Source organism: Populus alba, chromosome 5 (assembly GCF_005239225.2).
Source record: "Populus alba chromosome 5, ASM523922v2, whole genome shotgun sequence".
Taxonomy (NCBI): Eukaryota; Viridiplantae; Streptophyta; class Magnoliopsida; order Malpighiales; family Salicaceae; genus Populus; species Populus alba.
In genome coordinates this window covers 9971843-10043931 of record NC_133288.1, presented here as the reverse complement: position 1 = coordinate 10043931, position 72089 = coordinate 9971843, and the positions used below count along the sequence as shown (strand labels likewise).

Below are 72089 nucleotides of genomic sequence, written 5' to 3'. Positions count from 1 at the left end.
TATCATCCTTTTAAGGATTTCTTTATCCAAACATTAGTGGTGAATTAATAAATAAATTCCCATCTCCAAAAATAAGATTTTATAGTTTTTTTGAATATTGGCCAATACCTTTTGGAATTTTACAACACACGTTGTAAAAATCCAGAAATGCAAGAAAATAATTTGTGTTTAAGAAATCAATGCGAAAACCACTTTCAAAGCTTCCCAATATATTTTTTTTTGTAAAGAGAATATCAAAAACATGTTAGAGTATTAGGCCGTATGCAAACACGCAAGAAAACACATTTTTTTTTTATTACAACTAATTTTTTCTGATGAAATCGGGTATTTTTAATACTGAATTTGTATCTCCAACAAAAATAAAAATACAAAACTAATATTAAGTCATTTTTAAAATGATGTAAAAAAAATCAACAATATTTTTAAGGAATTTTTAGAAAATTTTTTTGAAAGTAAAAATAAATTTATCTTTTGAAAATTCGGATGGTCTTGACGAAAATCAGATATTTTAAATACTGAATTTATACCTCCACAGTATATATAAAAAAATACCAAACCCCCTTTAAAATATATATATATATATACATATGAAAGGAAAAATAACAACAATTTTTTTTTTTTTTTAGATTTTTTCAGATTTTTTTTAAAAAAAATATTATTATAATATATATATATAAACATATAAACACATATATATTATAATTTATAATAATATATTAATATATTATAGGGCTGGGCCGGCCACATTGAAATGGGCCAGACTCAGCCCCAGAAAGAAAGAAAAAAAAGATTCGGGCCGATCTCGGCCCGAATGACATTTGGGCCGACCTGGCCGAGAGACAAAATTTGGGCCGATATCGGCCCGAAAAACTCACAGTGGCCGATCTCGGCCCGAAAACCCTATGGTCTGGGCCAAGAACCGGCCCAGACTTGCAGGCTGGGCCAGCATGGGCTGGCCCAGCAGCCCCAGGCCCAGCGGGGAAGAATTAATTTTCTTCCCCCCCGAACTTCTGCATGCCAGTTAATGTCATCGCAGGAGGCAAATTCGACGTGACAATGCAGAAGGCACAACCCAAAACATGGGGGGTGGGGTGGGAACGTTACTATGGGTTTGGAGGACGTCAGGCTCGCTGGCGCGTTGGTGCAGTGTGTGCTCGGTGCACGGGAGGGCTCCTGCTGCGGTCGATCGAGCGCGGGCTTGCGGCTGGTTTTCGGTTCGCATCTCTCTCTTGCGCGTTCTCTCTCTTTCTCTCTATCGGGCGTCTCCCGCGGTTTTTCTTCACCCTTTCTCTCTCGGTTATTGCTTTCTTTTTATATTTATAGAGGGCAGAAGCGGGTGGGAGCACCCGGTGGAGGTAGTTGCCGCCTTGAAGTCACGCAATCGCGATCTGGTCTGGGCCAATTGACGCTTTCCCGGTCGGTTGGTGGTGGTGGGGGCGAGGAGAGAGAGAGACGCGGGTGAGATTTTTTCAAAAATTTATTTACCCTTTCTGTTCTGCTACAAACGGGGGGGAAGAGAGATGATGAACAAGTTGTCGTTCACTTAAGACACTGGACACCGTGTTCATTGCTTTCCTTATTTTTTTTTTTTTTTTTTGTACTATGAACGACGTTCGTTTTGAATTAAGAACGCCGCCGTATTCATTTAAGTTGGCCAAACTTCAAATCCAGTCCTCCAAATTCGGTTTTCCCCGCCTTCTTGTTGGCCGCCTTTTTCATTTTGGGTCCTTTGGCATTCTGAAATTCATGCAATTTATTAGCCCCTCAACTTGAATTTAATATAAAACTTTCAAATTTTCTTAATTAAGGGCCGCTGAACGACAAAAATATAGCAGCCCCTCCATTTACGGCGCTCTTCCAATTTGTCCCCTGGTATTTCGGATTTTCCTCAATTAAGCTCCTTAATTGGCCCCTTAAAATTCAACTTTTTTGATTAGCAATTTAAAGGCCCCTGGATTTTGGCCCTAATTAAATTCCACAAAAAAAATTATTATTTTTCTGGTCCCATGAGACTCTAAATTTCTCCAAATTAAAGCCAAATTGGACTTAAAAAATCAATTTTTCTTGGGAAATCAAAGTCTTTCTTATTAAAATTCGAAATATAAAAAAATCACAATTATAGGTCCGTATATAAAAATCCAATTAAGCGATAAAAAATCCAAATTTTGGTCTTGTTCTCCCTAAAATTACAAATTTCTCCCTTTAAATAGCGGCTTTTCAAGTCCTTTCAGATATTCATTACTGTCAAACAAATTTTAAATCCTTGTTTTTTAAATTCCTTGACCTAATTTCTTGACTTTGTTTCGAGGGGCGCTTCTTGCCTACTTTTTGGGCTATGTTATTTTATTAATTTTTTTGTCAGGGGGGACCCAAAAACTGTACACAAACATTCTTACAAGCCTCATAACTCAAATTTTTAGTATGCTATGATCCTATTTCTATTGCAATGACGTGTTAAAGACTACGTCTTTCTTTCTCTATTACCCCCTCTGAATTCTAGACCGCAATACAATAATTATATAGCCTTTCATCTTATAGTGATTATTAGATGTGGAATATTAGAGTAGCCTTCCGTCAATAATTAGGCTATACATATATCAATAAAAATATTAAATGTTATTATTTTAATGTTTTTCCATGTACTTTTATAAATTAATTTTAATATATAGCATAAGTACTAATTAAAAAAACTCTGTAAAAACAATATATTATTTAATAAGGCTGATTGTCAAATTAATAAAAAACACTTCCTAAAAAAACCACGTTTATACTTGCTCTTTTCTAATAGCAAGACATGCCATATCAGATGTTCTGCTTTATTTCCCAAGATGAGGTCTCTAGATTCATTCTGTTTGTTCTGTTGTCATGCTCTTCCCAAATATCAACCAAAGCGTTCCAATGCGCCTTCGTCGGATAAAGAACTGTTTAGCAAAATTAAATTGACTCCCAACACATGATCGAGCAGTTCTATCTATAGGATTTTGCAAACATATACATCTTCTTAGTATAAGAAAGAATAACAAATGGTTATACTGTGTAATTTTTATTTACCCATCAGCTGGATTTCCACCCGAGTTGAGCTCTTTTTTAATAGGGCGACGCTAGTAGGAAAATAGAACTAAAGGCATGTTCTCAACGGTGAGTAATGAGAAACTATCAATGGAGCAGATAGTTCTGTATTTTCATTTGTTACAGTTTGGAGGTGATGAAGAAGAGAACCGTTCCTCTACACACACTAAAGAAGAAAAGTAATGAAAAGAATTAATGGAATGTCGGGATTCCTGAATCCATTATAATAGCTGGCAATTCTATCAAAAAAAATCAGTTATTGGGCCCAAGACATCTCCCAATGGACTGGAGATCATTTTGGTTTCGTTATAGAGTGATTCCTGAATTTCTAGCCACGTGTGCACAGACCTTTGGGTACCATATCGGCAATCGGCTAATACAAATCAAGACAAAAGTGCCCATGAGGGGTAGTTTTTAATAATCATTATAAGCTTTTGCTGGTCCGTCACTCGACTGATAGACTACTTTTCCTTTCAAGGCGAAAGTATATACTAAGAAAACATGCATTGCAGGCAGAGGGGAAATTGTGCGCAATAGGCTGGAGGGAGGAGCACGAGGTCGGCCCAAGCGAATTTTGAAAGTCAATGGAAAAATACTTTGCTGTAATAGACAATATTTATATATATATATATTTTGTTGAGTTGATTATTAGTTATATATATATAGATAACCCTGTATGTGTCTCGTCTTTGGGCAGCTTACGTGTACGGACGGATTAATCTTCATCAGATGTCTATTGGAATACTTGCATTAGCCCAATAATTAAATAATAAAACACCATAGGGATGAACAAACTGTGCACACTGCACACACTTAAGATTTGGAATAGTACTAGAGTGCAAAGATTAGAAAGATTGCCTTTGCCTAGAGACCGTGGCTAAGCCACAGAAGCCTCGGTGTGTGCATTAAACCCAATACTGATTATCATACCATGCAGATTATTGAGGGGGGGAAAATCACAATTCATAAATGATGACCGAGGAAAAGCCAAAAGATCTTAGAAATTGTGTTTATTCACAGAGATATATATATAAATTCAATTTTCCAAGAGGACTTTCATCTAAATTTAAATCGTTATTTTGATAATTTAGAGTTCATTATTTGATGCTGATTCTCTTCTGAACATTAACTAAAACTAAAATAAATCGTCTGGTAAATCACTTTGCATATGACAATATAGAATAATGATATGTGGATCATTCTTCATAGGTACGTATTACATATTAAAGTGATGCGTCGAAATACTCCAAATCTACTACCAAAAGCTTTTCTTCTCAGGTACAATATGTAATAAGACTGGACTTTTCATTATATGCCTTTGGCTCTCGCTTCAATGAAGAAGATGAACAACCACTCTAACAAACAACAAATAATCTCTTGATCAGCCGATGATTATCTTTTGCCCACAATAAGGATTATAGCGTTGGTTGCTCCTATGATTCTGAGAAATTTAAAAATATTATAGCCATATATAAAGGGTAAGAAGATATACAGAAGTAAAAGACCATCATTATCTCCAGGCCGGATGACTATTATGGCGCCCCATCATGACAATTCTAGAATTTTGTCTTTCGGGATTTTCAGATGTGCTAGTACTGCAGAAAAGTTAAAAAGAATTCAAAGTCATAAAAAGAGAAAGAAATTATTGGACTCGAAGAAGAAAAAGAGAGAGATATGAAGTTGGTCGTAAAGAGTTTGTACAAGAGGCAATGACTAATTGATTTATTTGGGGTTTCTTGTTGAATAATGCTTTTCATTCAAATTTTACAAAAAACATAACATAACTCTTTGTAAATTAATTCTTTTTACTATTTTAAATTAAATTTTAATGTATTTAACTATTTAAAATATAAATTAAAAAATAAAAATAAAATCAATAACACTATTTATTATTTTGTGCATTTACCCAAGACAAAAAAGAATTACTTTAAACCAAAACAATTCTTTATTCAATAACTGTCCAAAATACATGTCCTTATTAAATGCTAGTAGACTCTGAAGTGACTACCTCCCTTAAATTTAGGAGGCTTCATTCATTGCAAAAATTCTCGCTAACATTTTTCATGCCTCTACACCAAATAATGTGTTTTAGCAACAGCATCTTACATAGAATTCTTTCTCTTTTAAGTTACTATTATCTGAATTTCCTATAATACACTATAATTGCCTTTCCATTTGATCAAGAGATACTCTCGCGATCGTGGCTAGATTAATAACCAATAATGATGATTGCATAAGCTTATTCGCTAATAAAAAACAGTGAATCAAGTGATCGTCACACATTAAGGAGAGGGACCCAAATTCCCGGAAAGTTCAAAGCATTGCAACACCCGCAAAGCTGCAATGTGTTGACGTTGCATGATACTTACTCGACTAAGTGAGTGATTTAAAAAATTAAAAATGAAAAGAACAATTATATTTGGTTGGGGCACTTTGGAAATAACGAAAATTTATGAAAAAAACAAATCAACAATACTGAGAATATTAATCTCAGGTTGGCGGACTGTGAAGAAAGGAACTTGGAGAATGATCAATAAAAAAATTTGTAGAATAGGATTTCATCTCCCTAATACAGTTTTACGGTCCCTTAACAGATACATTTGTGAGATGTGTATAAACACTAATAGTAGAGTTTTTTTTAATTGTTCTCATAGATATTATTAACAACAAGGATATCCCCGCTTTTGTAATCCAATCGAAAGGGGAAGCAAATAAGGTATTTGCAATGGTCCTACCTCAACATTTGCTACGAATTTTCTTAAGTGATTTATATTTTGATTTGATTTCGGCAAGATTTGGATAAAAAATTCTTTTGATTTATAAATGCAAAACAAAACAAAATTTTAAGTACTTTATCCAAAACAAAAACCAAATTCGTTAAATAAAGACATAACTGAATCAAAAACTAAGTTTTTACCAAAAAACTAAATCAAAACAAAAGTTAAAACTAAACCAAATCAAAATGTCAGATTTGTCACTGAATTCTTAATTGATCATCAAATTTTAAATTTTTTCAATTAGCCCTTGATTTGGTCAATTACAACCATCTATAATCACACTTCCTTTTCAATGATTTTTGGTTTTTGATTTACAAATCAAGTCGCTTTTAATTGTTCAAAACTGCAATATTCTACAATTAAACCTTCTGATTCATTTCTAATTAAACCTTGAAAAAACAAATTAAGTCTTCCAGGACTATGATTTAATTTTCAATTAACATTAACACCATAAATTAACTTCAAAAAATGATTCCTTGCAACTCAGTTCTTTAGTAAGGAATTAAGCTTTAAAATTTTCTCATTTGAGTCTTTACCTTAATTTAAATTTGTTATTCTCTTTACCCCAAATATTTATACAAATTACCTTTGTCAATCAAAATGAGTTATTAATTCTCTCCAATCTGTATATATTGTTTGATCCTCCACTTTTCAACTTGTCATTTTGTCTTTTGTCATTCTCTCAGTTAACCTCGGGCATCTTTTATGGCTTTTCTTCCATCTATTAGACTAATCCTCTCTCGGTATGTTTTTTCTATTTTTTTGCTTAATTTTTTTATTGGCATTTAAAAATGGATAAAACATTCTAGCTTGATTTTAGTTAGTTAATATTAAAATGTTACCAACTAACTTTAATAATTCGGAGGCACACATTAGTGCGTATTGCCATGACATGTTTCTTTTATTGCCTAGCAATTTTAATTTAATAGAAGTATTATTAGTAAATACCTATGCAAGCATAATACAACACTGTTCTCTAAGGGAGTATAGTTTGACAAACAATGATGCTATATAAAATCACAATCCTCAAAACTAGCTCCGGGCTGGAAGCATGTGATGCTAATAGATATCTACGAAGCGGCGTATGAGCGGTATTGTACAAAACAGTAGACACTCGATCAGTATCAGTTGAAAACTCTTTTTAAGTCACAGTAGCTATAGGCTTTTAAGAGCCACCACCTCAGAGGACGAGCACTATCAGAGGTTACCAGGGCATTTTAATCTTTCAGTTGGGTACGGCCTATTAGGGAGTCCTCTTCTCTCTCTTTAAAGGCCCCCTTTTCTTAACTGGTTGGTCCATCGCTGGGTTCGTGTCGAATGTTTCCTTGCCTTCTTCTTTTCTTACCAATTCCATTTAAATATCACGACTTTTGCCAAAGAATGATTTCTCTGCCACAACAACAGCTCCTTAGACCCCAGTCCAAATGCTCACCCCTTTTAATTTTTTCTTAAAAATACATAAATTAGGAGAATATACTGCTAATTCCAATCCCACCCCAAGAGAGAAAACAAAACATCCGGTTATATCTGTGTCGCTTTTGAGGAGTAATGTTATTTTTACGTGTAGAGAAACATTGTCTTTCACACATCGAGAAAGTGTTTTGATGCTACATCTATAATGCATCTAGGAATTGTCATTTGTCATTGAAAAGGAGCAGACGGAATTGGACGTTACTTGTTTCAGTAACTTTACTATTATCATATTATTCAAGCAATATTATTTATGAAATAATATACTATTATTATAATTATTTTTAAAAACTTCAACTAACCCTCTAGTTTAACTTCTATGGGGTTAAAATTAGTTATTTGTACCATAGATATATCAGACATATAAGTAAGGTAAGTGCATCCATTCACAGTTTGAAGTCCTTCACAACTCCTATGTATTTAATAAAAGATTAAGCAAATATAATGTGGAGTCACTTTTCAAAATTTCAGAAATAACTTCACTTGGGAAAGAGAGGTGTGTAGAGGATAAATATAAATTATAACTCTTGCGATCTCATCTAACAAGCCTTTGAAAACGTAAGGAGATGGGTTTGAAGGTCACACGATAGTAACTTCAGATAATTTTTAAATGTTTAACCCAATTTTATTTGGCTTTCTACGATTTTTCTTTTTGAATCTCATAATAATCTCAGATTAAATCTAGGCTCATCAAAAATACAGTTGTGATGGCGCAATTGACTTCTTTAGGAAAATAAAAAGATGAAAGTGGGAGAAAGCTAGAACAAATAAATGATTTTTTTAGAATTCATTTTTTAAGACAGGTTTTTTTAGAAATTACTGACATATATATATATATATATCTATATATACTATACTATAGAATGGACGATGACATAATATATTAGTTAATACGAGGGACAGAATGTACTAAAAACTTATATTATATCACTTGCTTTTATACTTTCAAACCATAACCATAAATTGTGTCCTACCATTTGCATGGATTGCACCACGTGTCACACCTCATTAGTGATAGAGATTACATTATTTTATGATTATTGTATTTGTTTTAAGGTAAGATACGATTATATCTTGCCTAACTAGTGCTTTTTCATACCTCCAAAGAGAAAGAAGAAAAGGGTCCCCACAACAACAAAACGAGCCACAGTAAACCACATGGATTAGTAGCATGTAATTGCCGCGCGTGTGTATTTTGTGCGGATTCATGGAGGTTTGTTTGGGAGGCGGGAAGAGCCTTAAAATTATTTTTTTTTTGGTGGGCATGAATTAAGCAAATCCCAGGTTTCCATTAATAAAGATAGATCCTCGGTTAATATTACTCGGATTTATTGGGCATTAGAGCAAAATACTCATCTCCACTGAGGACCACCACTCCCCTCCCTTAACACGTGTAAACCAAACCTGACATCACTGTCACCTTCTTTCTATTTCACATAACAGACTGTTATCAGCAGGCTGAGAGCTCGTAATTAATCCTTTGAAGCACTGGCTCATATATAAAATTGGATGCAGATTAATCTAGACAAGATATGTCAAAACAGAAAAGGATATTATTGTAAACCTTTGAGACACACAGAGATTAAAAAGGTTGTTTAGGAATGTTGATAGTGTTTAATTTTTAAAAATAATTTTTACTTGGAAATACAATAAAATAATTATTTTTTTTTTTTAAAAATAATTTTTGATATTAACACATAAAAAAATTAGAAAACACACAAAAATTATTTGAAATATATATATAAAAAAAAACTTCAAATCTTTTTTAATGTTTTTTTTTGTAACTTTAAAACAATAGTCATCTAAGCCGTGTGTACATCAAATAAATCTTAATTAAACTGTTTTTTTTTATATATATCTAACATGAGTTAAAGTTACAATGAGAGCGTTAAGAATCAACTAAATTACACGAATAAAATCACTTTACTTGTTTTTCTTTAAAGTAAAGAGAGCAAGTGCTCCGTAACTTGAAGTTATGATAGCAAAATTCACGTATAGTATTACATTTTAAATATGTGTTCGTAGTTTAAACTGATTGTTGTTCCATCGTCTGGGGGGTTTCTTGGACGTAGTAAGAGATCCGCGTGATCCAGTGAGAAAATAATTTGCACACATAGTGTGTATAGTACGACATTGTAACTCTCACACACACACACAACACACACATATAAATCACACACGGACAATGCATAACATGTCTATATGTCTTTTGGTAATCAGCTATATTATCATAAAGTTTTTCAAGTGGGGATGTGTGTTCTTTTTTTCTTTTTTTCGTAAAATTAAAACACAACAGCGAATAAGAAGAGCATCTCGGAAAGGTTGTGGTCGGTAAGGGTGTGGGAGTGCGTTTCCCGTCGTTGTCGAACTTTCCGATCATGTGAGTCAGCGCAAAATCTAGAGACGAATCTCCTGAATTCTCTTGCTACTCTCTCTTATCTCTCTTCCTTCTCACTCATCTCGGCATCTTTATCTCTGTAGGGGTGTGCTCGTACATGTTGTTTCTTTTTTTTTTTTATTGTTTTGAAAATCCTTTGATACTCGAATTGGGGATACTTCGAATATTCAGAGGAAGTTTGTTGTTCGGTTTTGTGACATAATAGAAATGATGTGTGGGTCATTGTTATTTGTTTAATTTTTTGTTAGTAGTATGTATTGGATCATATATTTTTTACCTTTTTTTGTTTTGAGGTTCCATCTATTGACTTCAACAGATCTAAGATCTCTTTCTTCTCAACATACACTTTTTCTTTCTTATCTTGTAGTTGTTAAGCCTAGTGAATTAAGTTTGTTTTGTTGCCTGTTGCTTTGTGGTGTGATGATTGCGGAGTATCTAATGTGGATACCTTTATATCTGTCTCTTTGCTTTCTTTTGCTCTAATCAAAACTTCAGGATCTTCTACTACTAGCGATACTTATACCACTGATCTACTAGCTTTTTGGGTGGTAGTGATAAGTAGTGTTTTTCTTTTCTTTTCTTTTTCACAGCAAGTATTTTTTCTCCAACCACCGAAATGGCAGCTGAAAAAACTATATATCTCATCAATATTCTTATTCTTAAATGATCCATTCATGGCCCGCTACTGAAAATATTTGTTTCTGAGAATAAATACGATGAGAAGGGTTTGGAGATGGTACGAACACATGCATGTTATGCTGACAGGGTTATTACAATCGTGGAAATCTTTCCATGGCTTTTGTTTGGTTTTGTAGTTCACGTGATTCCTCTGCTGTGTGTGGTACGAGTTCTGATTGATCGCAAGCTAGGATGTAATGGGAACTGGGTGTTTGATGGGGTCGCAGTCACACACCATGGATTGATGATGAGATTGACGGATGGGATGGCCTGTAACAACTTACGGGGGTGTTGAAGGGATGTTAGAGTGCTCTGTTGAAAAACATCTCATATACTGACTGACACATGATTGAGAATATTACATCACCCCAATCGCATCGTGGGATTTGATTACCACTTTTCATTCAATTTCATGATCGAAGAATCCAAATTTTATATGAAATGTAGTTGATGTCGCATTTTAAATTCACGATACCACTTAAAAATTCTTATTTTAAAAATATTATATCAACTGTAACGCAATTAAATTTTAATAGTTATTTTAGTTATTTTATAAAAATTCAACAATAAAATCCCCCTTTATTTCAATCTAATAAAAAAAAAGATCTTATAAAATTTATTATTTATTCTATTAATCTTACATTTAATTTAATTTAATGATTTTAGAGAGTAATAAATTTTTTAATTTTTAACAAAATTTTGATATAGTTTTTCCTATTTAAAACCATACCCATAGTTTTATTCTATTTTAAAATACCTGCAAATAACTATATATAACCAAACACAACAAATTCTTACATTTTATAGTAAACATGTAGTCTTAGCTTTCATTCAAAACACAAATCTTAATTATTTGCACACATCACATTCTTTCAATTGTAGTTCTATATGAGATTTGTGTTTCATAAAATAATACTGTATTATTAATTATGATGAAGAAATAATTATACAAACGATGATTATAGGTTGGTAACAATGATGAAGTGTGATGGTATCATAGAGATGTTAGTGCAATAACAATTGGAAATTATTAGATGATATTTTGAATGAATATTATTATTTAAAAAGTATTTTGCAAAACTTTATTATGTAAAAATAATTTTTAAAAAATAAAATGAGTTTAAAGATTAACCATAAAATATATTATAATAAAAAAAATACAAAAAAATAAAAATATTTTCGTCTAAATATATACAAAACAAACACTTCTTAATGTTTTTTTCTTATTGTCCTTGAGGAAATAGGTTGCTTTTTATTCGAAGAGATCCAAAACCGAAAATAGAATAACAAAAGTTGTTTTCACTCGTTATTAAAGCAAGTAGCATGAACAGTCATATTCTACATAATTTTGTATATGAGACTAATTGTGGAATATCAGATTTAATCATACATATCATGAAAAAAATAAAAAATATATTATTAAATATCAGACTTAAATTGGATATAAATGTTCAGTTTTGCCTCAATGTGCTGGCTATAGTTTTTCCCTTATAATAAACATTAATTTCATTTCTTAACGAGGAAAAAAAAACATATTTCTCCTTTTATTTTCTTAAAGAATAGCTATTGCTATAGAGGGACATGTTAGATACATGGTATAATGCATGAACATCAAATAATAATAAAAAAATTATCATGAGAGAATAAAAACGGTACTATTGACAAGAGGAGGATTTAATCGCAACACGTCAGAAAATCGTTGTCAATAATGGATCATTATAGACATCTTAACAATCTCGAGATTCGAAAATAGCAACTGTACTTGTTAATTTCATATATCCGAATGGTTAAGCAAAAACAATAGGGGGCAATTTGTATTACGAAATACTTTTAATCAAGCTAGGAGTCCAATTTTCCACACAAAGGACCTGACTTGTGTAATTAGCAGTGTCCCAAGCAAGAAGAATTATAGTGGGTCCTGCAAACTTTATACTAAGCTAATTAAGGTTTTTGAATATACCATGTTATTTTTTTTTATTAATATAAATGTTCGAGTTAATTTGTTTATATCTTAATTAATTTTATAAATTTTAAAATTACTAAGTAAATCTTTAACCATTTCAATTTTTAAAATTAATAATAATATAAACTTCAATGAATCTAAGATTTGTTGGAAAGGAGGAGCAAGCAATAATGGCGTGCTCGGAGCGTGGTGAGAGAGCAACTAGACGGCGAGTGAATGTGAATGTGAAATGTGGGACTGTTCCATTTTCCTTGGGAGGCTGGCAGTCCAGTCCAGTGACAGAGATAGAGAGAGAGAGAGAGAAAGAGAGAGAGAGAGAGGAGGGAGGGGGGGGGGGGAGGCAGAGATACGGATACGGACAGAGGTTTATTGAGACTGTCTAATACTAATAGCATTACTAAACAGGATAGAGAGGGGGTCCTCGTGATCGGAGAAGGCAGATCCATGGAAGACTGTTCCCGCTAGTCACGTGGGTTCTTTTGACCACCCAATGAACACCCCATCTGCCCCCCCTCCCTCCTCTCACATTGTTAAGTGCGCCCTAATATCTCACCAATCTCTCCATGCCTTGCCCTCCTTCCCCAATAAATTTCAACTCCAAGAAGTTGAAAAAGATTGTGCCCTACATCACTTAAAAGAAGCTGTAGCAGTAGCAGTAGCAGTAGGAAGTGTACTGCCTACGCATGAACTTTCTCTCATAAACTAATAGATATACGAGTGTGATTTGCAAGCTGACTCCTTGTGTATTTATTTATTTATGGGTACTTAAATTTTGAGTGAGCTTTTGTTAATTTCTCTTTTGAAAGAAATAAGATCGGGTCCATGTCTGTCCATGTGTCTTTATAACTATCTTTACTATATACGTGTATATGTTATCTTCACTTGCATTTTACGACAACGTGGACTGCAGGTGCTGACTGGTATTTCACCATTTTATTAGCTTATAAAGCTATCAGACAATACTTGTTCTCTCTCCCTCTAGCACCATATATTGAGCTCTCTCTTCGAAGTTTTTCCTCATATTCAAACGCTATATTATTGCATCTCTCTCATTCTGGGAGGTTTACTGTTTTGGCATGTACTCTCTCTGTCACTTGCTAGCTACCCTCTAACAATAAACCTGCCACACTCCCCCACTTCTTCATTGCCTTAACCCTCTCCATTCCTCCTTGTCTTTCAATCTTGCAGAGACACAAGATAACCCATATTCATCTTTCATTTTTCGTTTGGTGCTCCATTCATCTTTCATCTTAACTGGCACCAAACCAATTCATGTTTTGCCATTAACGAACACTGTTTACAGAAATTGAGAGAGATAAGAGATCAGTACTGAGGTGACCATGATGCATAGGTGCAGTAGCTCTCAATGTAATATGGTAGGTTCTTGTTCGTGTGGTATGTATTATAGCCAAAACAACTCCTTCTCCATGCTATTTGCCATGCCAGACCAACGCAAATCTTTTGATGAAACAGACATGTATCCTTTCACGCCTCCTTCTTCATCTTCTGTCGATTGCACTCTTTCTTTAGGAACCCCATCTACTCGTTTAAGTGAAGACGACGAGAAAAGAACTAGGCATGATCAACGCCGTTCTGGTTCTTGCATGTCTAACAATTGTTGGGATATTTTGCAAACCAAAAATGATTCTACACCTTATCCCCCTCAAGCCCATAAAACCAGCCGTGGAAATAATACTTGTCATAGTAGCAGCAGCAACTTCGCCAATAACGATCCTCTCCTTGCTCGCCGATGTGCTAATTGTGACACCACTTCTACTCCTCTATGGAGAAACGGTCCAAGAGGCCCTAAGGTATTTATCGATTCTGTGCCCTATTAGATATAATTAATTGTCTGTAAATTTTAGTTATAATTTATTTAGTGACGAATTCTAATTCTAATGCATGTGACTGGCAGTCACTTTGCAATGCTTGTGGAATTCGGTTCAAGAAGGAAGAGAGAAGGGCAACAGCCGCAAATGCAAGCAATGCAAATGCAAATGCCTCGGGAGGAATGGAGCAGCACTATGGTTATCATCAAAACAATTCATGGGTTCAGAACCAAAAAATGCCATGTTTCTCTCCAGCAAATGAATTCAGGTTCATAGAAGACAGTGATCGAGATTCTGATGCTGGCAATATTCCATTCCTTTCTTGGAGACTCAATGTCACAGATAGGCCTAGCCAGCTTGTTCATGACTTTACAAGATACTGAAAAAATCGACCGAAGACAAAAAAGCAAAAGAAAGAAAGAACGGTCAAGATCATGAAATATTGGCAAGTGATTTCAAAACATAAAACGATGTTGGTGATGTTGATGGTTATGTTATATGGACCATATATACAATGGTCTTGTCAAATTCTTTTTTCTTTGATTGGTTTTATTTTATTTTTCTTCTTTTCTTTAGCTTCCTTTTCTCCGTTCTTACATGGATGGAGTGAAAACGGGATAATTCTATGTTCTAAGTTGCTTTTCTTTTAGGTCTTCTTCTTGGTAGTCTCTAACCTTTTCCCCTCTTTCAGTTACATAAACCTTTCTGCTATTTCACTTTCACTTCTTTCTCAGGTTTACTACTCAAATGAGATGTTGATACATCACATATTTTTCATGATTGATGAACATGATAAACAAAAAATATTGCAACCCTGTAGTTAATAATTTGATCAACAATTTATACAGTAGTAGTAATAATAATAATAATAGTAATAATAATAATAATAATAATGTACATGGTCATAGTCATACTCCTATATATTATAGTACTCGAACTTATGACTATGTAATGTGAACTGAAAGTTTTACCTGAGCAAGAAGCTGTGTGTGTTGGTGGCATGTTGAACACTTTCATGGATTTCACAACTGGGAGAGATATTCAGCTGACTGTCCAATTACAATGTTGATCAGGGATCAATGTGCTCTTCTGAACCAGGCAGTACTGTGCTTGTTCAGAACATGGAAATGGGTTTGTCCTCTTACGATAGTGTCTGTGTTAAATTTGACCGTCAAACTGGACTCTAATGAAGAAAATTGAACACCCAAGTGGCGTTGTCTGATTTGGATTTTTCTGGGTCTTTTTCTCTCAGCACTTAAAAACTGGTTCCATGTCAGTGATAACTGATGATATCATTACGTACATTATGTTCGCAGCATTTTCAATAATTTCAAATCGTATATACTGTGTGTTAACGGGATGAATTGTTGTGAATAAATAACAATTATACTTGTTGTTGGAGCCCTGGCATTTGTTGGCAAGATTCTTACACGGGCCATATCTATCTATTTCAGAATAATTTGATTGGCTGATGCAGAATTAACCTAGTTTATATATGCTTGGTTTATTTTATGTAAGAAGATATATTATTTTACTGAATTTCTGGGTCAACAAATATAATGTTAAACTCGCATTTTTTTTGTTTAATTCCCACATCAAACAGAGAGAAAGGCAGAAGCTGCATAAAGTAGCTAGGAAGAGTCAATACTGAGAAGTACTCTGATTTCTAGATTCCAAAATATTAAAAGAATGAGATCAAGCACTACATTTCTGTAAGTTGTGTATAAATATAGTAATTCCAACGATCCATCTGATATACTTTTCATGTGATCTACCAGGCAGGCTATTATAATCTTAAGTGGGCATTTTAAAAAATGACAGTAAATGAGACAGACAATGTGTTGTAGAGGCACATAAGACTTGGATTTCAACATTTACGAGGATGGAATTGTTGTCATGTGGTTCACAATGTTTTAAACAATGTCGAGTCTCGAATCCAGAACCCACCTTATAAAAATGGCAGATATCCCTCCCACTTTCTTATCTAGAATGAGAGAGATGGCAAGGATTCATCTCTTGTCGGTTTGAATCGGTTTCTCTCTGTCTGGGTATTCGACAGCTAACTCTTAGCTAGGGTTGGGCAATCAAAACCAATATCGTCCTTTAAAAAGAAAAAGCTAGTATTCTGCGTGTTGGGTTGTAAATTAGGCCCTAAGTTTGAGTCAAACTAGGACAGCTTTTTATAGTATGTTTGGGAAGAGGGTGATTGGATTTGAAGGCCGGGGAAGGAAATTAAAAGAAAAAAAAAAAAAAAAAAAACGTCCATGAGGAGAGAGGAGAAGAATTTACTAATCGTTCTTGCTTCGAAATACATTTTCATGGAGGGGAAGGAATCCCATCTCCTAATTGAGTGAAGGAGCAGAATGGAGCAAAATTTTGTGATATTTGCTTTTATATATGTATATAAAAACACACAACACTATAAATTATAATCCTCCCTTTTCTTCTGGACCAACTGATCTTCTTGAGCTTATATATATAATTTTATAATAAAAATGGGAGGGGAAAAGGGAAGTATTTTTAATTCGGCGTCAAACTTTTGTCAACACCAGTGCTCCAAAAGCCATCAAATTTGGATGCGTTTGTTTCATTGAAACTAATTTTACAATACCAAAATTTTCTCAGGTTTGATTCTGGAGTGTTATTTATATGTATATACTACTTGTAGGATCCGCAACTTTTAGCAATTCATGTTTGATGTAAATTAGATGTGAATCCGTGCTATTTCCACGGTGTAGAATATAAAATCATGATAAAATCATGAAATCTATATAAAAAAAATCAGAAACCCAACTATTATGGTAATTGACCAAATATTGAAAGTTTTTGCCGACTAGACAAGTTTTTTTTGAAAAAATGCCCCTAATACTTAAATTTCAAATTATTAAAATAAAAAAACAAATATAAATGTTTTCAATAACTATTTGATAAGAATTTATACATTTTTATACCAGAGGGTTTACTATCATTCTGTTTAATTAATACCTTATTAAATTCATTGTAATGATTTACATAATCTTATAAAATTTCAATCACGTTGTTTACAAAACTAGTTTTCAAAAGCAAAATTATCTTTTCACATAATATATGTGTCCTTTTACAATTGTTTAGAGGTATCTCGGTCTTTTTATAATTTTTTTATATAGTTAAATTACTTGATTATCATTAAAAGCAAAAAAAACCTTAACTATGGATTGAAATAATGGATTCATAATTTTGCCCTTAAGAAAAACCCTCACAAAACTAGCCTTAAAGTGTAAATACAATTGTTTAGAGGAATCCCAGTCTTCTCAAAAACAATTTACATAGTTGAATTACTTGATTGTCCTTAAAAGCAAAACACACTTAACCATGGTCTATGGATTTTTTTTATATTTTACTTTTTCAAGCACAATGTAATAATTATATTACCCTTAAAATCAAATTTCTCAAAGCTTGACTACAAGGACTTATTTGTAATCTCACTATGTTTTTTTTTTCATAATAATTACTTGGTCCTAGGGGAAACGTGGTGTTTATAATTAAAAAAAAAAATCAAAAACATTGTTGATGATTGTACTGCACATGTTAGTGCGTCAGTCACTTTGTCGTCTTTGAGTAGTTCATGCTACTAACTTTGGTGGTCGAAACTGTTGTTATGCTATGTCATTATATTTGTCTCGGTGTCCTCTTCTTTCCTAACCAATGCATGTTGTCAATAGACCTTCGATTTGGCTCTAACATATTTTTTCTCTTTTTTTTTTTTTTTATCTCCTCTTAAAAATTCATGAATGACCTCTAAGAGGGTGTTTGGGAGTGTGGTAGCGGTTGCTTTTCAAATAGCTTTTCGTGCCGAAAAGCATGCCAATAATATTTTTTCATTTTTTAAAAATCATTTTTGACATCAGCACATCAAAACGATCCAAAAAGTACAAACCGCACTCAATTTTAGCAAAAAAAAAAAAAACTTTGAATTTTTTCGAAAAGCCGGTTTGGCCGCAATGCCAAACGGGCACTAAATCTGCAAATCAACCATTCAAGTTTTTTTTTTTTTTTTTTTTTTTATGGATTTGGTTCCTTTTTTTTATTCCTATTTATGTTATTTTAAATAATTTTTAAAATTGGACATTTTGTTTTCAATTTTATTACCCTATAAGTTTTTAGTCTATCAAATTAAGTCTTTATTCTTTTAATTGTTGTATTTTTTAGATAATGTTTTATTTTGATTTTTTTGTCAATTTAGACTTTTTTTTCTTTCAGATTTTATGCTCATTCATTTTATTACTTTTTTTCTTTGTTGTGGTAGAATTTTTTTATAATTTAATCATTTAATATTAAATTTATTGAAAATTAAGCTTTTTAATTGAATTGTGGTCTATGATTTTATGGGTTATGAATTTGAAAAATTAACTTAGGTTTAAAATATTTGCCTAAATCAATTACTATGGATTGAAATACTACTAAAGATTAACTTAGGTATCATATTCTTACGATCGAACCATGAATTGGGCATGCTAACTTGAATTGAGTTTTTTATTTTTTTTTAAATTGATTTTTTTTAAGTTCATTTCTTAATATTTTTTTGCTAGTAATTGAGCTTTGAATTTTGTTCATTTTACTCTTTATGAGATTATACTATTTTCATTCAATTTTTTCTTTGTTATCAAATAAAATCATTGAAATATTTTTAAAATATTTACAAAAACAAGCATTTATTACTTTCAATTATTCATTGACATGTTTTTTTTGTTTTTGTTTTGTTAGATTGTTTTGCTTAATCATTAAATTAACCAAGATTCTTGAATATATTTAAATCAATGACCTGATCTCAGATTTTCCTTAGTCCTTTAAAAACACTATTTTGGATATTCTTTTTTTATATTAAAAAAATTAAGCTATCACATGACATGAAAGAACCTATTTACTCATCTTTCCATGTTAATAAAATCTCCTTTATTATTTTGAATAATTTATTCAAATTATTTTTATACCCCCTTATTTTTTTATGTTTTGTTTTGTCACTTTTCAACAAACAATACAAAAATAATTAGATTGTATTTTTAATTTTATATTTTATGATAAGTAAAATGTATTTTTAATTTTAGATTTTATAGGGTCCTAGAAGCTTTCTTTTGATTTATCTACTTAAATTCAACATTATTTATTTTGGAGAAGTACATGCTTTTTCACTTTTCTACTTGTCAAACTCATGTAAACAGTTTAAAACTAACCATTTAATTAAAATTATACATGTGAAAATTTATTTAAATTAAAAATATTCATTTTAAAAATGTTGTTTGCACTTAATTAACATAAAAATTATAACATTTTTTTTAAAAAAATCCATAATTTACCAAATAGGAGCCCTGCCCATATACGTGAATATTAATGAACACAGCCCGGTCTTCTCTTTTGAGTTATGGGTCATTCCATGTACACTTCTTAGCCCGGCCATATACAGATCTAATCAACTTCCGGCCTTCAGTCAAAAATAGAATTCTGGGCTTTTTTAGGATTTTGTGTATTAAATGGTAAATGCAAGTTTCGTAAAATTTAATGTAATAAAATATGTAATATGATAAATTAATTAATTTAACGATTTTATATATTACATTTAATTTTTTTGGTTGCAATTTTTTTAATAAAATAGAGGCATGGACAGAGTTTCTTACTCTTCATAATTTCAAAGAACTTATTTTAATCCCTATATTTCATTCTAATTAATAAATTTGTCTTTATTTGATTTTTTTTTATCATTACTTTTATAAAAATTATATTTTAGTCTTCATTATGATATTTTTTATATTAATTAAGTCCCTAGTTACTCCTAATCCTATAATATAATGGCTCATTAACTAACTTTTTTTTTAGTAAGGCTTGTAATATAAATAGTCATTAAAATTGTGAGCCTTTGGTGACCAAATGTGAAAACCTAAAACACTGTAATTGGCCCTAAACATTTTTTTTCCCAGAATATTAATGATCACTTGCTATCAGAAATTTTAAATTTATTGATGGAATTTTTTGTTGGTATTTATATTCTCATTTCATCGACAATGAATTTACCGATGGTTTCACATACAAAAATTATGCTTTATCAGTAAAATTCTTGTATGTATTTTTTAACTCATAAGTGAGTTCATCAATAATAAAATTACCGATGGATTTACTGATAATAAAAGCACGCTAAAAATATTTTATCCGTTTTATTTTGTAGGTATTTTTCTCATGAATTTTTTCATATAACAGACAAAAATATTGTATGTACTTTCTATCAGTGATTAAACAATGACATAAAGGCATTTACAGTAATTATTTTTTAACTCTCTGGAATATACTGATGAACTTAATACATCGATAATATCATCAATAATTATTTAAAATTATATTATTTAAAAAATTATTTAACAAATGGAGATAATAATTAAAATAAAATAAAATAATATAAATCAATACAATAATACTTAGAAGCTAAGTTACTTGGAAAAGAAGAAGAAGAAAATCAACTCAAATAAATTTACAACAAATAAATAACACAAAAAAAATAAACAACAACAACATGCAATAAATTAACTAAAACAACATTTCCACCTAACCTCCAAAACCTAATCAAGAACCCATCTTCCAACAATAAATAAATTAGTTTAATTGAAATTGAACAATAAAATTAAAAATAAAATCCAACTAAAATGCAAAAAAAGATTTCATAGGAAAAAAAAAACTCATTCAATAATATTCATACAATTATTTAGAACTAGAAAATAAAATAACAAGTATAATGAAAGGAAAAAACAAAAAAAAAAAAAGAGAAGAAAAAAGGTAAAAATCTCGCCTTAATTTAATTATGAGTAAAGCTGAAATGAAAAAAAAAATTCATAAAATATATTAATTAAAAAATAAAATTGATAAGAGGAAAGAAAATAAAAGAAAAGGACACAAGAAGAGAATAGAAGAGAAGAGAAAGAGTTCAAGAGGGAAGAGAAAAAAAAAGAGAGACCTTATTGTTTTTTACAAAAGAGTAAGAGAGAAGAAGAAGAGATGTGTCTAATGAGAGATTTTGATTTTTTAATTGGGATATTTTAATGATAATTTTATTGATGAATAATTAAATATTAATATTTTTAAGTGTTTTATCGGTAATTTTATCTGTAATATTTTATTTAAAATTTTAATTTAATAAAAAAATTTCAAAAATCTCTCAAATATTACCAATAACTTTTCAATTCCTTAATTATTTTATTTATAATATTTTATTTAATTTTTTTAACTTAATAAAATTCTTTTAGAGGAACCTCTCAAATATCGGATCACGAAGTACTTCGTTTTTAGCTGTCTTATCTCTTTGACAAATACTTGTCTTTCGCCAACTGGTATTTTAAATTTATAGTTATAAAACCACCCCACCGTCTTGTTAGATGTTCATTGCATTGCAGGGGCCAATTGATATTTTGCAAGATCGTGCTTCATGATCTTCCATTGATGTATCAATCAGTCAGTTGGTTATAGACAGCGTCTGATACCTAACAACATGAATGAATTGCTTATCCCGTTTTGGTTTTATATTTTAAAAATTTTTTTTAATTTTTTTTAATTTAATTTAATTTTTTTTTTAAATTAATATTTTTTTTGTTATATTTTAAAAATATTTTTTAATAATTTTTAATTTAATTTAATTTATTTTTTTTTCAAATTAATATATTTTTTTTATCATTTTGAAGTGTTGATTTCAAAAATAATTTTTAAAAAATAAAAAAAATATTATTTTGATAAATTTTAAGTGAAAAACATTTTAAAAATCAAGCACAACCACACTCTCAAATAGGTAAGATCATTCAATATATAATTTTTTTAAAACATTTATTTTAGTGCTTGAACACTTGTAATTTTGGCATATTAACTGTTTATTTCTGTGTTTTAAAAGTATTTTTAAAAAAATTTGAAATTTTTTTTATTTTTTTTAACTTTAAATTAATATGTTTTTAGTATTTTTAAATCATTTTGATGTACTGATGTCAAAAATAATTTTTTAAAAATAAAAAATATAATTAACATATATTTTCATACAAAAAATTATTTAAAAAATAATCACAATTATTCTACAAAACAAATTTTAAATCCTATGAATTTAATTGTGTTTAAATGAGTGGATGGAATGTTGTTATTGCACTGTCATTATCATTCTCACCATCTTTATTTTGTTGGTTATGATGACATAAATGTGGTGTTCCCTCTAGTAGTTTGATTCTATAATGGTGTTAGAGCTTTAAGTAATATAAAACTATTTTTAGAGTTTTATTTAATATTTATTAAGTTATTATGTTTTGATAATTTTATAATATCTAAGGAGCTTCAATCTTACTATTTCTATTCTATTTAATTATGAAATCAAATACAAGATAAAATAGCTGTAAGTACGTGTAAGCTTTTTAGCCTCACTCAACAGTTTAAATTACATGAGGTGAAGAGTAGGCAGTGCTGGTGATCAAAATCAAAAAACTGTTGTTTGTACACGAAGTTCAAAATATAAGTAAATTTGAAACACAGATTTCGGTTTCGGGCAAGAAATTTGCAGCAACACGATTAGCATTGTCAGACCACCAGATCATAGGATATGGGGCCTTCGCCCATCTGCCCTGATGGTTCTCTGTCAAATTAACATCACCACTTTAATGACAGCAGATAGCAACCATCTTTCCATGGTAGCTTAAAACCCTCATCTGGTTCTCATTCGTTGCTCAAACCTTGCAACAGAAAGAGAGAGAACACAGAGTCACACACATAGAAAGATGGTGAACCTTGTGGCAGCACAGACGCCATTATTGCATGGCCTGATGAAAATGGCAGGAGTGCAACCTCACCGAGTAGAGATCGAGCCTGGCACCGTCATGAACTTCTGGGTTCCAAATGAAACGATCAAGAAACCTCGGAAAGGTGAAAAGAACAAGAACCCAACCTTAACCAAACCAAACAAACCTGTAATAGTTCTAGTCCATGGCTTTGCAGCTGAGGGTATCGTCACTTGGCAATTCCAAGTTGGTGCCTTGACCAAAAAGTATTCAGTTTATATCCCTGACCTTCTGTTCTTCGGTAGCTCAATCACTGATAAAACAGACCGTTCGCCAGCGTTTCAGGCTGAAACATTGGTGAAAGGTCTAAAGAAGTTCGGAATAGAGAAGTGTATTGTAGTGGGGTTTAGCTATGGTGGCATGGTGGCGTTTAAGATGGCTGAGCTGTATCCTGACCTGGTTCAGGCCATGGTCATATCTGGTTCAATCCTGGCATTGACTGACTCGATCAGTGAAGCAGCTCTAAGTGAACTTGGGTACAAGTCCTCCTCGGAGCTTTTGCTGCCTAATTCTGTTAAAGGTCTTAAAACACTACTTTCTATTGCTACTTACAAGAAGCTTTGGTTCCCAAATAGGCTTCACAAAGACTACCTTGAGGTTTGTTAATCTGCATCTTCTACGGGACTTGATTGGATTTTCTCTCCATTACTATTATTTTTTCTTTTTGGCACTCGTTACATATAATTATTGGACCGAAAGTCTTTATTTTAATAAACAATTTTGCTAGCGAGCTTTTGCAGGACTCCAATCATGTATGCATGCATGCACACACACCCACACACAGAGGACCGAAACAAGACGGGAGGTAGAGATTGCAAGTTGCAGGCCACTAGACACACGAATTTACCTTGCACTTTCTTTTTTAATGCTTCGGCAGATTTTTTTTTTCTTGTGTTGCCCACGATTGCTGTAGAATTTTCACATATACTTTAATTAGGAAACTATAAGAATCTTAACGTGATTTCCTTAATTGTGAGGCCAAATCACTAAAGTTACCTTATCCCTTCAATTTCTCAGCTTTTCTCTGTGTCTCAAAACCATTTTGGCTTCCAAACTAGAGTGTTTCGGCTTGCTAAAAATAATTAACACTCGCACATTCAGCCTTCCGTGCACTGTTTTCTCCCTACAATTTGGTTGCTCTGATTAGTAGCAGTGACTTTTTAGCTAACAAGCACTAACTGAAGACTTACAGGTGATGTTCACTAACAGAAAAGAGAGAGCTGAACTTCTAGAGGGGTTAGTCATCAACAATAAAGACCCCACAATCCCTAGGTTTGTACAGGTAATTTCAGTACTTAATTCCTCGATCATGTTTATTGCTCCTAATGCATATGTTTAACATGATCACTGCCATAATTAAATGTTGCAGAAGATACATCTCTTATGGGGGGAGAACGACCAGATCTTCAATCTGGGGCTCGCACAGAACATGAAAGGGTATGCCTTGCAACATATGTAACTACTTGGTAGATATTAACCGCAAATCAATGAATCATACTGAACGTATATGGTGATTAGCTGATACAGACACGAACACATGCAAATTGGAGGACAATCGTCAAAACACAAGCAAAAGAAAGAGTGCAAAGGCAACTAAAAGTGCAGCATATATACTGATGGATTTGTTTTGTGATTGCAGGCAACTAGGCGAGACGGCAACGTTTCAGGGCATACAGAAGGCAGGCCACTTAGTTCACCTGGAACGTCCCTGTGTCTATAATAGATGTCTCAAGCGATTTCTTACTTCGTTGCTTGAAAATGGAGTGCAGAAGTGACAAGACAACAAATATCTTTCATTTTGCCTTCATATTTACTGCACTTTGTACTACTTGTCTACTTGTTGGTGTTCAGTACGTTACGTCTACTGTAAGGAAAATTGTTAAATGCATTTTAATGAAATTTTACTTCCTTTTCTCCTTTGTTTATTTCGTTTTTTTACTTTTAACAGAACAAATGAACACTGGAAAAGGAAAAAAAAAAAAAAAGAAGGAAAAAATACATGTACATTTCAATCAATTTTCACAAATAAAATCAAACCAGCTCACATATGGTTGAGCAATCACTTCCATCTAAACGACGATTGTATTTCTTCTAGAGTTCTTCCTTTGGTTTCAGGGACCCAGAGACACAAAAATGACAGTGAAAGCACTGACCAACTTGTAAATAGTGAAGGTCCCTGTTGACAGAGCAGTGGATTCATTGGCTAGAAATTAGAATAATAATTGTGTGCCACACACATGTACTCACACACTATGCGAGAGAGAGAGAGAGAGGCATAGGGAGAGGGAGACCTGCACTGCTCCAAGTCATGAGCAAGTTTGCAGTCATTGTTACAAGCCAGGACGCGAGCCAATGTTGCAACACTGCCAGCAAGGTCCTTTATGTTCACTGGGAGAACCTGAAACGAGCCAGTAAAAAATCTGCTAACTTTAAGAAAACAATTCATGAAGAACTCTTTCACCATCACTAAACACATAAATAAACTTCATAAGCTGACAATCTGACAGTAGTTCCATCGCATTCTAAAACCAACATTGAATATGGCTATCATGGGTGGAGGGGTTAAGAGCATAATCATAGCCCTCCACTGGAAGCAGATGGTTGATATAAAGCAACAAGTTCTGGATGCCTCAGACATTATGATCCAAGGAAAAAACTCAATGGCAGTATTTTTCTTAGATGGTATGCCCTCTGCCTTCCACAATTATTCTCCTCGCTGCACTACAATCTTTGTTTGAGATGAAAATCTTCAGATTGCATGGCGTTATGATGCACCCAGCATGGTGAGATAAATTAAAAGAGAAAGGTCTTAAAGCACAAATAATTTCATTTAAAAAGGCCATCACACAGTTGTTTCAAGTGATGTAAATACAAATTACCCATAGAATGTTAAATTTTTTATTACATTATAATTTCATTTAAATAGTTTAATTCTTTGATTATTTTAGGAATCAAGGTCTATAAATAGGTTTATAATCATAAACATAATATACAAGTATAGAGAATTGCTAAAAAGATATATTTTTTGAGAAAACTCTTAATAAAAAACATCATTTCTCTTATTCTTTTTTCTTGTTCTTTAGCTTTATTCTTGTAGTTATTCTTATAAATTAGCTATCAAATCTTATCTTTTTTTCCCAATAAGAATCACATGTATTACAGGGAAGGATAGTCAATTGGTATGACTATAACTCTATCCATTTTAATCTAGGAATCAATTGCTTTCTCTAGGAAATGCCACTATATATAATCTTTCTCTTGGGAAAAAAAAAATCTGATTTCCTTAATGGAAAAAAAAAAAAAAAACGATGCAAAACCAACAGCTCCCCTCACAATTTCTTAAAACCATTTTATACCTCCCCTCCCTCTTGTAAGGTTAATTAGATTCGAGTTCCAGCAAGCATGTTGTAAGTAATTATTAAGCATTTAAAATACGTATATAAAATTGTAAGCATGCATTTTACTGCGATTGAAAGACTGCATGCTGTAAAAGATTTTTTTTAAAAAAATATTAATAAATAACTATTACTGCTATATCAAACACCGACTGAATTATATTGCTGTAAAAGATTTTTTTTTTTTTTTTACGTATAATTAACTAACTCTATATATAAGAAAGTTTGATTTTCCAGACAACAAAACCTTAACTAGAGCATTAATTCTATGTGGAATTCTTAGCTAATATTCTTGTATGACAGAAGAGATATTAATTTAAGCATCATCCATCGTGTCCTAGAAAAGGATCCCGACGCTTTTTTTCTTACAGAAGCCACGTCAACCGTAAATGAGCCGATGCGGAAACAGACAAATGAGAGGTCTCCTCCACTTTCCACTTTGCAAGAGTCTTTTTCAACCTAAATGCTAATTTTACTATTTTGAATTTCTAATAATAAGACTGGCATTGATTTATAAATATCGTTTATATACGGCGTTAATGGTTGATTTTTCAAAATAGTTTTTATTTATAATTTATTAAGATAATAGTTTTTATTTTTAAAAAATTTATTTGTAACGCTATAAGAATAAAAAACAGTGGAAAAAAACGAAAATCGCACTTCGTGTGAAGGAGAAAACGGTGACAAGAAAATAAAGAGGGAAAATGAAAGAATTGGATCGATGTGATTGATTTATGAGGAAGAAAAAAGAGAAAGAAAAGGAATATGAGGGCGGGCAAGTTCATGAACCATTGAGGAACAAGGGCACCCAAGAATCCACATATAACCTCCCCTTTGGGTCAAACTAACTATCAAGTGAAAGGGAATAAATTGATGAGAAATGTGATTAGAAGCTTGGAATTAATGATGATGGAAACCATCTCCCATTATAATATATAGTGCACAAATTCTAAGTAATGGGCCACGTCCATGACTTTTGTTGCTTTTATGTCAAATCTAACCCCCTTTTTTTTATATGATGGATGCCAATTATCATAGCGAGGATTTGTTATGTGGTGGTCAAGAGAAAACTCAATCAATCAGTTTTTTAAAAAAATTTTAAAATTTGAATCGTTTGATTGATTACTTAGTTTTTTAAATTTATAAATTTTAAATGTTTACATCTAATTAATCTGATGTGATTTGAATTGTTTCAATTCAATTGCATGATGAAATTTCTCGATGTTAAAAATGTATAAACACGAACTTTTATATATAGCAATTTTATAGATCATGATCTTATTTAGTATTGTAGTAAATGTTACAATTATTTTTTAAAGTATATTTTTACTTTAAAAATATATTAAGATAATATTTTTTAATTTATTTTAAAATCAGTATATTAAAATAATTTTAAAATATTTAAAATTAAAAAATTAACCTTTTTTAAAAAATACTTTGCAACCACAAAATAAAAATACATTAGCATGATAGTGCTTCTAATTACCTTTTCCAATTGAGTGGTTTGTTGAATGACTCATGGCCATTGATTTATTATTTTTATTTATTTATTTTTTTGTCATTGCAGGCGCTTATTGTAGTAGTTCATAAAACTCCCCTCGAAGAAAAGTTAAGAGAGTACCCTTATGATGGGGTATGAAATAAACCCTACTTTGGACCTTTCGATGAAGGACAATTGAGTTGTGAAGTTGATAAAGAAGTGGTGCGTTGAAAGCTTATGAACACATGTAAAACAAAAATCTCAAGATTTGAGTGCTCTTTCATGTTTAAACTAATTAAACTATATATAAGAAATATATCCTTAAAGAATATGTATTGTATATGGCAGAATATATTGAAGAAGATGATGATTTTAGGTGTTGTTAAAAAACGAAGAAAAATTGTCTCGAATTAACTCCTCCTTACTTGGTGTTTACTTGAATTTTTACACCCTTCAAACATCACAACTTACATGAAAAGGGGGACATATAGAAAAGCACTATTTAACCTAGTTTATGAGAAATTATTTAGGATAATAGCCAATAATGATTTGTGGTTGGGAATACTAAAAATATTAATTCATTTGAAAAGTTTATATTATTTGACTCAACTCCATTGTTAAAATTATATAATATTAATATTATAAATAATAGTGGGTCATAAATCTAAAAAATATACATCACAAATTAAATGATGGGTTATAATTTTTTAAACCTGGTTAATCTAGCTCAATTTATATATCATAAAACAACAAATTTAATTTATTGTTATTTGTTTTGTTTATTTTTATAATTGATTCTACTATTTTTAATCGATCTTAGTTATAACCAAGTTCAATTGCAATATAAACTCAACTCATGAATATATTTATAAAAATTTCATCCCAACTCCATAAAATATTAAAAATTAAATTAAATATAATTATGAGCTCAAAACCTAACTCAATTATATCCACAAACACCCACCCTGGTATGTTCTTCCATTAGTAATAGAGAAATAATGGTATTATATGGGATATACTCTATAAGCATAAGCATTTTTCAACATCATTATATTGGTCCAACGTTCGTGTCAAGTGCCATCTATACAGATTGCAGGTGAACAAAAAGACAAGTTCGGGCATTGGAATTTGACTTCTCTTTGGTTGGTTTGTAATGGAGGACCAGTTGGGCCCATCTTAATAGCACCTGAGCCCAAAGAGAGATAAATTCTATCCGGGTATGGAGTGCTGCGGATGGGACTAGTGGCCCATCAAACTTTGGGCTTGTTATTTGAATGGCATTGCCTCGTATTTGTGATGAATGGGGCAAACCATTTTTGATCCATTCGGTGGCACGTTTATTTTTATTTTGTATTCTAAAAATGTTTTTGTAAATAATTATTTTTAAAAAATTATAATTTAAGGGTATTTTTAGATCATTTTAATGTGGTAATGTTAAAAATAAAATTTTAAAAATAAAAAAAATATTATTTTGATGTATTTCCAAGCGAAAAATTATTTTAAAAAATAATTGTTACCATAATAAAAAAATAGGTTCTAAAAAGAGTAGTTAATTGTGTGTTTGGTATTACTTAAAAATAAATTAATTTTATTTATTTTTTTTATCATTAGCACGTTAAAATAATAAAAAAAAACTAAAAAAAACTATTTTAATTTCTTTTTAAGTCATATGTATGTTTAAAATGTATCCAAACACAATTGGAATGGCAAAAATAAACAATTCCTTGACTCAAAGCCATCACATCATGTCTTTAATATTGGTTTGTGGATCCATTCGTTTTTATTTAAAGTTGTTAGCTTCCATCACGGCTTTACCGACCATCTCATAAATTAAACCCTAGACTTGTTCTATAAGCTAAGAATTCATTGATAAGTTTTGAGAAGAGAGGTAAATAAGAATAAGCCAGTCTCTCAACTTGTACTTCAAGGACAAGGATTGGTGAGGTGCCATTTGATTGTTCAAGCAACGAGATAGGCTTCATATTGCTAGTCGCCGCCGGCCCCACGTTGCGAGGGTCGATCCATATCTTATAATGATACTTTGAATATTAATGTTGAGGATTTCTTGAGCATTTTAGAATAAGTAATTTCCTTTTGTACAGATTTATATACACAACTTTGAACATTAATTGTACAATACTTATTTAACACTGAAAAAAGTTGTAAAGTTAATCATTAATGAAAGACTCGTATAATTGGTTTAATTGTCTACTTTCCATTGGAAAATGGTCTGATTTTAATCATTTGATTATTTATAAATCTTTTAATTTAATTATAAAACAATTTGAAACATAATGTGTATATAATTTATATAATTATTCTAATAATTTAATTCTTAATGTGATTACTTATGCTACTTTTAATGCAATTAACTTTATCAAATATAATTTTACATATTTTAATTATGATAAATACAACTTGGTTTTTATATATGCTGTCTCTCTCTCTCTCTCTCTCTCATCAATCATGTAGGCCGTTCTCCAAATAGATTTTGTCTAAGTAATAAAATTCATATAAGAGAAGAAATTTATTTTCGTTAAATCTATATATTAATTGTTATTCTCTTCGGTTTAACTTTTTTTTTTTAAGTATTTATTTTTCTAAAAAAACATCATTTCCTAATCTACTATCAGTAATAAAAAATATGTATTTATATGTTTGAATAAGATTATATCAAATATTACATTTATATTTGGAAACTTCAAGCAATAGTTATACAATTTGATTTTAATAACTAGCCATACGTATATATGAATTCAAATTATTTGATGGCTTTTTATTTGTCAGAAATCAAGTGATTTTCCCTATGGTAACAGACTTCAATGAGGAGGGATTTTTTAAAAACAATTGTAAATTCATGCCACGATAATTAAAATATGATCAATGAAATTTGAGAGGTGCATGGAATTGCAAATGTTGGATACCACCATTGTAGTCTGCAAACTACACATGCATTCCACAAGCGTGCAGTTTGTGATGTGACTTGAAGGAGCCCATAAATCCAAAACTAGATTTGCTTTTCTTGATTCTGGTAGGAAAAGGCCATACCTCTCGGTACAATATTTTTTGTAACTGAGAATATATAGGCTCCATTATTTGCTGGAAAGTAATTTTTTTTAAAAAAATAAATTCTGAATAAAGTAATTTTAGAAAAAGTGAATTCCAAGAAAGTATTTTCTGATGTTTGGTAGTGTAATGGAAAAATGAGTTGGAAAACACTTTCCAGTGTTTGATTATGTCATGAAAAATAAACTGGAAAATAACTTATTAATATTTTATTTTTTTCAAGTTTATTAAAATAATGAGGAACAAATCTTACAAATTAAAAATTTGAATGAGAATGAAATTGAAAAATATATATAATTTCATAAATTATCTCAAATAAAATAAATAATAATCAAAATAATAGAGATCAAATCTAAAAAATTAAAAAAAAATGAAAGATGAAGAAATTAAAATAATAATAATCAACATTTCATAAATTATTTCAAATAAAATAAGTAACAATCAAAAGAATGAGGACTAAATTTGATAGATAAAAAATTTCAATAAAAATATGATAAGGAAAAAGCAAATAGCAATTATAAAAATAAGGACCAAAGTTAATCTAAAAATAAAATTTTAAGAGATGAAATTGAAAAATAAATATTCAAAACAAAATATATATACCAATCAAAAGTTTGAGGATTAAATTTAATATAATCAGCAAATAATGACATTTCTAAATTTTTCACAACTTCCGAAAAGTGTTTTCCCTTCAAATTTTTCAGGAAAACACTTTCTTGAAAACCAAGCCAAATTTTTCTTTTACTGGAAAGTGTTTTCCATTGACCAACTTTCCTACTAGCAAACAAACACAAGAAAGTTTGGAAAGTGATTTCCTGGAAACCACTTTCCGGAAAACAAACACATCTAAAGGGAAAACACTTTCCTGAAAACCAAGTCAAATTTTTCTTTGACTGGAAAGTGTTTTCCGTTGACCGGAAAGTGTTTTCCATCGACCAACTTTTCTAATGACAAACAAACACAGAAAATTTTTGAAAATGGTTTCCCGGAAACTACTTTCCGGGAAACAAACATGGCCATAATTAGCTAGGTGAATGTATTATTGTCCAAAATTAGCAAATAAAATTAGATGTGTAGAAAATATGTTTTAGTTTATAAATAATTACAATCCTATCATGCATTTTAATGTATAAAGATTAAATAAAAACCAAAATAGTACTTATTTGTTAAAACATTTTAAAATTGATTAAGATTTGTAATTGTCAATGATCAATGATATATCTTTAAAATTTTATTGTTTTTCACTTGACGTTTTATGACTTGTTCTCAATAAATCTCTCAAGATTCCAACAACATTACCTTGTTTTGGAGAAACAAGGTCAAACAAACCACAAAAATATTGCTCAATAATTCATCTACAAGAACTAAACCTAAACTCTAGATTATGAGAAAGTTTTAGAGAAAAATAAAGGTTTAAAACCAGAAAACAATGTTAGGAAATAAGATGAAGAAAAGTATCAAAATTTGTCAAAACAATAGAATTAACCAACCTCAAACACTCTTTTTCAGCCCTTTTTTATATAGGATTTTACGAAACAAAAGCTCATGGACTTCTCCCGCTAACAACTTTGATCACCCATAATAAACCACAGTTAAACACAAATGTATCTTGATTTAAATGAAGTAACTTTTAAGCTTAAAAAATTATTCGTGTATTTTTGAAAGAGATTTAGAAAAATTGACCATATTCTTCTTTTCATGGACTGGACAAACCAATAGGTATGTGTATGAGTATGGGTTTAAGCCCAAAGCCTACTTTGTATAGGACATCTTCCCTTTAAAATTTTGGGTGCTTTTTAGGTCTAATTTTAACTTTCCAACTTTACACTTTATAAACACCAAGAAAATTTTGTTTCTTTTCTATATGGAATAAAGGTTTTTATATAGGGTTTTAGGTTTCACCAAAACATGCCAACTAAATATTCCTCGAGGTCAACTTCTCATTCATCCATAATTTGTTTAAATCATGTTAAAGTTTCATGTTAAAAAGCTGATGTTAAATATTAAATTCCAACAAAGTTGTAATCTAAAAAGTGAGGACCTCACTTTTAATTTGTCCTTAAATGTTCTCATTAACCATGTTTTGTGAAATTTTTCAACGATCCCTCACGTAAATAAAAATTGTCTAACTAGTTTAAAAATGACTTGAAGATTTGTAAAGAGATATGAATTTGGTATATTACTACATCACGAGAGGTAATCTTTTGGCTTTGAATCTTTTTTAGTGAAATACTATTGGATTTACTTCCTAAATTGTGAACACAATGTTGATGGTACTCACATAGTTCGTTACCTCAATATTTTTTTTTTGTTCTCACAATTATATTCATTATGGCCTTAAACAACTTCTAGATTTATAAGTACTTTAGAAAATTCAACATTTATCCAAACTCTCAAAGAAAAAACCAGATTTCACATTCATATAGGTGATCTTTCATTAAAAGTATTCTTCTATACTCTAAGTGTACCGAGATATAAAAATCATTAAAAGCACAACTCATTCTTTGTCACGTTGAAGCTCACACTTCTTCTATCATAGGAATATATATGAAATTTCTATCATAGGAATATCTATGAAATGATAATTTTTGAGTGCTACAAAAAATGTTATATGACTTAGTTTTTTATTTGAACTTAGATCTTGGAATCTCTAATCAACTAGTTATGGCTACCATCATCACACTCTTTTATTTTTAAGGTTTTAAGCATGTTTCCCTCGATAAATTATACACAAGCTCTCTCAATAAACTTTTGGTTAGTGGATTTACGATATTTTCCTTTGACTTTACATAGTTTGCTAATCGAGTAAATAATATCAGGTCTTGTGCAATTCATAACATACGTTAAACTCCTAATTATTCAATAATATTTTAAATTTATATTCCTTTGCCTATATTTTTTGGATAGATAGACACTTATATCTATTGGTGTTTTCTCAATAGAATAAGATTAGGATAATATCAATCCATCAGATATCCTAGAAATTTTTATTCATATTATAACAGCTGCAACACCCAAGTCTTTCATGTCAAACTTGTTAATTAATATATTTTTAATAGACTTGACCATATGATTATCATTGCCTAAAATAAGCATATTGTCAACATAAAGACATATAATGACATAACTTTATATATGTTTTTAACATAAACATATTTATCAATTTCATTGATTTTAAACTCATTTGACAACATAATCTTATTAAATTTTTCATGATATTATTTAGGTACTTGTTTCAAACCATATAATGATTTGATAAGCCCCCGAGTTGCTTCATGTGTTTACATCTATTTAATATACTTTAAGCTTGTTAATAATTGTGATGACTATTAATGTTCACATGGAAGTTAGTCTTGACATAAATGAATATGTGTCAAAATAGTCTACACCTTCTTGTTGTCTAAAATCTTTAACAAGTCTAGCTTTATATTTATCAAAAGTGTCATTAGCTTTCATCTTCTTTTTAAAAATCTATTTATGGCTTAATGATTTACTTCCAAGACAAAGATCTACTAATTCTTATGTTTGATTGTTCATAATGGATTCAATTTCACCATTGATTATCTCTTTCCAATATGAAGCTTTAGGATAAGACATTGCCTCAGAGTAGGTTCAAAGTTTATTTTTAGCAAGTATGTTAGAAAATTAAAACCAAATATTTTGGTTATTTTTACCTTTTTTTTATGTGAACCTCTTGAACACATGGTTAAGCAACCCATATGCAAAGACACCAATTCCCGAAAAGCCAAGTAAATCAGGTTTGATAGGAGTGTGACACAAAAATAGCTTATACCTAGGCACCAACACTATTGAAAATGGAAACCTCCATCCAAAAAATATTGATTCATGAATAAGAAGTATAAGAATGACGCCACGAAGTTAGTTGTTCTTTGATAAGTTGCTTTTTAGTTTATTAGAGAACCAAGTAATGGAGATTATCCACCAACACACAATAAGTATGACAAATAAGAAGTTTTATTAATTTGAATTATCTACTTACATGTCTAATTATGTCTTTATTTATATTGACTCTAGACTGAAACAAACCCTAATGAACCCCTTATGTGAACTTATTTGATGCCCACTTATAATTAAACCCAAATAATATAAATAAAACTTAAACTAAAAAGAAAATAATAACAACAATAAATCCAAATTTAATATCCTAAATATGATAGGATCAGATTTGTTGCTCTTTAGAAGTCTCATATAAGCTAAGAGAATTTGAAATTGACTTCTCTTTAGTTTACTTGTTTGTAAAGTATTTTTAGCTTACTTAAAAACTTATTTAATGATAAATTCTTGCTATAATAAGGATAGAATAAATATGTCCATAGACCATAAGGATTCCACATTAATATGGAGTCTAAACCACAAATGGAAACTATGTGTTTCCTATTAAATATTCTTGCAAGACTAGAAAATCCCCAAAACTAGCTGTCACATCCTTGTAGAAAAAGAATCCTAGTCAAATAGAAAGTTCACATATCAAAAGGAAGTATATAACAAAATTCATACAACATATGTTGACAAATATTGTGATATCTTCCCGAATTGTGATTGACCTGAAATTTTAACCCAAGGTAGGAAAACATGTTATAAGACTCCATGTAAAATTTTAGCTCGATCCAACAGTCGAATTGAGAATTATAATTGTTGTTGTGAAACTGGATGGTTGTGCATTTTACGTTAGAATCTGAATCTGATTGTTTTTTTTGTTGCCCAGTTTAAATCACTTTTACTTTTTTTTTTTTTAAGATAAGCTTTATCATCTTTTAATTGATGATGATTACTCATTCAATCATTCTCTTAAGTGAATGATTTTTTCATCTTTTTTCTATGGATACACATTTTCAAAGAATGTAACATTTATTGATTTCATAATAGTATTAGGATGAATACCCTATCTTGTACATAACAAATATATATGCATTACTATTGTATACATATTCAATAAATACATAATTCATAATTTTAAGTCGTATCTTGATCTTTTTAGGATCATGTATTACTATCTTTGCAAGACGCCCTTATACATTGAGGTGTTTGTAGAAAGGTCTTCTACATTTTCATAATTTATATGATGCATTTTCTAAATTTTTAAAAGATACTTTTCTAAGTATGTAATTAACAATTATAGTTGCCTCCCCTTAAAAGTTCTGAGATGCTCTCGGATTTATCAACATGACATTCATCATTTATTTTAATGTTCAATTTTTATGTTTGTGATGACATTTTGTTATGGTGAACAAGAAGCAATAGTTTGTTGGATAATATCATTTTAGAAACATAATTCACCAAATGATGTTTTGTATTCTCCACCAATTTTAAATCATCAATATCCAAATGAATTAAGTTCATAGATTTACTATTTTTTTCAATTGTTTGAAATGAAGGTTTTGTAGATTTTGATTCCACACAAATTTTACACTTTTCACTTTTCTAAAAAATATAGTTGGTAATAAATTAAGATTTATTAATCTTTATATAAAGTTATAATTCACATGGCCAAACTTGCTGTCACATGTCATAAGAATCAAGTAGGTTAGAAAAAAAAGGCATTATTATTACTTTTTTTTTAATTATTTGAAAAAAATATTTTGTGAATTTTGATTCTATATAAATACCACATTTATGGTTTTTCTAAAAAATCATAGTTATTAATAAATTAAAATTTATTAATCTTTATATAGAGATATAATTTATATGGCCTAACCTACAATGTCATATGTCAAGAAACTCAAATAGGTAAAAATAAGAGGCATTGTTAGTACTCTTCGGTTTCAATTGTCATAACATTCATTTTAAAAAGTCCATCACTAAAAACCCCTCTCTTATCAATATTTTTTTTAAAGGGTTAATAATTTTTCAAAAGTCATCTATAAAATGACTTTGCAACACCTAACATCTTAAAGGTTAATGAATTCTCTATGTATAAGTGTCACCAACCACTTCTTTATAAGTGAAAAACATTTTATTTTCGATGCAAACATGTCATGTAACACCAATGTCAACCCATTTTCTTGGATATTAATGTTGGATAAAATTTTAAAGGTATTAATACTGGATAAAATTTTAGGCCAGACTTTTTAAAATTGGATAGCTGTGCTATTTTTTAGAATGGTAAATCTCGTGTATGTTAAGATGCATGTATAGTAAAATATGATGAAGTAAGATAAGGATAAATAAGTTTTTTAAAAACAATTGTAGTTTATTTTACATAAATATGAAAATTATAAAAAACAATTGCATGAAAGATAGCTAGGATTTTTTGTGTTTTTCTTTTCTCTTTTTTGTTACTTTTTTTCTTTTTTTTACTCTTTATTTGTTTTTCAGCACAATTTTAGCTAGGTATTTTTTTCAATGATGGCTTCCCCATTCTCTTGCAAGATTCCTCTACTATTTATAGGTCACAAATTATGTCATCTTCTCTTTAGTTATTTGGTCATCAAGCAACTTAGTTTTATTGTGGTCTCTTATTTCTATTGTTTTACACTTTAGTCTCTTGTCTTTTTTGCTTTCTACTTTAATTATTTACTTTTTTATTTTGTTTTTGTATTTTGATTTTTTTTCAAGAAACAACGTTAATTCAATAAAAAAATAATTGCAAAATACAAAATTCATGCAGGTACATCGAAAAACATATTTTTTTGATTTTAAAAAAACATTAGTAAGAGAAGAATAATTAAAAATTACGCAATGAATGTGTGAATAACCGAAATGCATCGAAAACATATTCTTTTGAATTGTATTTTTGTTTTTTTTTTAGATTTTCCTGAATGAAAATATTAGGAGACTCAAAATTGGTGTATGACAATGGTTATCTTCCTTGCTTCAATATATATGGGGATTCATTGTCATTTCATTTATTTTTAAAATCTGCTTTGATCTAGATTATAAAATGTAATATTAAAAAATTTAGTAACAAATAGAAAAAAAAAAAACTATAGAATGCTCAAAATAGTTTTTTCTAAAAATAAAATTTAGGGCTTAAATATAAATATTTAAAATCTCCAAGTCTGCAATGACTTCACATTGCACTTTAATAAATTATGCGGCAGGGCTAGTGTTGTGATCAGCTAATGAAATCGTAAGAGTCATTTGTCGGCACGCTCAAGACTTGGCCAAGGACTTGTGAGCGCATTCTTTAATATATCAGAGAAGACAAGTTGTTCAATTAGTTTAATCGCTCTTTGATCCTCTCTCCTTTAATTTAATCATTAATTACTCGGAAATTGTTCCTCCAAACACTCACAAGATAAGCTGCTCACCAGGATAATTTATATACAGACATACTAATTTAGAAAGATTAAGAAGCTCATGCGGCCATTGGCCATTAATTATAATTAACAGATATATCATGACATTTATGAAAGTTTAGTTTCCTAATTTGGCAAACGAAAGTTACAAGGCAACCATGGTGTCGAGAGCAGAGAAATTGCATCTAATTTCACTCGACGATTAGATTAAACCTTTAGGAGCCCTTAGTTTCCAATACTTTGAAGTCTCCAATGTGACTAAGCCTTCCATGCTCTCCCTAATTTCAACATAATTAAGGATTGATTTCTCTGATTAGCTTGTCCTGTATCTTTTATTTCCCTCTGTCGGTGCATTAACATTTCAAAATCCATCATGAGAAGCTGCAACCCTATCAAGAAAGGCCTAACATTTGAGAGGTAACATGTTAAGGCTGTGGAAATAATTGCATCAAGGGTCCAGCCCACTTTTGGAATAAAATATTGACCATAAATGCAAGCTTCAGTTTTGAAGAGAGGGAAAAAGAAGAACTTGGAGAGTGATAGGGAAACTGCAACCTGGCTATAGATGGCAAATCATAGACGATATAATACACCAGAAGAGAACAGAATTAATACCTAAAGGGGAAAAGAGGAAAGAGTCAAATGATACAGTAACCTAGCTAGCCAATACTGAAGTGCTGAGGCTCTTCATTGCTTGGATTACTGGCTCGGGTGACAGAAGACCACAAAGCAACCAACAGCACAAAATGGTGTCCGTAGTGAGTGCGTGTGTGTGAGAGAGAGAGGGAGAGAGAGAGGGGGAGAGAGAGAGAGAGAGAGAGCAGGAAGCATAGAGCATCTATTGCAAATGTGAAACAAGATTTGATGAGGGAAAGACCAGAGTCATGGGCCAGGAAAAGGAAGAGAGAGTGGAGTTGCAGAGATTGCAGATATATCAGGCGCAGAACAAACAAAAAACTAAAGAGAGGGTCTGACACATCTTAAAGGACAAGTAGCTGTGGGTTGTGGACCAGCATTCTCACATACACATGTACACGCACTATAATTCTCTTCAACAAAAAAAGAAGAAAATGGGGATAGTTCTTTGGACTATGGTTTATTCTCTCTCTCTCTCTCATTTCTTGCTCACTGATTATCTTAGGCTAATCCTTTCTTTAAGATATTCTCTAATCAGATTTTGCTAAATTAGCCACCCACAAAACCTGAAACCGCTTTTCTTTTCCTAGTCTTGCAGGAAGATTCCAGGCAAGCCAAAGCAGATGTCAAGTCAAGACCGCACCTTTTTCTTCTCTCTTCCTTGATGTTTTACACAAATTAACAAATATTGATTTGAGGTGGTTTAGGGTTCTGCAGTAATATATATATATATATATATATATATATACACATGTATGATGGTGCTGCAAAGAGAGAAAAGAAGTGAAGATAAACAAGAAACAAAACCAAAGAGTGGGGAGAGGCAATAATTAGGAACTGGACCAGTATGCAGGCTATGGGAGAGTTAACTAACATGACCTTGTCGGTTGTCTAGCAAGACTGTAAGAATCCCTCCTCCCTCCCTCCCTCCCTCCCTCTCTCTCTCTTCTCTCGAGTGTTTTCAGTCTCTAATTGTAATAACTGTTTTTGTTTTTAGTACAAAACCCAAAACCAACCTGACCTGTTCCTTGGATTGACAGATTTCGTGGGATTGGAAGGGGTGCTAGGAGACAGCTCTCCAAGGCATCTTTGTTCTCTTTACACACTCTCTTCTCACATAAAATTAAAATATTAAGATCTTTTGATCTCTCTACATCTATCACTCCCTCTTATGAATGAAGTTCACTTCTAGTGGTGCAATTACAGCTTTCTTACTTCAAGTTTATACTTCTTAATTTATCAAGGTAAGTCTTGGTTATTGAGTGATTTTATAGGGGCCCAATTTACTACTCTACTAGACTAGACAGTGCCTTCCCCCCCCCTTCTGTTTGAGTTCCAAAATCCCTTTACTTTGTTTTCTTGTAGGGTTTTTCTTATATTAATGTCTTCTTAAGTCATCTAATCATAAGTATATCTACTGCTCCATCACTTGCTTACGTCTTTAGGAATAGGAGTTGAAATTAGTGAAATGGGTTGGTGAGTTTTGCACCCATTAACGTCAAAATCAGAATAAGAGAGCAGAGAGTAATAATCTTATTCAATTGCTACCTAGTGATTGGCTCTTTCATCATGTTTGTCTCTTTGGATTGGATGGGCCAGCTGAATTAGGGTTGGAAATTATCAAAGGAAGATCCATGGTGATTTTGAGATCGATCGGCTGGAAGCTAATTGTATGCAGTGCTTCAAGAAGATAACATGTCTTAAGGCAGCTTGAGATCAAGATTTGAGTCCAGGGTTTAGATAGCAATTAAGTTACATGGAACTAAGAGGCCAAGAAAAGGAAACAGTGATGCCAAGATCCTTGAATTACAATCCACCAAATAATAGAGATTCCTCCTCTAGAATCCCTTCTGCTCCTACAAGAAGAGATCATCGTCACACTGATACAGTATTGCCTCATACCCTTGACCTTGAGCACCAATCTCTTTATCAGCAGCAGCAGCAATTGAATCCGCAACACCAAGCTTGCAAACCCACAAGAGATCTTGACCTAACTCCAGATCCAACACAAGCTACAGCCCCCGTGGCAACTACAAGTGCAACCAACACAGCACCAACTCCAAGTAGATCAATTTCGAGATCACCACCACCAACATCAGCATCTTCGGCATCCATAATATATCGAGAATGTTTGAAGAATCATGCGGCGAGCATGGGAGGACACGTTTTGGACGGATGTGGAGAATTCATGCCTGGCGGTGAGGAGGGTACCCCAGAAACCTTCAAATGTGCAGCTTGTGAATGTCACAGGAGTTTTCATAGAAGAGAGATTGACGGAGCGCCACAATGTGTAGCCAATAGCACTTGCTACAAAAACAGCAATGGCAAAAGAAACATACTACCGCTTCCTCAACAACTTGTCACTTCACATGCTCCGCCACAATCAGCTTCTCTTCATCCGCATCAGAGATACCATCATGGCACATTGAGTACTTACACCACTCCAATTGCGCCGATGATGATGAGCTTTGGCGGCGGCGGCGGCGGCGGGGCTGCAGCAGAATCATCAAGTGAAGATCTCAATATGTATCAATCAGATTTGCAAGGGCAGTCGTCGGTGCAGCCATTGATATCGAAAAAGAGGTTTAGGACAAGGTTCAGCGAAGAACAGAAGGACCAGATGATGGAATTTGCTGAGAAGTTGGGATGGAGGATACAAAAGCAAGATGAGCAAGAGGTGCAGCAGTTTTGCTCCCAAGTGGGTGTAAAGAGAAAAGTATTCAAAGTTTGGATGCACAACAATAAACAAGCCATGAAGAAGAAGCAAACGTAAGAGAAATCAAACCCTTATAAATTAATACTGTTATTGTTATCTGGAGATGAAGGTAGATGTAGCTAGCCAATAATTAGATTAGTGTGAATAACCAAATAGAGAGGAGAAGATAGATTAGCACTCACTGCTATTTTTTTTCTCAAGTTCCAAGTAATGTTGTTTATTAACATGAACTTGAGCTCTTCTTTAGACAATCGGATCAGTGATCACCAATACCTTGAAAAATATTTGGCAGCCAAAGCATGTCATTTTCGAAGTACAGAATAAATATTTCAAGTTGTTTCTTTGTCATCACTAGCTACAGGGGGGCAAAGAAAGATAAAACATCTTTTGGGCATGATCATGAACATGGAGGGCATGCTTCATACTTCCATATTGTATGTCTCCTCTTTCGCTTTTCCTTTCTTTATTTTTTATTTTCTTGCGTGTGCTTAGAATTGTATGCAAGTAATGTTTACTATTATTCCATATGGCCCCTCAAAATTAGATTCATTGAACCTTGCCAAAAAATTAAACGTTAAGGTACTTTTTAGAGCCGGAACCAGCGGATGTAATTTTAGGGCACAAGGATGAAGTAGCTGGCTGGCCATTTTAATCCTAAGGTTTTTTATTTTTATTTTTTTCCCCCTCATTTACCATTTTTCACAAGCCCCGTTTTTTTTTGCTTGATACATGTCTTGGTTTTGAATTTAGTGTGTTAATATGGATTGAGACTCGTCGAACAGTGCATAGAGCAACATTGATTAATTGAAGAACACATCCTTGGCAATGGAATCTAGAAAGTGATCACTCTTGAGTAACATCAAAATGGAGTTGGAATTAATTTATATATGTATTTGCAGTGGATTGTTAGGGTTCAATGTAAATCAAGGAACAATCACACCCTCCTGCCAAAACAGTTCTTTTTTTGTTTTTTTCTCAAGGATGTGTAGCTAGTCTGGTGTTGGGTACAGTGTGCATGCCCGTGAGAGAAATCCACATGATGATCAATAAACGAAAATGCAGTCTTAGCTTTCTACATCTTAAACACAAATCTACAAGTTCTCTTCTTTCTCGTTCAAGAATCCCCCAGCGCGCACTCGCTAAATCTGGTATCCCCTCTCCTCTCATTGTTAATAAAATCCCACCTGGTAATTAAACAGTTCTCAGCTAAGGTTCACAAAAACATTTCGATGATCTGGAGTATCCACCCAGTTTCTCATTCATAAAAACCTTAAAAATATGGTGCATTGGCATCAGTCAATGTATTTGCACACGGAATTGGATCATTTACAAACCGAATTAAGTAAACTGTGAGGGATAAAGGACATTACTGTATAATTAACAAGGACAATAAAGGGCTCCATGCATAATCCTGACTGTATTTATCCTGAGGCTTAACTTGTATGCATAAACGGAAAGTTGTATTGTAACTACTCTATTCAGCCTGATTCTACTTGCGACTTGAAAAATTCAACATAATGTAGATTTAAGCATCATTATCTAGGGTGAGAAGAAAATGAGAAAACAAGCTGTGATCTTATTCAGAATGCTAGAAAGTAAAGAGGCCTAATTAATTGATAAGAAAAGAAAACAAGACACTATTAAATTTAGTGGGCACAATCTCTAAAAGATGTTCAGGAGAACATGTTTTTAGATAACAAAGAAAAAAAAAAAAACTAATTAAGGAGTAATGACAATAACTCACAGATGAAGATACTGTGCTTCATTGGTGGTTCCACTCATAGATCAGCAGACTTCCGTCTCATCTTATCTCCAAGATCACCAGTGGCCTTTGAGAGCTTCTCCTTGGCAGCTTCATAATTGGCCTTGGCTTGATCGGTCACAGTGTCCTTGGCTGACACATACGCCTCCCCGATATGACTTTTAGCTTCATCAAAAGCATCTCTCTCACCGCCTCTTCCAGACCCCATTGCTCCTTCCGAAGCTTCCTTGGCTTTGTTAGCCTTGTCCGAGGCTATATTTGAAATCCTGTAAATCTCCTCTTTGGCTACATCATAGGCATCAGATGCTTTCTCTTTCCCATACCACATTGCTTCTGAAATTGCATCCTTTGCATCACCTGCCTTTTCTGAAACCATATTTGAATCCTCTTTTGTATACTTCTTGGCTACATCATAAGCATCCGCAGCTCGGTCTCTTCCGTACTCCATTGCTCCCGATACAGCCTCTTTGGAATCATTCGCCCAGTCCGAGGCAATATTCGAAGCCTTTTTATAGGCATCAGATGCTCTATTTCTTCCGTAACTCACTGCTTCCCCCATTCTTTCTTCAGCACCATCATAAGCATCCGCAGCTCGGTCTCTTCCGTACTCCATTGCTCCTGATACAGCCTCTTTGGAATCATCAGATGCTCTATTTCTTCCGTAATTCACTGCTTCCCCCATTCTTTCTCCAGCATCATAAGCCTCATCTGTGACTGTGTTCATTTTCTGGCTAGCATCACCATAGGCATTTGCTGCTTTATCTTTCGCATTTCGTAATGCTTCACCCACCGTATCCTCCATGTTATTTGCTCCATCTAAAACCTTGTCTTTAGCAATGCTCCACTTCTCTTTAACTTCATCATAGGCATCCTCAAGATTATCTTTTCCGTATTCCATTGCTCCAGACAATCTTTCCTTGGCATCACTAGCTTTAATATTGGAAGCCATTTGCTTGGCTCTGCCGGCTTTCTCTGAGGCAAAGTCCTTTATGTCACCCGCCTTCTCATGGGCCATCTCTGCTGCCTCCACCGGCCTTTTGAGAAGGCATACCTTGCAGTTTTCTGAAATAACAGCAATGAAACGAAGAAGGGAAAACAAAATTCTTGTTTGAAGATTACTCAAATTTGGAATATTGGCATAGAGAGCAAGGACAATAAAAAATTACCGGATGCAACAGAATTCATAGTATCTGTGGTCTTTGAAGCAGCATCTCCAGCTCTATCCATCAGATTTTGAGCCCCATCTCTAGCATTTTCTTGATCCAATCCAATTCCACTATTAACACCATTAGAGGATTAGGGTGAAAAATAGACACATTAAGGAAATAATGTTCTATAACATTCAAAATAAGCTATGGTCTTTTAATCTTCCACTAAATTTTAGCTGCCAGGCACCACAATGATAAAAAAAAAAAAAAAGCATAATAGGAATTAAAAAGGAGCAGAAATTAAGCCATAATTATAGCAAAAACACGCCAAGAATTGGCAAGAAAATTAACAACTTCAAATCTTTTTAGTGAACCTTTGTTCTTTTTATTTTATGCCTCTTATGCTTACAATTGGGATATGCATAGATAGTGAAACTATGAAATTGAGTCACTAATGTTTTGTTAATTGAATTGCTGACATGCAAAAGATCTTTACATTAATTTGCTCATGCCTATAACTATTCAGAAAGGATCATACACATATGCCACTAAATTTGGAAAAGATCACTGTTTATGGCTTTAAACGGCAACTGAAGATAGATTTTCCAATAAAGAAATCACTGAAAAACACAAGCTTTGACAAAAGGTATTACTATATTTAGTGAATAAAAATAAAGACCATGATACAGTAACACATGAGAGTATCACACTCTCTTCGGATCTTCTTCTTGTTTTTTGTTTTTACGAACTTTTTTTTATTTTTAAAAATTTATATTTAATATCAAAATAATTTAAAACCATCAAAAATAAACTCATAAACTTTAAGATCAAATTAAATATATAATTTGACACTAATGTTTTTTGAGTCTGTGTTAGTAGTGTGTCATAATGTATTTTTCCTAAAAATAAAATGTAAGAAAAGAATGTAGTTATCTAATTTTCAACATTATGCAACAAATCGCCTTTCAAGATTTCAATAGGATTGTATTGGAACACTACCATAAGTCCATCGTATAAACGCCTTCTTATTCCATTGCCAGTTGGATATCTTACTGGGAATTATTGGCATACAAGCAATGAGCCTTTGTACGTTCAAACATTTTCATAAGGAAATATCACACAAGCAATATCCTACTGGAATTATCCTACTCATAGATAGAAACAAATTAAGAAATGGAATAGGGAGAAATGAAGGCAAGATAAGGGAAGATTAGATTGATTACTCAGTGAACTTTTCATAAGCCCAACCAGTCCAGGACTTTCCTTTCTCCTCAGCATCTTGCATGGTTTCTGCCGCACCATGTTTCATCTCTTCAGCCTTGGCCCTTGCATCCTCCCCTGCCAAACTCACTCTCTCCTTCGTGCTCTCCATCAAGTCCTCAGTAGCGCTACCGGCACTCCAACTGTAAAATTCCTACGTAAGGAATGAAAAGAGAGGCATGCAGATCAAGATTTAAGCAGAAGAGAATGAATTCTGAAAAGTGAATTGAGAGAATTCTCAATCAACTGAATTCTGTATTATTAAGCAATATTGCTTTTCAATCTCTTAATACAGTACAAAGTTTAATGAATGGAATATATATACACGTTTGCTAGCAAGATCTCAACTAACTGCAACTAAATATCTTAACTAACTGCAACTAACAGTAACGGTTTATAACTAACTTTACATTCTATTAACAGTAATTTGTATATATGAAGACTGCAGAATGTGTCTTCTAGGAGGATGTGGCTGATGGTGGTGCTTCTGCATGCTGCGAGGATTTGTCTGCTTCTGTAATGTTTGTAGATTGTGGTAGATTCCAACACCCCCCGTCAAGATGAGAATGGATATTTATCATTCCCATCTTGCGAATAATTGGAGCAAGGGTGAGGCAACCTAGTGGTTTAGTGAGTGCGTCTGCAAGTTGATGTCTTGAGGGAATATGAATGATTTTAAGCAAGCCCTCCTGCAATTTTTCACGGATAAGATGACAGTCAAGTTGTATATGTTTAGTGCGTTCATGGTGAACTGGATTGGAAGCAATATCAGAAGCAGGTTTGCTGTCAGTGTACAGCAGAGCAGGCTGGGAGTGTGGTATGTGAAAATCAGCTAACAAATAAACAAGCCATTGAAGTTCACAAGATGTAGTTGCTAAGGCTCGATATTCAGCTTCTGCTGAGGATCGACTAACAGTTGGTTGTTTCTTCGATTTCCAGGAGATGAGAGAATCACCAAGGAACACTAAGTATCCAGTGACACTGCGTCTAGTATCAATGCAACCTCCCCAATCACTATCAGAGTATGCTTTTAAATGGAATGTAGAATCAGCTTTGAGAAGTAATCCTTGTCCTGGTGTTGCTTTGATATAGCGAAGGACTCTTTCAGCAGCTTGTAAATGTGTGATATGAGGATTGGATATGTATTGACTGAGATTTTGGATGGCATATGATATGTCTGGGCGTGTGATAGTGAGGTAGAGAAGTCTGCCAATTAAGCGACGATAGGATGCAGGGTCAGATAAAACAGGACTGGAATCATGGGTACTGAGTTTGAGGGTGGTCTCCATAGGAAAGCTTACTGGTTTAGCCCCAGAGAATCCACTATCGGCTAGGATATCTAAGGCATATTTTCTTTGACAAAGAATAATGCCTTGTTTAGATCTGGCAACTTCAATTCCTAAAAAGTATTTAAGTTTGCCTAGATCTTTGATGGGAAAAGTTGTGCGAAGGAAATGTTTAACTTGATGAATGGCTGTAAGGGTGTTGGAAGTGATGATAACATCATCAACATAGATTAAGACAGCTGTGAAGGTTGTGTTTGTTTTTCTGATAAAGAGGCTAGAATCGGATTTAGCTTGTAGAAAGCCAAAAACCAGTAAGGAGGTAGACAGTTTAGAGAACCATTGTCTTGAAGCTTGTTTGAGGCCATATAAGCTCTTTTTGAGTTTGCAGACGCGAGGATCATGAGGAGTTGAGTAACCAGGGGGTAAATGCATATATACCTCTTCATATAAGTCACCATGTAAGAAGGCATTGTCGATGTCAAGTTGGTGTAAATGCCAATTGTTGACTGCAGCAATGGTGAGAAAAACTCTAACAGTTGTCATTTTCGCAACAGGAGAGTATGTATCAAAGAAATCAATGCCCTCTTGTTGTGTGTAGCCTTTAGCTACTAATCTGGCCTTGTAGCGTTCAATCTGCCCATTAGCTTGGAATTTAACTTTATATACCCACTTACATCCAATGACAGATTTGTTAGGAGGTAGAATTACTAAATCCCAGGTGTGGTTCTGTTCAAGAGCTGTAATTTCATTAGTCATGGCTTGTTGCCAATGAGGGATAGAGCAAGCTTGGTTGTAAGTCTTGGGTTCAAAAGTTAAAGAGACAGAAGAAGTGAAAGCTCGATGTTGGGATGATAATTGGGAAGAAGATAAGTAAGATAAGATTGAGTATGGCTTACCAGGATTGAAGCAATGGGAAAGGTGTGGGTTTTCTGAAGAGACCTGAGCCATGTTTCCACAATGATATTGTTGTAAGTAATGAGGTGGATGTGTATTTCTTGCAGACCTTCGGAGTTGGGAGACAGCATGCTGAGGTAAGTTTGTAGGGGAAGGAGCAGAGTTTTGGGAAGGCAAGTTTACTGAAGGGACAGAATGTTGAGGGGTGGACTGGGATGGTGGTGGACTGACTGAATCAAAGAATTGTGGAAACTCAGGAAAGACAAGAGGTGTATGGACTGTATTTGGTATGGATGGGAATGTGGATTCATGGAAAATGACATTGCGAGATATGAAGGTTTTGCATGTTGTTAAGTCTAGCAGTTTGTATCCTTTGGTGTGGGGGGGATATCCTAAAAAAATGCATTTGGTAGCTCGTGGGTGGAATTTACCTCTATTGTGTGTGAGTGTGCTGGCATAACATAAACAACCGAAGACTTTGAAGTAATTATAAGTGGGTGATTTGTTAAAAAGAAGCTGATATGGTGTTTGATGGTGTAAGGTCAATGAGGGAATGCGGTTGATAATATGTGTTGAAGTAAGAATGCAGTCAGTCCAGTAAGATAAAGGCAGTTTGGATTGAAACATAAGGGATCTAGCTACATTTAGTAAATGTTGATGTTTCCTTTCAACTCTTCCATTTTGTTCGGGTGTTTCAATGCAAGTTGTTTGATGGATGATGCCATGATCTTGATAGAAAGCAGGCATATTAAACTCTTGTCCATTGTCAGTTCTGATGGTCTGAATTTTGGTGTTGAATTGAGTATGAACGTATATGAGAAAGTTGCTAAGGAGACCTCTGGTTTCAGACTTGGATTTCATCAAAAATAACCAAGAAAATCTACTGTAATCATCAACGATTGTGAGGAAAAATTGATGTCCAGAATATGAAGTAACTGAGAAGGGGCCCCAAATATCAATGTGAATTAATTGAAAAGCTTGTGTTGATGTATGCATAGATAAGGGAAAAGGTAACCGTTTTTGCTTAGCTAAGGGGCAAATATCACAAATAGACTTATCTGTGGCAGTTACTAAAGAATCAATTTTATTAAGAAGATTGAGTTTGGAAATAGGAATGTGGCCTAGACGTAAATGCCAAAAGTTAGTGGTGACATTACAGGAGGTGATGAAAGATGTAGGAGATGAGTATGCTGGAGACTGGTTAGAAGTTCTGTGAATGTGATATAGACCAGATTCAGCTTCAGCATGCCCAATCGTCCTCCATGTGTTTAGATCCTGCAAATAACACTTTGTGTGAAGGAAGAACAAGCCAATCTTGTTGTCAGCAGTTAGTCTGGAAACAGAAATAAGATTAATATTAAAGGAAGGTACATAAAGAGCATTGTGTAAAATAATAGTTGAAGAGAATTTAACCGTTCCTGTAAAGGCAATAGGCACCTTGTGGCCATTTGGCAAATGAACTTGCTTTTGTTTTGTAGGCAGGACAATGGATTCAAAAAGGATGGGATTACAGATCATGTGATCTGTTGCCCCTGTATCAAGTATCCAAGTAAATTTGTTCTGAGGTGAAAAGTTGGTATGACAAGAAAACGATATACCTGATGCAGATTCTTGTTCCTTAGCAGAGTGATGCAGCTTTGAGTTGGAAATGCTATTTGCAAGGGTAAGAAGATTTTGCATCTGTTCTTGAGAGAAAATGATGTTGGGAGGTTCTTGTTTTTGTTCTGAAACAACAGCATTCTGTGCAATAGGTGGTGTTTGATAATTTCTGTTAATATGTGGCATTGTAGCAATTCTTTTTCCTTTCGGCCCCTTCCATCCAGGAGGATATCCAATGATCTGAAAACATTTATCAACTAGGTGTCCTGGATATCCACAGTGGGAGCAAGTTGCTTCTGGTTTTCCCTTTTGTTTTAAAAATCGTGGAACATATGTTGAGCCTGGCCTGTGATTATGATTATGGTATTGTCCAGCGGCCATGGCATGTGAGTCAACAGAAATTCCTACTGTATTTGTTAGAGACCTTTGACTTTCTTCTTGAAGAAGTAAAGAGAATACCTTTCCCATGGATGGCAGAGGTGTTTGAAGTAGTAATTGGCTTCGAATTGCAGAGAAGGAATCATGAAGTCCAACCAAAAATTTCATCACATAGTCAGACTGTTGTCGATCTGTTAGGTACTGTAGGATGTTGCAAGAACATGAATCAAGATTTCCACATTTGCAGTTTGGTATTGGACGAAAACTGATATATTCATCCCATAAGCTTTTGAATTCGCTGAAGTAATCTGTGATTGTTTTTGAGTTCTGAGAAATAGAACTTAAGGATTTCTCTAGGCTGAAGACTCTTGGTCCATCACTTCTCAAATATCTAACTCTCAATTCTTCCCAAATATCAAAAGCTGATGTGAAATATAGAAGACTGCTGCGAATGTCTTTGGCAATGGAGTTCATTAGCCATGACAGTACCAGATTGTTTGATCTTAGCCATGCCACACGTAGTAGTTGATTGTTGGTATTTGGCTGCTTTAAAGAACCATCAATGAAAGAAATCTTGTTCTTTACTGTTAGAGCAATAGTCATGGATCTGCTCCATGCAATGTAGTTGTCACCTGCAAAAATTTCAGAAACAAGAAGTGCCCCAGGGTTATCAGAAGGGTGCAGGTAGTAGCAGCTGGAGGAATCATCGGATAGATTCACAGTAATGGTGTTGAATGGTTCATTGTGTGCTGTAGAAGCATTTCCTTCAAATTGATCAGACATTTTGAAGTTTTTGAAGATGATCAAGAAGATGAAACAGAAAAGATTTCGTAAGACTTTAAAGAATGTGAATCTTTCTGTTTTTACAATGAAGAACAGATCTTTGTAGAGAAGAATGGTTTTGAGTTTTTCAGTAATAACGCTCTGATACCATGTAAAATTCCTACGTAAGGAATGAAAAGAGAGGCATGCAGATCAAGATTTAAGCAGAAGAGAATGAATTCTGAAAAGTGAATTGAGAGAATTCTCAATCAACTGAATTCTGTATTATTAAGCAATATTGCTTTTCAATCTCTTAATACAGTACAAAGTTTAATGAATGGAATATATATACACGTTTGCTAGCAAGATCTCAACTAACTGCAACTAAATATCTTAACTAACTGCAACTAACAGTAACGGTTTATAACTAACTTTACATTCTATTAACAGTAATTTGTATATATGAAGACTGCAGAATGTGTCTTCTAGGAGGATGTGGCTGATGGTGGTGCTTCTGCATGCTGCGAGGATTTGTCTGCTTCTGTAATGTTTGTAGATTGTGGTAGATTCCAACACCAACACCGACACCCCTCCACCCATAGCACCATCACCGTGATCATGGTCACCACAACTCTCTTTTCCATGATCGCTCTCTTTTTCCTTCCAAATTAAACACAGAGTGTTTTTCAACTTCGTATGTCACAAGCAAACAGAGCCCAAGATGGAATTCAAGCAAAGACTTCAAGATCTTACTACTATGTTGTTGATCGTTCTAATATGTGAACTATATATGGAAGACCAATAGATGCAAATTAAAGAAGATAGCCATGCCCCAGGGAAAACTGGTGGTATCAAAACGTGGCAGCAAGGAGAGTACGTGCCCTGAGTAGGGGAACTCTTTCTGGTATGATGCCATGTGTTGTTTGAGAAAGGCTACTGGTGGCCGCGTTTTATGCCACCTGGTTTCTGGCCCTCTTTTCTAGCAATTTTTGTAGTAGTATCGACAACAGGTGTGGGTGACTGATTTTACTACGTACGAGTCTCGCTCCTTGAAAAAAGTAGAGTGGTCCCTGCTCCTTGCTGACCTGAACATCGGTGCACCAAACTCGCCATGGACATGTTGCCATGTTAGAAACAGTCAACAGAGTTGGGACGGTGGCTGTTTTTGAGTTAAACGATGATTTTTGACGCCGGCTTCTATTGTGACATTACCCATCTAGGCGACCCAGTAAAAACCAGGCTAGTCCACCCACCCATAAGGTTAAACCCGGAAAACCCCCATAGACTATTTGAAGGAGAGTGCGGGAATCAAACCTCAAACCCACACCAATGCTTAACCACTCGACCAACCTCTCGGGTTAATACCACCGATTTCGATAGCATTTATGTTGTCATTCTACTGTTCTTTTCAATCTTCAAACATCATTCAAATGGGTGATGAGTTTCAAATGAAATGAATGCTGGACTTGTCAAATCAAACTAGTTGAAATATCAAAATGAAGAAAATAAAATTCGTCGAATTCTTCTTACTCAGTATGGTTTCAAGACCGGACAGCAGATTTTGATACTTTACATAGAACTACAGAGATACAAAAATGAATCCCGAAGCCAGTACAAAACTCAGTAATGGAAACTCTTCTAAATGCCCCTTTTCTTGCTCCTTGAAAAATAGAAGGAGAAAAAAGATAAGAGCATAGGATTCTCTCCAAATATCTGCTTCTTCAGACCCAACGATTCGTACCATCTCAAAATCAATGCCATTATCAAGGTGAAGTGAATTTAGAATGAAGTGGACTGACTCATTGCCCCACTTCAGACTTTTTCTTTTTGGCCAAAAATCTCAAAAGCTAGTGTTATTATGAATTTCTTGAAATAAATCTTCTATATCGACCAAGGAAAATGATATTAATAACATCTCAAGTATTCAAAAATATTGAGGAACAAAATTCCCATTGAATATCTGGGGAGATCAGGGAAGTAAATACTGAAGCACGTATTCTGCTGCCAGCTTTAACCGTTGGTTATGCTCTGCAACCTTGTAATCTACAATCTCACTAAATAGCTGTGAATCCAAAACAACAATCAGGGCGTCCATAGACCTGGCCATGAATACTTTGGCTATCTCACGTCCAGAGAACCCTTCTGTTTTTTTAGCAGCCTCTCGGATCACATCTTCAGAGATATCATTGACGGTTATTTTTTGTGGCCTCTTGAACAAAGATCCCCTACTAGACCCATTGTCCCCTTCACTAGAACGATACAGGTTGAGCAATTTAAACCGCTCCTCTTCCCCAGGTAACAGGAAATGATTGTATCACTTCATCGATACAATCAGTAATAGCACTATCAAGATCACCTGGCCTGTTTGTAGCAAGGACAAGTACTGTCAGTTGACTGATCCCCAGTGTGGAGGAGCAATGCATTTAGAGCACTTTGCTGAGCTTCGCTCATATGCATACTGTTACGCCTGCACCAGATCAATAATACCACTATCATCCTGATTACAAAGAAATTACTCAGAACCATAAAGGTAAAGCAAAAGTCTAAATTCTTCATCCCACAAGAACTAACATTCTTCCAAACTATTTCAGAAATTCATCATGTTATAGAAAACCAAATGTTAATTTGGTTTTTGTTTCAAATGGGTGAAATGCCTGCAAATGCAAGTTGAACTCAGAGCGCCATGAAACCCTGATAATTTCATGCATTATATGATACATGCAAGATTACACACCATCTGAGTATCACTTGATTTCAGTTTACCAGGAACTTAAAGCAACAAGATAATGTTAACTTACTCGCTTAGGAAAGCATCCGCCTTGTCAATAAAAAGCAGTAAGCCTTTCTGTGACTTCTTAGCCCAATCAAATATCTCATGGATTTTAGTAACAGCTTGTGCGCCTAGAGGTGCAACGTCTCCTCCTGTCATAATGGCATAACCCAAACCCTATACAAGAAGATCAGAGATCAAAAAAGGTAAAAGGCTGCCAAGAGAATTGGAAAACATAACTTTGCAAAAGAAAAGCAAAAGATGAAGAAAAAGAAACCAAGGTGCTTCAAAACCTTTAAATCCTAACAAAGCATGTCGTATCGTTTTATTTTTATATTTAAGAAGCATAATGATCATGTAGATTTGAGCCAAGCATCATGTTCACAATATATATATTTCAGAATGTTCTTTATATCCTTTTACCGGTTCCAATCAGTAAAGTGGAAGAAGAAATCACTCAATTCAAAATCAGAGCACATGTTAGTAAGAATTGTATGGTTTCTACGCTTAAATGATTCCTTGACAATTCAAAGTATACCATAGATATTATTACGCACATGTTGTGTTGATTTTGATATATCCCATCCATTTCCCAACAAGCCTTGGCTTTAATTAGATCCTCCAAAGAACCCCGAATTGCATAGAGAGTCAAACAACGCCCTAGCTTCAGACCAGTCCATAATGCCCAGTCTAAAGTGTCATGCCTTTTTATGAAGAAACACAGTAATAAACTTCCTGGAGTGTACTCTTGCTGTCTAAGTGACTGAAAACAGAGCAGATGTAATGAAAAAAGGCATTATACAAACCTAGTTGTGTAAATTCCTGCAGCCAATGTGGTAGCTCCTCCAACAGCCATAATCAACTTTGATCAGTTAATAAAGTCCTAAAACCACCTATAGAAGCAATTTATATCCAATATTTAAATACTGTTCAACAAACATGCCAAGGCTCTTGAGTTACAGGAATGCAGAAAACTAAAGCAAGAGACAGTGATATTTGAGTATAAAATCAATTTCAGCTGTTATAGAGAAAACTCTGTGATTCATCTGTGGTTTTATAAACTTTTGAACAAGTGTCACATAACCAAACCATTTTTCATCCAAGGTACATACTTAATGTCGCCAGATCAGCCCTGTAATTGAGACAACAATAAATGAGAAACACGATAATCAGCAGTTTACCTTCAATGTGAATAAAGGTTGAAGCAAGCCATTTTTCTCTTTCACCATTTATGTGTTCAATTAGCATTCGTCTGTTATGTTCCCCAGTCAACTTCACCTCTTGGACCCAACCTTCAGCCTCCGCCATGGCTTTAACTCTAGTTGTCTCCCCTTCTATTTCAGCTCTATCTTTCTCAGTCTGACATTGTTGAGCCTGGATCTGCTCCTCGGTAGCCCGTCTCGCTTGTTCTTTTAGTATTGAAGACTCCTCCTGCATCTTAACCAATTCAACATTATGTCGCCTCTGAGCATCATGATCTGTCTACAAATAATGACAACAAGCAAATAATAAATGTAACTTGTTTTGCAAGAACATATGTTGGCTAACAATTTCAAACTGACTTAAAAAAATGATTTTAAAGGTAATTTAGTTCAAGAAAATATAAGTGGAGTTTAAACAAGTGAGCTAAGCTAACTACACTTGCTTGTATCATTGAAAGATTTTCACAAACAATAATATACAAGTCAGATATGCAAATCAGATTTCTTTGTTCTTCATATAATTTCCGCAGCCTGTCCTGCCAATACATAAACTCATAGCATAAGCCAAAATAGCCACAAATTTTCACAACATACCAATCTTAAACCCATTTACACACGCCAATCAATCACCACATAAATTTCAAGACAAACACATTAGAAAGGAAACCAAGAAGCACAGTAAACTTCAAAAGAAAAAACGCGTGCAAGATAACTTTATCACTCACAATATCAATTTGAGCTTGAATTACTTCACAATGAGATTTCTCCGCCGCAACTTCTGCCAATCGTGACTGCTCTTGCTTCCTCATAACATCAAAAACCTAAAAAGGCAAACATCATAAAAACCCACCACAGCAAATTCACATTTTGGGTTTCTAAATTCAGGTAAACAGAATTGATTATATAATCTAACCAAAAAAATACTTCAATTTCATTTCCTTAAATTTGAAAACAATAAATTTAAAAAATTTAAAATCGAAATTGAAATTAAAAAAATAATTAAAACCTGTTTAGCGTGTGGAGAGCTATTAATTTCAAGAAGAGCTTTCGCCCCTCTCTCCAAAGCCTCCGGGTCAAAATCCGCCCCTTTCGGGTCTTCAGGTTCAGGTTTAGCATCGGATTTCGGATTCGCTGTTTGACCCGCTTGTTGTTGCTGCTGTGAAGGAGAAGAAGAGAAAGGATTGAAGCGAAATGAGGAGTCGGCTAACGCAAGAGCCGAGTCAGGGTGAAAAGTAAAAACAATATTACGACTTTGTTTTTCCTCCTTTTCTTTTTCTGAAGAATTATACATAACTTCATTTTTTTAAAATATATGAGTAAAATTTTTATCATATTTCTGTTTCTAAACTAATATGTTAAAAAAATTGAATATTTATTTATTAAAAAATTAAATCACTTTTATGCTGTAATATAATTATTGTATGCTTGTAACATCTTATATTTATTTTGAAAATAAAAAGATTTATTTAAGAACACTGTTTTATGTTGTTAAAATAACGGCTAATTTTTTTCTTTTTCTTTTTATTTAATACAACGAGGTGTCTTTTATCTCAAAATTATACTTAAATTGTGTTGTTATATGTTATTAATTAGTTAAATTATGAAATGATGAGATGGATTTTTAAGATGCCACAAGTAAATATCATTATGTTATAATTATAATATCTTCAAATAAAATAATCAATTATATATATAAAATTTGTTGATATGAGTTAAAGCTGGGCGAAAATTTATATTAATAAAAAATTATACTTATAAATTTGATGTTGTAAACATTTCTCTTAATAGAAGCTTCCTAATAAAGCCCAAAGTATGGGAGTGGATTGAGTTTGTTAAACTTTGGTAGGGATAAGGATTGATATTTGTTTTGTCCAAAGTTATCTTCTAAAGAAAAATTATTGTTTCATTATGAAAAGTGAAATAAGCTTGTCCAATATTATGGACAAAAATAGTTTTTTTAAAAAAATTGTATATGTAGGGGCTAAATTATAAAAGAATTGATTTAAAGACTAATTTGTATATACCATAAATTCAAGAGGAGCAAAAAAAAATCTAATAAAGACTAAAATATAATTAAAAAACATAAGAATGCAAATAAATTGTTGAAAAAATCTCATAAATCAAAATCATCCTTTTCAAAAAGTTCCCTTGATCTTGTCCAATAATATCGGCAAGTCTAATTTACTGTAATCAATCCCATGATATTATAAAGTGTTAATAAAAATTATATAAATCATATTTTGACATTTAGTTAATAATTTAAGCTATTAAATGATATGATTTTTTTTAATATGGTATTAAAGTCTTATTAATTAAACGGTTATAAGTTCGAATCTCACCATTCGCATTCTATTAAATAAAAATTAAACACAAGATTACTTTCAATTGAGGAAGTGTGTTAGATATAATTATATAAATCATATTTTAAGATCTTATTTAACAATTTAAATTATTTTGTGAGATGGTTCTTAGATATCAATTAGTGTTTAGTATTGTAATAATGATTATTTTTTAAAATAGTTTTTCTTAGAAATATATTAAAATAAAATGTTTTTAAAATTTTTAAAATATATTTTTAATATCAGCCTACCAAAACAAACTAAAAATATTAAAAAAATTAATTTTTAATTTTTTTTTTCAAGTTTTTACCAAAGAAACACTACCGAAACTTCATTACTTTCTTTGCCTCATATTACCATATTTGATATGGACTTTTTTGCATTCACTGTGTTCGACGATATTATAATCTTATGATGTCCGGTTGCGTCAGAGAGCAATAAACACCAATAAACTTGAAGTGGGCCCTCTTCCATCAGCTCTCTACTGCTTATGTAATTTTCACTTTAACTGAAAAATAGAATCTTAATTGTTAGTATTTGCTTCTGCAACGCTTGCTTAGAGAATCAATCATCCTGTACAGTAAAGGGCCTGCATGAAAGTCTTTTACATAGAAAGTCCAAGCTGAACTGCTGATGATTAGGGTTATAGGAGTTGCCTGGGAGTGAAGCGTGGTAAGGATTACGATCTAAAGTATTTTTTATTTAAAAATATATTAAAATAATATTTTTTAATTTTTAAAAATTATTTTTAATATCAAAACATAAAAAAATTAAAATTTTTAAAAATATAATTTCACCGAGTTCTTAAATAACACTTTTCCGACTACCATCATGTTCTGAGCTTATGGTTATATATAGTTTAGTGTGTTTGGTGCAATTATAAATGTTGTTGTTGTTGTGGTCCATCCATTATTTAAATATAGTTTATCAATTCGATATGAAGCAAGTCAGGTGACTTGTGCCTACATTTAATGATTGGGAATTGTCTTTAATAATATATGTTTTCGGGGTCCATTTCCTTGCTCTTTTCGGATGAAGTTTTTGATCATGGCCCTAGGTAAATGGTAATTCTTCCTGTGGGTTTCTTCTTTGTGTTTCCTTCATAATGAACTTAGGGTTCCATGCTTTTTTTTTGCACGTTTCTAATAAACTTTGCTTATATATTAAATTCATTGCACTGATTTAATTCTACAAGGAGAGTTGCAACATATAGGATAGACAATTAAGAGCAGGGAAATATCAACTCGGTGAAAATTTTGACTTTTCCAACACTTTTTTGCAAATAGTAGTGTTTTCAATTACTTGAGCTAGTTTCTGCTGCATCTTGTAATTTGCTGTAGCTTTTGCCACTTTATGAGCCTGGAAGAAGGCAGTAGGGAGTAAGAAATTTTAGACCACAGAAAATTGAAGATCCAAGTAATGGGTAGCGGTTTAGTTATGAAGTTTAAAATCTCTGAAGCAGCTAGAAGTTCCAGGTAGGTTGGAAAAGCACTAACATGAATAAAGACAATTTGATGCATAATAAAGAATTAAAAAGATTTGAATAAACTATTAATTTTTCTTTGCAAAAAAAAGAGTCGGATTAGATCTCATGTGGGCTATCGAGAGACAGGATAACAAGTTTTAACAGATGGTGGCCAGGCACAGCCTTTTCAATTAAATATATATTGATGAGCAGTTCAGTGAAGAGCTTGTTGGCTTAATGATCAGCTGGGAAAGTTAATTGACCACAAGAATCTGACACTTCACGAGTTCCCCATCCCCATCCTCACCCTCACCTTGAGCTTGCCACCGATGCATTAGTTGACCTGTAATTAGGGAATGGAACCCGACCAGACTCAATTTCCCTGACATCCTTGATGAGAATTTCATAGTGCCTCTCCACTTCCTCTGCAGATTTCCCACCCACAGCTTTGGCGACATTATGCCAGCGGTCAGGGGTGTCCTTGTCATACAAAGCCAGGGCCTTTTCGAATAGTTTGTTTTGCTTGGGGGTCCAAGAGGAACTACAGTTACGTGAAGAGTTGAGAGAATTGGACGCCATTAGTGAAAAAATCGAGTGCAGTCCTAGCACTTTTGAAGGTAAAGGGTGTTGACTGGGAAAAAAAAAAGAGGTAAAAAACGAGCTCAGAACCCCAATATGCTTGAATTCGACAAAAGAGAAATAAGTGTAAAGATGGTTTGTTGAGTCAAGGAAGATGACTCGGAAGTAAAGGGAAGGCACGGGAGAGGGATCACAGAGGGAGCTCCTTATAAGCAGGAAAGAGGAGTGGGGTAAAGACAGCAGGGAGAATATATCTTCCAAAAGAGCAGAATATAGCGTGACTCGTCCACTTAGGAACCACATGTTGAAGCAGGACAAGGAACAGTGAGTGAGAGGGAAGAATCAGTATCAAAGGACAAGCTCTTTATTTTCTTAACCAGACAATATTCTGGGTTTTTATCATTGGCAAGTGGGATTTCCCTTTTTTTACTGGTCGGTGGATGCTAAGTTCAGATGTTCCATGTAATGTAATTATAGATGGAGCCATTTTACAACCTGCTGTCCTCTCACAGTGCTATGATTACACTCCTCTTTGCTCTTCTGTTACCTGTGGCAATTCAAGACATGATCTCTCTTTTAAACGAGAAACATGGTACTTTTGTGTAGGTATTCCTACCTGGAATTTTGAGACAGAGAAGTGGAACAGATAGTTGTTTCCGATACTACATGTATGTTTTCTGTCGATTACAACCCTATGCTTGTGGATGGATTCTATTTCATGTCCTCGTTAGCTGCTACTATTAATAGCTCTGGATGGCTTGTTGGAACAACATTTAACACCTTGTTTGGTCGCACAATCATTGGAGCTGAGCGCTGAGAACTTTCAGCAAGTAGGGCTCATTGTCCTTCTATGGAAGTGTGGTAGCTGCAGTTACAATAAACATCGGTTTGACTCTCCCAGTGAGGAAGGAAAACGCCTTTCCCTGTTGTTGCTTGATTCTCAGATAATTCTATCAGTATTTGTTGCTATAATACCTTCATACAAATGAATATTTCCAATCTAACCAGGGCCTCAGGGATGTGTGTGCGCGTGTGCGCTAGTAGATTGAGATATCACAAATTTAATTTGTGACTGTAGGAGGAGGAAGACAGGCACCCTCTTGAGCTTTCCCCCCTTCCCTTTTTTTTCCCAGTTCCCTCGGGGAAAAAACATAGGGGGTGGGGCGGTACTTTCTTTTCAGTTTTAAATTTTAATGTCGATTTTGACATGATTAATATGTTTTTTTGGCCATTGTTCAAAGATTGAAAATGGTAAAGGAATTCCCTTTTCATTCTTAAAGTCGATTTTGACATCAATTTCATTTGTATTTGGAATGTAAAAAAAGTTTAGAAGAATAGGTCAAATAGAAAAATCTAGATAATTACCATATTATTAACATGTTTTTTTTGTAAAAGAAAAATTAAATTGTACATAGATGGACTTGATATGACTGGTTAATATGATGAGTCCAAAAATAACTTAGATAATTATAAAAAAATATAGTTTGATTAAAAAAATTTAAGACAACTTTTTTTCTTTTTTAAAAAATATTAAAATGAAAACATATTTGATTGATCTAAGTCAACCTGATTTAATTTGTCAAATATGTAACCCAAATCATGAGACTGGGATAACCCAATAAAAAGCAAATCAAAACCAAATATGAAACTTAATTCCCAATTAAACTAAATTTAAAGGATGAAATAAAAAAAAAAAAACAAAAAAAATCAAACAACTAAAGTTAACTCAGGTTAAGTGTTAAACTTGCAACTCAGGTCATGTGATTGAGATAATTTCATAGAAAGCAAAATTAAAACAAATTATAAAAATTAATTTTTAATCAATCTAATATTGAAGAGAAAAATAAAAAAAAAATATCAATTAAAAAAATATTTGAATTAATCTATTAAACTCATGAGCTAGTTAATGAGACCATAATAACCTCATAGAAAGAGGGAAAAAAAAAAAAACCATAATTCCTACTCAACCAAATATTGAAAAATAAAATTGAGAAAAAAAATGACAAAAAAATCATGATTTAACCCATGACTCGGGAAAAGCAAACTTAATGTTGAAGAATGAAATTCAAAAAGAAAAAAATGACCCAAGTCACCCTGGATTAACTGGTAAAACTCATGACCTAGGTAATGAGACCAATATAAATTTATAGAAAGCAAAATAAAAAACAAATTATGAAATCTAATTTTAAATCAACCAACTATTGAAAGATAAAATAAAAATAAATAAATAAATAAAATTAGGCATGAGTTAATCTGTTAAACTTGTAACTCAATTTATTAGATCAGGATAACCTCATAGAAAGTAAATAAAAAATGACCTGAGTCAACTCGGGTTAACATGTCAAACCTTGCAACCAAGTTCATGAGACTATGATAACCTTATAAAAAGTAGATGAAAAAAGTTTATGAAATTAAATTATCAATAAACTCATTGTTGAATGTTGAAATTGGAAAAAAAAAATCAATCTAAAAACAAGACATAATAAAAAGACCTGAGTTTACAAGGGTTAACTCACAAAACACATGATTAAAATCATAAGATCGAGATAACCTCATAGAAAGCAAACTAAAATAATTAATCCAATATTAAATGATGAAATTGAAAAAAAAAATATATCAATTAAAAAAATACAAAAAAAAAAACTCAAGTCAACCAAGTTAACTCGCCAACTTATAACACGGTTTATGAAACCATTCTAATCCATGTATAAAATAAATCACAATAATTTATGAAGCTTAATCACTAATAAACTAAATTTTTAAGTATGAAATTAAGAAAAAAAATACATAAATCTAGAGGGAAAGAAAAAATAAAATATTATTGAATTAAATAATATTTTATGAAATGATAAATAAAATCACCACTTTTTTTTAGTTTATATTATATAATATTATGGATTAATCGGAGGCAATGGACCTAAAATAAAGTTGCAATCTCTTACTTTTATTTGTCTTGAACTCTACGTCAGTCATAAAGGATGGTTATTAATAGGATGGATTTCACTTTTAAGAAAAACAAAATATTTTAGTGGAATCAAGAGTTATAAAATTGTTTTCATTGTTTATTTCCATCCTCGTGTAATCATTGTTAGTGAATATACTCTATAATGGATTACACGCAACATTTATTTTATTCATATAAAATATATTTATAATTAATAAAAAATTTATTTTAAATATTTATTTATATTTAATTAATAAATTTAATATTTGATAAATGAATCTAAAATAAAATAACGTTCACAAAATAAAAATAAGTCCTATAAAAAATTATAAAGTTATTAAATTATGAAGATTCATATCGTATCAAAGCATTATTCGTAAATTTTCTTGATTAATATTCTATTAAAACTAAACATTAATTAGAGTTGTTGAAACTGGTTTATATTATATTTTTTCTTTTATGAAAAGAAATGTTTGCTCTCATAAACTGAATTTGAATGATACATGAAATTAATATACAAGTGTTTGTTAGATGACTTGTACACTGACCTAACCTACAAGATAATTCTATATGGAGAAATCATTTATGTATATGGAAAGACTCATATAATGATTATGTAACTCATATCATTAAGTTATCTTATACAGAAAGTGCTACACTTTGACCCTGACCACACGTTATTCTAATTAAGAATAACAAACAGATATATATATATTGCATCTAACATAAGCTATATAAATCTATTTGAATAATCAAGAGATGATTCATCACCCTAAATGAATCAAGAAAAATATTTTATATGTTCTCAATTAGTATTTATTGTGAAATCTTTGGTCAAAGTGAAACGAGATTTGAAAAGAGTTTCAAATCTTATTCAAAGAATCAATAATTATAGTATTGAGAACAAAAATAATTTAATAAAGCAAATATATTTCATGTTATGATATCTAAATCAAAACAGTTTTTATGAAGGAATAATAATTAAATTGAAGAAATTAGTTACTGAAAGGTTAAGTCCAACTTCTTATGACTTTTCTAGTATTTAAGAAATCATGACAAGTTGCTAAACATTATACTTAATGTTGAAATATAAATCAATGAATTATTGAATTGATAATAAATTAAATTATTTAATTTACTTAATCTTATTTTATTTAGGATGTGATTTAGATCAACTTATTAAAAAATCTAATAAGTCAAACATATAAGAACTATCGCCACAAATTAAAATGGGATAAATAATCAAGTGTGATTTGATTGTAAATAAAACTGAGGACTAGAATGTAATTAATATAAGGGATTGCAATTCTAGACCTAGAAAAATCAAGTAGGGACTTGATTGAATAAATTTATAAAAATTATCCTAAAATAATATATGTGATATTATTTAAGAGACAAATTGATATTTTATCATTTATATGATTTTTGGATTTTCTTATAAATATAATGTTATACCTTTTATTGTAAACATGATACAGTACAATATAGAAACAACTAAACACAAAACAAAAGAGCTAGCACTCAAATAAATAACAAGCATTCTCTCCTAAAAGAATTTAGAAGATTTTCCACTAGTAATTCGTGTGCATTATTGTTAGAGGTCAAATACTTAAATAGCTTGTGATTTGCAACAACTTAACCTTGAAACAATTATTTAAAACCGAAAAAAAATATTTAATCTTTAGATAATCTTTATATAAACTCAAAACAATTCTAGATTTATCTACCAAGATTCTTACAACACTCAAAAAATTTTAAAATTATTATTTTTACTACATGTATATGGATTGGGAAACCCAGCAATTATTTCTTTGTTTGTTTGTTTGTTCATTTTTGAAGCTTCATCTCAGTAGACTAGTGCCCAGTCCTCCTGCACCATTTTGTGGCTATTAACTTGCTTCATCATCCAGCTGTCTGGTGATTATTGATGGGTTGGTATGTAAACCATTCAAGTTGGTTTTTCTGTCAATGTTCATTTAACTGGACCTTTTAAAATCTAAAAAGATCTTGTTCCTGATAGTTCCTATATGCCTAATCAGTTCGTGTTTTCTTTTTTTCTTTTTCTTTTTTTACCACAGTACACAATTTTTAACTCGATGCTTCCACTTGCACCAAAATTAAATGAATTTCTTACTGGAAAGTAGAAAGTTAAAAAAAAAAAAAAAAAAAAGAGCCCGTCGTTATGTGAGGTATATGATCAGCTAGAGATAACAATGTCTTGGCAGATACTGAGGACCTCATTTGCCTACCAAGCAAGTTGCCTCTCAACCTTTTGCAAGTGGAGCTGTCCTGTCTTGTTTCACAGCAAAGAACCAGAAATTTCTTTCTGAACCCAAGAGTACGGAAAGTAGATTTCTAGCTACTTCCCCACGCTTTGTCTTATTAGGCTGTTCGTTTTGGTTGATAGCCAAGTAATATTATGTTTTATATTTTCTAAAGACCTGCGCTTTAAGCTATTTTACGACGGATATTTCTTCCATGTCTCTTACAAGGCATTGAAGAGGTAAGCAAATGTCTTTTACGAGCGTTGAAGGGCATTTCAAATGTCCAGCAGGTTTATTATATATATATATATATATATATATATATATATATATATATATAATATATGATGTTTGTAGTACATTATCTTTTCCGGTATTTGGAATCCTTATCATCACCTCTAATCGACCTGCATGAAAGAAAATCCCACGGAATATTTTCTTTTCTTTTCTTTCAAGTCCCGTGGAATACGTTTTGATTTCCAAATTGGAACCTCGCATTTGGAAAGGTGTTAATAAGGTGGCGATAAGGGTTCTGTGAGTGGAAGACGTCGTCTCCACAGTCACACAGAGCCTTTAGAGAACATGTGATTGCTAACGCCGGAGCTCTTACTTAAGGGTCGCAAATGAAGAGATTGCATAATTAAGCAGGCGAAGTGCAAACCACTTTTCTTGAGAAAGAGAGCAATTGGCCAAAAACATAACACTTACTGATGCCTGAATCTGCTTCTGGCAAACAAAAGGATCTTCAGTGATCTAGTTTCCCAGCTACAAGCACACAGGGATGTGAGGAGTAGATACCTACAGGGTAGACTTTAGAGTACTGGGCGTATCTATTATAGGCTATGGATTGGACAAATTAAATACTGTGATTACGTGAAATAGCAAGCAAACCATATGAGCTCCAAGAGATAGAAGATGTGTGGCTTGAACTGTCCGGATAAGATACGATGCATATACTTGTGATCTTGACCATAGCTTCCAGGGCTTCTGTTCTGAATGTTTGGTCCTGCACTCTAATCTCTAGTCTGGTTTCTGTCTTATAGCCTTCGGTGAAAGATCATGTGGGGCAGGGAATTTTCCCAGTTACATCATCTGTCTAGCTGCATACCCCTGGTCTTAAAAGCCTCTATATTCTTCTATCTTCTTATAGTCATATTATAAAACAATTCCGAATCATGAACTTCAGATCGGCATATTCCATTATTTGGAGGTCAGTTCCATTTAACCAAATGCACACATCGCTAATTATTCCAAGTTTATTTGTGATCTTTAAGGGCTTATTTATTTTTGTATTTTAAAAGTATTTTCGAAAAAAATTTATTTTTTTATTTTCTTTAATTAATATATTTTTAGTGTTTTCAAATCATTTTAATGTGTTGATGTCAAAAATAATTTTTTTTTTTTTAAAAAAAAATCATTGGCATGTATTTTGGTACGAAAAGCTTATTTAAAAACAATCGCAACCACACTGCCAAACAAGTTCTAATAATACCAGTTTTTAATGATTTTGTGTATTGCAAATCCGTAGAGCCTGATTGATAGTGTTATAAGCCTTGGAGCTCTATCTCCTCATTATATGTTGATGTGTTATGATATATGTAACACCCCACCTTATTAACAAGATATTGTCCGTTTTGGGCCTCCAAGTCCACCAAAATCCAGGGCTTCCACCCAAGTCCCCCTCACGATTTTGTTCTTGGCAGCCATGCATGACTCCAAAACGCGTCTTACTAGTCAAGATAAGCATGCACTTATAAGGCCCTGGTTCTGGACACTCGCTTCCGATGTGGGATCTTACAATCCCCCTATCTTAAGACTAGCCGTCCTCAACTCTGATATCAAATGTAACACCCCACCTCACTAGCAAGATATTATCCGCTTTGAGCCTCCCAGTCTACCAAAATCCAGGGCTTTAGTTCGCCTCACGATTTTGTTCTTGGCAGCCACACATGACTCCAAAACGCGTCTTACTAGTCAAGGTGAGCATGCACTTATAAAACCTTGGCTCTAAACACTCACTTCCGATGTGGGATTTAACAATATATTTCTTTAACCTAGTGATTGTTTGCAAGTATAGTAAATATTGTTTTTTAAAGTATTTTTCGATTGAAAATATATTTAAATAATATTTTTTATTTTTAATATTAGCACATCAAAATACCATACAAATTATTGATTTGCTATCCCAACAAAATAGTTTGTTTATTTTATATGCTTTAAGAGGAGTGTTAAATAAAATGTTATTTTACCATTTTTTTTTTTGCAGAAATGTTATCCCTACATGTCTTGTAAAAAATATTAAATTATTATTTATTGTAATAGTATCACTAGTTTTTTTTTTTTTTTTGATTTTAAAAAAATCTATGTTTTTTTAAAATAATTATGTATAAATATATTAAAACATAATTGACTCTTCTAAATAAATTTTTAAATATGTATAAAAAAAGAAGAAGTTATATTTACATTATTTTAAAAAACCATTTTATCAATTTGAATTTTCTAAATAAGATTTACCAGTGGAGATGCTCTTACAAGTACATGCATTTTCCTCTTGACCCTTTGTGTAAGGAAAACCTACTATTGATAGGATCTGAACTGTGAAGGCTTGGGTTCAGAGATGTTCTCATGGGTCTATGTCCAGATGCAACAGTCTGGGTTTGTAAATTTAGCTTGTTTGTTCCGGTGAATGAATCGTTATTAAATTTATTTACACTTAATATCCTTGTTAGATGTTTTTAATAATAATATAAAATTATTTATTGGGTTTTATCTAAAATTTAATTTTTGGATTGGTTTTTTGAGAAATTTTATGGTGCATGATGCATTTAGTTACATTCTATTAATTTATTTTTAATCCTATTAATTTATCATGTCATCCTCCCATATCAAAAAATCTAAAAACAAAATATATTCTCATCATCCCTCTAACTCCCAATCTCAAAAAAAAAAAATTAAAAATATAATTCATTATAACCTTTAAATATTATGGTTTAGTGCTTTTTAAAAATATTTTTTATTTAAATGGATATTAAATTATTTTTTTCAGATTGTTTTTTATTTATGAGATTATCACTTTAAAATTATCAAAAAAATATTAAAAAAAACATTAATTTAATTTTTTTCAAATAAAACACTTTTTTAAAACAAAGAAAAAAAAGTACCTTTTGCACTCCTTAAATTCTCACTAAAGCTACTATTCACCTCAAGAGTCTATTTGGCCTTTCACATCACATTGTAATGTAAAACATAAACAGTCTGTTTGTAAATGTTATTATGGTTATTTTTTAATTATAAATATATTAAAATAATATTTTTTATTTAAAAAAATTATTTTTGATATTATCATATTAAAATGATCTAAAAACATAAAAAATATATTAATTTAAAGTAAAAAAAAAAATTAAAAAATTTTTTCAAATAAAAAAAAAACAGAATAAATAGTTGCTTTCAAATTGTCTTAGAAATTGAGAGCACTTGTTCTGTTAAATCCAATACAACTATTACACATCAATTATGATTATATGAAAGAGAAATAATAATGGGTTTTTGTTTTTCTACAAAATGGGTGTTTTAGATTTTATCAATGGAAGAATACAAGTTAAGAATAAAAAAGTTACGAATATGGTGAAAGATCCAGGGATACCAAAAGCAGAAGATTACAAAGCACCAAGATGCTCTGGTCGTTGTCCTCATGGTTGAATCTCAAAGAGTAAATTTATTACTCTATGGTCTCCAAAAACTTAATAAAATTTCAAAGAGTAAATCTGTTACCATGGAGGAAAATTTCTGGAGACAGGGTGTCGAGGGGATTAAAAAAAAAAAAAACTAATAGAATGTTATTAATTGCATCTTAAATATCATAAAATTTCTTAATTTTTTAATAGTGATAGCTAAGATAAGTTACATTTATCATTGTAGTTAGTTATTTGATATTATATCAAAGTTTTACTAATTTAAAATCCATTTGTTTTGTATAAAATATTTTATAGGAAAATAATTTCCAGATTTTTTCATGTTTGTTTTGAAAAATATTTACATGTATTTGTTTCCCCCAAAGTATTTTCTAAAAAAAAATTGATCAATAAAAATATTTTATAATTAACTTTCAAACTTGGTTTATTTGCTAAAAAATACTTTAACTCATAAAGTTTCATAAAATATTTAAATAACAGTAATTATCTAACTATTTCAACCACCAATATCATCTTCTCCTCAAGCACCACTTTCCTATATTTCCATTAAATATTAGTAGTGAGTGCGTGCATGCATATTAAAAATAATAAACTTTAGGTGATTTAGGGAAAACTAGGAGTAACAAGAGTTTATTGTATGTTTGTGGCTAGCTAAAGTTTATTGAAAGATGAATGTAAATGTTTCACAAATTACCAATGAAATGTTGGTTCAAATTTTTGAGAGTTTATTGCTTGGGGATTAATTCTAGATGTTCAAGCAATATAAGGGACTGAAGAAACCAGTGATGCTCAGACACATAGGCAAGCAAATAAGAACAGGAGATTAATTAGTGAATGATAATAATGGCTTTCCATGGTTTGCTTGCAAGTTTATCAATGACAGTGTTTATGTTTCCTAAAATGTCGATAAAATAAATTAGGCTTTCAATTCTGCTTCTTGAAAAAACAATGATTTTTAACCTCACATTCTTTCCTTGCTTTTTTTTTTTTTTAATTAACATGGGTATTCGGGCCAGTTTATGTGTATCTCGACTAATCTCATAGGTCCTGAAATTAACAATCATTTAAGTCTTCAATAATTATCATATAAACAACTATATAACTTGAACCCAAGACTACAAAGAAAACAAATCTTTTAATTCCAAATTCTTATCACTAGATCACCTCATAAGTGGTTTTCTTTCCTTGCTTTTTATTATCGTTTGTGATGATATGCTTGCAACCTTTTGCTTTATTTTACTTTACAAATCATTGTCCAATGCATCCAACATGCCTTCCCTATATTATTTGCTTTGTGATTGTATTTGTGCTTTATTGTTTTGCATTTATCTCTTTAAGCTCTCTATACAGTTTGTAATTGACGAGGTTCTTTTAACTAATCTTTGTCATTGGATCTTTCTTAAAAGTAAATGTTGATATCAAATGGGATTTGCTGATGTCTTCTCTTCTTTACATTCTACCAGAACTATTAAGATTTAACTTTAAGAGACGCAGTTCAACTGATTAGGTTTTAAATTTATTTTTTAGAAATCATCAATTCGAGTACTACAAATCTTAGAGCCACTAAATATTTACATGATCGTTAATTTTAGGATATTACGGGATTAGTCGAGGTGCGCGTAAGCTAATCCGAACATCCATGTTACAAAAAAAAAAAACAAAACAAAACAAAAAGAAGAAATACTTAGGATTTAAAAGAAATTATGAGGAGGTTTGGAATTGTAGCTGCATGTGTCCCTGGTCCTATTCATATCATCAAATTCCACATTCAATAAGATAATTTGTTTTTAGTCCTTGATAGACTAAATGACCTAATTAGTTGTACAGGGTTTGCATTGCTTTATGAACTATAATAGAAAAAAGTAGCCATAAATTCATTGTTCACATCCAGAGTATTAAATTCATCATTACCTAATCTTTTAATTATAATTTTTTATAAATAAATTTGTTGTTATTTTTTTTTAGCTAACTTCACTTATTTGTGTATTTTCTGAATTATCTTCCAAAATAAGGAACTTCCTTAAAACACCATAAGTTTATTTTATAGGAAACTTTCATTTCCATTATTACATTTATCGTTACCAAAACATGTTGGAGATTAAAAAAAAAAAAGAAGTGTTGGAATATATTATTTAATTATGTTATTTTTATTTTTATTTTTATCTTAACAAAGTATTCTTCTATGCTATAGTGTGATACACTTGTCTACAACACACATCTCTCACGTATCCTTTATTCGTTTATCATAATTTAATTCATTATCTTTTCATCATAGGAAAACTAGCAATTTCTCTACTCATAAGTTGGATTTAAATTTCTACAACAAGAAGATAATTGTTACCTTCGTAATTTTTGATATAATTCACAAATAACACTATTATTTAAGTGCTTTACAATCTATCACTCTATTTACACTTCTATTATTGTTGTTGCACATGTACGACGTCACGACGATCATCCACTACCCTCATTAGGTGTGAAGTATCTATCTTGACAAATATAGAAAGACAAAGAATTCTTATATTTTATTAGTGGAAAAAATGAAATGGGAGTCACCACCTAGTTTTTGATCATTAGGAACCCTAACTGGTCTTAGAGATTGAGTACGGAGATTGGTTGCGTAAATGGAAGGTATTAGCACCCTAAATATGCCCCCACCTAAGATAAGCTGCATTGTTTTATTGTTTGATAAAAACTAAGATCTTGTCATGTTTTCTAATTTTTTGTTTGTTTATGATTTAAGAAAAGTCATTCTCGGTAAGAAGATTCTTATCTTATCAAATAAAAACCTAACCATGCTAACGTCAAATAAAAAAAACTACATTTTTTATATGGAAGTACATTTTACGTATAAATTCATAATCCTGAATATTAAAAGAAAAAATATATTTTTTTGGGTGTTTTTTGAAATATTGGCCTAGTTCTCATGACTTTAATAAACTAGTTATTAAAGCCAAGATGCATGCTAATACATATTTTTTGAATTTTTGTTGTATGAAAATATGATGTGATTTTTTTTCTTTGAGAGACTTGACCGTATGCATGAAAACAAAAAAAAAAACATTTTTTAAAAGGTTTTGACGAAAACCAGGTATTTTAATATCGTATTTATATCTTTATGGTTTAAAAATAAAAACTAATATTAAGCAAAATTTCATACACAAAATACACGAAAAAATCACAAATTTTTTCGAAAATATTTTTTTGAAACTTTTTGTGACTTGGCCAGACCCAACCCAAAAAAAAATCTCGGGAATCCCATTGTTCATGCATGAACAGAAGGCGTGAATTAATTCACACTTACTGTTTGCGCAGTGAGGAAGAAGAAGAAGAAGAAGAAGAAGGGGGGAAGGCTGACCTGCAATGGCTGGCCGACATGAAGGGCAGCGTGGTGCAAGCTATAACAATGGTAGCGGCTGGTGGTGGCTGCTGTAAGAAGAGGAAGAAAGGAGAAGAAATCTACAGAGGCTGACAATGGCGATAGTCGCGATGGTTGATCCACCTCTTATGAAGATCTGAGTTGGTAGATATGGAGGTGGACATATCGGTGGTGGTGGTTGTGGTAGGAGGCTGCGGTGGAGAGAGAAACAGAGAGAGGAGCAGCTGTTTGGAACCCGAAAAAAAGATGATTGTTTCTTAACTTTGGACCCCCAATCCCTCCTCTCTAGAGCATGAAAATCAAATCTATTTATAAGAGGTAGAAGAGGGACACTTTGTCTCTTTGGGTGGCAAATCTTAGCTCTTGGATCGACCCGAAAGCATCCCAACCATTGCTTCAAAGAAGCAATGATGAACTGTCAATTTTGTGCTTAAAAATGGCTAGTCGGGTTGGCCATTTTGGAGTAGTGCCACTGCCTTTACAACCTCAATCAACACGAACAACTTACACTAACATGTAGTCGGGTATCACAGGATCGTTTGCGTGTATGTTTCATCTAATTTGGTGAAGAAACGATGTGCCAAATGTCTTGGGAAGGTGGCCACCAAACCAGCCTTGATGAAGAAGAAGATGAACAGTATCTTATGATTTAGTCCTTGAATTTGTTATTTATTTCTATCTACACCCTTGATTGGCTTCAAACTTTTAATTTTGTTCAATTTTACCCATAAAGAACTTCAATTTAAACTCCAGATTTCGGCGTATTTTTCCCTTTGGTCTTTGGTTTTGGATTTATGCAATTTGA

General features: G+C 32.3%; 6 protein-coding genes and 1 pseudogene across 10 annotated transcripts; 3 read left to right on the top strand and 4 right to left on the bottom strand.

The window, feature by feature from the left end:
- Nucleotides 1-13342: 13342 nt before the first annotated feature.
- Nucleotides 13343-14966, top strand: LOC118030033 (GATA transcription factor 18). Its single transcript, XM_035034057.2, has 2 exons — nt 13343-14166; nt 14271-14966. Exons 1-2 carry the CDS (start codon nt 13696-13698, stop codon nt 14565-14567), a joined length of 768 nt encoding a protein of 255 aa, XP_034889948.1. The 5' UTR covers nt 13343-13695; the 3' UTR covers nt 14568-14966.
- A 7655-nt stretch (nt 14967-22621) lies between these two features.
- On the top strand, nt 22622-24923 carry LOC118030019 (uncharacterized). 2 transcript variants are annotated; one of them, XM_035034044.2, is made up of 4 exons: nt 22622-23606; nt 24202-24281; nt 24379-24446; nt 24649-24719. In XM_035034044.2, the coding sequence occupies exons 1-3, from the start codon at nt 22950-22952 to the stop codon at nt 24440-24442; spliced, it is 801 nt and encodes a 266-aa protein (XP_034889935.1). In that variant the 5' UTR covers nt 22622-22949; the 3' UTR covers nt 24443-24446; nt 24649-24719. The 2 variants fall into 2 exon arrangements, with proteins under 2 accessions (XP_034889935.1, XP_034889934.1); XM_035034043.2 differs by having other exon boundaries at nt 22635-23606; nt 24202-24291; nt 24649-24923.
- Nucleotides 24924-38249: 13326 nt separating this feature from the next.
- Nucleotides 38250-45869, bottom strand: LOC118029808 (uncharacterized). 4 transcript variants are annotated; one of them, XR_012169832.1, is made up of 5 exons: nt 45695-45869; nt 44490-44599; nt 43306-44384; nt 38825-42745; nt 38250-38612 (listed from the first exon to the last, which is right to left on the bottom strand). XR_012169832.1 is itself a non-coding variant. In XM_035033744.2 (4 exons), the coding sequence occupies exon 3, from the start codon at nt 44336-44338 to the stop codon at nt 43340-43342; it is 999 nt and encodes a 332-aa protein (XP_034889635.1). In that variant the 5' UTR covers nt 44339-44384; nt 44490-44599; nt 45695-45869; the 3' UTR covers nt 38250-42745; nt 43306-43339. The 4 variants fall into 4 exon arrangements, 2 of the variants coding, with proteins under 2 accessions (XP_034889635.1, XP_034889634.1); XR_012169833.1 differs by having other exon boundaries at nt 38250-38598; XM_035033744.2 differs by having other exon boundaries at nt 38250-42745.
- LOC118029807 (zinc-finger homeodomain protein 6) lies at nt 40602-41909 on the top strand. The gene has a single exon (XM_035033742.2). It carries the CDS (start codon nt 40602-40604, stop codon nt 41616-41618), a length of 1017 nt encoding a protein of 338 aa, XP_034889633.1. The 3' UTR covers nt 41619-41909.
- On the bottom strand, nt 44443-50671 carry LOC140955621 (uncharacterized). Its single transcript, XM_073409398.1, has 4 exons — nt 49069-50671; nt 46484-48141; nt 45695-45885; nt 44443-44599 (listed from the first exon to the last, which is right to left on the bottom strand). Exons 1-4 carry the CDS (start codon nt 50669-50671, stop codon nt 44443-44445), a joined length of 3609 nt encoding a protein of 1202 aa, XP_073265499.1.
- Nucleotides 50672-52133: 1462 nt separating this feature from the next.
- On the bottom strand, nt 52134-55883 carry LOC118030046 (uncharacterized; annotated as a pseudogene).
- A 2604-nt stretch (nt 55884-58487) lies between these two features.
- On the bottom strand, nt 58488-60072 carry LOC118029980 (uncharacterized). Its single transcript, XM_035033986.2, has one exon. It carries the CDS (start codon nt 59306-59308, stop codon nt 58736-58738), a length of 573 nt encoding a protein of 190 aa, XP_034889877.1. The 5' UTR covers nt 59309-60072; the 3' UTR covers nt 58488-58735.
- Between the last annotated feature and the right edge of the window lie 12017 nt (nt 60073-72089).

Coding starts and splice junctions, on each gene's coding strand:
- LOC118030033 (XM_035034057.2), top strand. CDS start 13,696: ATGATGCATAGGTGCAGTAGCTCTCAATGTAATATGGTAGGTTCTTGT. Junction 14,167..14,270: donor ACGGTCCAAGAGGCCCTAAG/GTATTTATCGAT, acceptor TGTGACTGGCAG/TCACTTTGCAATGCTTGTGG.
- LOC118030019 (XM_035034043.2), top strand. CDS start 22,950: ATGGTGAACCTTGTGGCAGCACAGACGCCATTATTGCATGGCCTGATG. Junction 23,607..24,201: donor TTCACAAAGACTACCTTGAG/GTTTGTTAATCT, acceptor GAAGACTTACAG/GTGATGTTCACTAACAGAAA. Junction 24,447..24,648: donor CTCGCACAGAACATGAAAGG/GTATGCCTTGCA, acceptor TTGTGATTGCAG/GCAACTAGGCGAGACGGCAA.
- LOC118029807 (XM_035033742.2), top strand. CDS start 40,602: ATGGAACTAAGAGGCCAAGAAAAGGAAACAGTGATGCCAAGATCCTTG.
- LOC118029808 (XM_035033744.2), bottom strand. CDS start 44,338: ATGGCCCATGAGAAGGCGGGTGACATAAAGGACTTTGCCTCAGAGAAA.
- LOC140955621 (XM_073409398.1), bottom strand. CDS start 50,671: ATGTCTGATCAATTTGAAGGAAATGCTTCTACAGCACACAATGAACCA. Junction 48,142..49,068: donor TACATCTTTCATCACCTCCT/GTAATGTCACCA, acceptor TCTTTGATTCAG/TCAGTCCACCACCATCCCAG. Junction 45,886..46,483: donor CTGATATTGCTTCCAATCCA/GTTCACCATGAA, acceptor TTCCTTACGTAG/GAATTTTACAGTTGGAGTGC.
- LOC118029980 (XM_035033986.2), bottom strand. CDS start 59,308: ATGTGGTTCCTAAGTGGACGAGTCACGCTATATTCTGCTCTTTTGGAA.